We start from the raw sequence: 72,089 nt of genomic DNA, 5'->3' as shown, positions 1-72,089 counted from the left end.
ACACACAACATACGCAGAGGGAAAGTTGATAAATTACAGCATATCTGAATCCAAATATGACAGACAGTGCCTGAAGAAGCTGCGAATGCCCAGAGGATCTTCCCCAGCACGTTACGATGCTGGACATGTTTGAATCAAAAGTTCAGTGCCTTTTCCAGACAAGTGGAAGATAACGGTAACTTCGTTTCTTTACAAAAATTTCTGCAGGAAATAGATGCTGCGGAATCAAGTCGCCCCAGATGCATGACAGCTTAATAGGCAGGAAAATGTAGGAATTTGGAAGCTAACCAAGCTTTTCTCAGGTCCTGTGTTGGAACAAATGCTGGATTCGGCGCTTGCTGCCTTACTCTCAAGACTCAGAGGGCCAGAGCCCAGCCTTGTGTAGCATCATTCGGATCTACCTGTGCTCTGAGAAGGCTTTTGGAAAGAGTCTCCCCTCACTAGTTGCTATCTAGAAATTACGGAAAGTCTTTCAAAATGTGACATTTCTGGTGCAGAAGTTAAAAAAAAATGTGAGAAAAGACCCTGCGTGGTTCACACGCACAATTACTGCCACCTTTCCATGTATGCATCTATGTTCCTGGCAGCAGCCATCGGTCCTACCCATTAAAAAAAACCCATAAAATTTAAATCAATTTGAGCAAATGAGATTCAAGCAATAGGCGTGCCCGCAGGCTCCACCATCACATCTGGAGGAATAGATGCAATTATTAGCTTCCTTTATTCCAACCTTGCACCAGGGGGATGAGAGGCCAGGACAAACGATCAGCAAGTCGTTTACAGGACAGCACTGCTTTCCAAGCTCGAGTGAGCTTGCAGCAGGTCTTTGCAGGGTCACCAAACCTGGCAGACACTCAGCTGTTTATGCTAATATTTGAGGTTGCAGTGGGATTCCCATGGGGAAGCCTCCGCAACTCTGTCCTATGATATTAACAATGAAACAACGCTGCCAAAGTGCATCAGCAAGAGGAGCATCTGCTAGAATCGTTATTTCTATAATCTGACATCAGTTTTAGTAAACTTTGTCTGTCTAATGTGCCCAGTGGGATTTTGCAGAGGTTAAATCCTTCTCACACACAACTGCGGCCTTGGGTTTTGTTTGCAATTTAGAAAAATGGGACTAACATCATAGTTTCTTAATTAACAGCCTCCTAAAAATGGAAACAGGAATTGCACCAGATCCAGATCTATATTAATATGATCATAATTTATATTATGTTACTAAATTATTTTTTATTCTTTTCATCTGATTTGTGTGTTACCACTTCAAAATGTGTGCTGTTATTAGTATGCAACTTAATCTTTAGCACATTATCCGTAAGATTTAAACACAATGCATGCTCTCTTAATTTTGGTTATAGCTTCTGTGACATTTATACTTACTTTCCCTTTTTCCTATGCTGATAAGTTAAAAATGCCCCCGAGCATTTTGCAGTTTATGCCTGTGTGTTTGTTTCCGTGGAATTACACATCTCGTGTTGCAAGGAAATATATTTATCCGGAGACTTAATAGCTGGGGTTTTTTCTTATCTTGCAGATATCAATAAAACCAAATCTCTCTGTTTCCCTTTTACGTTAAAAAAAAAAAAAAAGTAATTCTCTTGCTGTTAATGAACATTATTAGTGGTGTTTTCAGTCCCTCAATCTAATAGTCACCTCCTGTGTTTACAACTCTTTCTTCACAGAATAAGGGCACAAAGCATCTCATACAGGGACAGCCTATGACAGATTGCCCCTTCGCTAATGGGGGCTCCAGATATATGACTGAAACATTTACATCAGAAATGGATTGCCTAGACCTAAATTTTTCCCACTTCAAAGCCTGAGGGTGACCAGATCAATTCACAAATATATCTTCCTTCTTTCATTTCCTTACTGTGTCATCGTCACATGAAACTTTTAAAGGGTTAGATCAGAAATAATTAGGAAATTCTTATTTATAATGAAGTATAGAAGCCAAAAAAAAAAAAAAAAGAAAAAAGAAAAGATGAAAGGGACCAAAAAGAAACTGGAAGAAGTGCCCTCTGCTTAGTAGATAGGAAACAGGTCAAACAAAGAAGGCAATTCATGCGTGTCTGGGAGAGATTTCCTAGGGTTAGCAGAGATGCAGATTTACTAGGCATACTGGGAATAGAGGGATTTACTTTCTCCTACTTGGATGCATGCTCCAAGTCAGGATGGGGAGCAGTCTCTCACATTCTGCTCACAGAAGCATCCTACCCTGAATACCTGCAGAGTTGTTCATATTTATCAGGAGACGAAATAACCTGGGAAAAGTCCTCACCACTTTTAGCTTGTGAAATTTTTAACTGTCAGTGAGGCAGTGTGACAGGAGAAGGGGCTGGAGAGGTGGATGGGAGGCTGGGAATGAGAAAGGAGAGGCTGGAAACAAGAAAAATCACAATAAAGTGAGGCAGCAGGTGGAGGAGAGGAATGGGTAGGTCCTAGCCATCAGTAACATGAAAGACTGAGCTCAGGTCTCACCCCACCACAGAGCACGGCTCTCTGAGACAGAGCCGGAAAGAGACATCTTCCTGTGGCAGGAGCTGCGGAGACCTGGAGTAACGCAAGGGAGAGCTGAATGACCCTGTGAGCCTCCTGGTGAGTCATGGATAGTATTAAAGGTAGAGATCTAAGACTATAATTTTAGGCTCTATTTGACTCTTTCTAACCAAGCAGAGTCATGTGCCTCTCATTTAGCTCATAGCCAGTCTTTAATCAACACTGACTAGTGCCAGAGACATCAAAGTCCCAGATCCTACAGCCTTCCCCTGGGTCATAGGTAATGCTCCATTTCTTTAATACCATCTGGGGGAGGAATTCAACACTTTTAACTTTTTTTTGAGCTCTGAGGTCTATGCATCATGCTGAAGACAATATTTGCAGAGGGGCTGAATTTTTGGCCTGGGTCATCAACGGCTGAGAAATCCACACAAACAATTTTTGGAGGATTTTAGCTAAATGTAGTTTAAGCTTCCTGTGCTAGCTGAGTGTGAAAACTGCAGCACCAGTTACTGCAAGAGACACTGGTCATACACTGTTTCTTTGTCTAGCAAACCCAAAAAGCAAGTTCCTTTTCAAAACTTCAATTTTGCCACGGGCTGTATTCTCTGAGAACAATGATATGTTTGAAGAAATAGCAAAGTTATATATAACATATATATATGCAATGTGCGGCCCTTCAAATGCATACTGTAAAAGAATTTAGGCCCATCATGCAGTTTTGTAGAAATAACTGGAACATTGGTCTATTTACAAACTTAATATTTGATAAGAAAAAATACTTGTTGCATGTTTTCTGCATACTGTTTCCATGTGTAAAAATGAATGTCACTTCTGCACTAATTCTGTTGGCCTAAGCTCCTAATCACAACATTAGCTGGGTCAAAAGTTTTTGCTGGAATAATTGTGTCAAGGAGGAGTCAATAATACACAGCTCTCGGCAACACAGTCGTGCTCGCAAATGCTGCTGGGCTGGCAAAATTGTTCTTGGTACTGCTGCTTCTGTTCAGAAAACTGGAACAAGCTCTAGTGGGAAATCACTTTATTTTGGTGCAAGCAGTGGTTCTTCATGAGGGTTTGCCAGCATTTCTTTACCAAAAAAACCCCCACTTCTAATGTAGACAAAGACTTTGCAGTCATTTTTTTTTTTTTCAGAGATGTCTTACAATTCTGCATTGTACTTGCATGTCTTGATTCTAATGACATTCTAGTTAAAAGTAAAAACATTCCCCACTGCCTGGTTTGATTTAGCACAGACATTAGATACAGTTTGTTTAAAAAAGAACTTTTAATTGTAGCTCAAAATAGAGTGAAATGGCATAAAAACTGATGTCATGGTCCAAAAATATGATTCTATTTTGAACATCTAAATGATATCTTGTCTTATAAATGTTCAGATTATCATAAAAGTAAAAGAGAATCAGAAGAACAGTGAAACTGCTCTTTTATAGATTGCGCAAAGTCTATAATAATTTGCTTAACAAAAAGATGCTCTCTAAAGATATGCTTGCTGTTAAAATTGAGATACCGTTGCATACTTGGCTAAAAAAAAGGTAGCAAACATTTCCCTTTTTATCCAGCTGCAGTCAGTCAAACAGTGCAAGAAGGCTATGAATGAATACGAATTAAAGTAGTCTGCAGAAAACATAACATATAGGTTGAGTCTTCTCGGAAACATCATACCTGAGAAGATACTAGTGTCTACCAACAATCTGTGCACAAATGGTTCATTTCCATGGTCCTTCCACGACAGGTTTACTTCCGATGATGCTATTTAATGTAGTGACATCAGCATAAACAGGTCATACAAGCCAGGGTAACAGCTTTCCAGTAGTACCCCCTGCGAAGGGGATCATGAAGACAAGGCACAAGTAGCACTAAGGCTCCGCTCCCAGCCCGCCAGTGAGCTGATACAGATGTGACAGCTTTGGGCATATGTTGGAGCGCACTCAAGAGCTAGTGCCAGGAGGAAATCCCTTTTCAAAACATGTAATGCTGCCTGTCTGTTGCACAGAGCTTCCTGAGGCCAGGCCTTTGCTGCAGCTGTAGGAAAGGTAATTCCATAGTATTTTGGACTGCTTGGGAAGCCATCTCCACCCTTGCCCCTTCTCCTGCCCCGAAGTGCATCCTGCTTGGGCATGCTCTGCACCAGCCAGCAGTAGAATCAGTGCAGGTGAGTTGAGAAGGGCATTCCCTGTGTCTCCTTCAGTATGTCTGTGAAAAACGAGCTGCAATTTATCTCAAACGTCTTTGGTAGAAGGAAATTAAAAAATCTATGTGGAACCACAGTCTAGCTGAAGGAACTGAAAACTTTATCAGAGGCAGCGGCCAGAAGTTGTCAGCTCTAGGAGACAATGAAGACCTAGAAAACAACTGCATGGGCTGCAGTCCACGATGCACCTCGTTGACAGTGGTGTTAGTTTAAGCAACCTTGTTCTCCACCTCCCTTTTTTCTATGATAGCAATACTTCAGCTAGGCTAGTTCCCTGCCTGGATCCAGGATGTGGCCACGCACACTTTTGTCTAGCACAACGGAGGGGAGAGAGCCCAGCACAAGTCACAGCAGCACAACTAGTTTGATAACATGTGGTGTTGGAGCATCATGGTAATGCAGGCATGCAGAAGGCTCTGGTACCTACTACGGCTGCTGATCCAGCTTACAAACACCCAGCTACACCCTGTCTCACTGGCTTACAAGTACTCCTAGAGGATTAAGCACGGCAGTGTGCACCAGTAGAGGAATTCACCTACAAATACAGTTGCTGGGCTTGCTGACTCCATCAGGAAACACTCTTCGCTCCACATCACCGTTAATGGAAGGATGACCGTTCAGGCAAGGTATTGGTAGGAAACTGAGTGAGAGGGTGTCTGCAACCCACAGCCTTTGTGTTATATTGGTTTTGATGCAAAGAAAGGAGAGGAGCTTCAGGGAGGAATACGTACCAGCCAGCTAATGAGGCCCAGAGGCATACTGGAAATGAATGTTGCACACACTGGAGAGGCTCAGTAACTGCTTTGGCAGGCTAATACCTAGCTCTTACGGTGCCCTCATTAGCCACAGAACACAAAGCATTTTGCAAAGGAGGTCAGTGCACTTTATAGCATGAGACACCGTGGCACAGAGAAACTTCACTGAAGTTCTCCAGTGGGGCAGTGCAAGGGGGTTCCCAAATCCCAGTGCCATATGGCAGCTGCAGGGTCCTTTTTCTCCCACTGAGCAAGGCGACCTCCAGACCTGTTTAAGGCTGTGCCATTCACGGCTGAAAACAGTGAAGTGATATGAAACGTAGCTGGTAGTAACGCAAGATCTAGGCAGATCTCGGCTTGTGACCAAGTCTCCATGTCTAAATATTTTGTTCTGCTTTGCATTTATTTACAGAGGAAACTCATTGTTTGTATTCATCCACCTTATTGTTTTTTAGGCATCTCAAGGAAATGCCTGTTAACTTTTGAGACTAAACAGCATATGCAACTTTCACATAATTTCAGCCACCTAAAAGTGAGATACCTGTCTAAACCGGTTGTCTAGACTCCCACTGAAGAGGAGAAAGACATCTCCAGAGGATGATTCATCCCACCTGCTTCAGGTTGGGTGACTATCATTCCCAGAGGTGCCTGCGTTTCTGTACTGGATACAGACAGCACCTAGTCATCTAGCTTAGACCTAGGTGAATCTTAACCTCAGCTGGCTCATTTCAATAGGGACCCTGTCTTCATTAAAGAACTAAGAGAAGCAAAACTCAATGAGATGTCAATCCAGAACATGTTATCCAGTGTAGCTGACCACATAGCAATATGACATGAATAAAAAATGAATGGACATTTGACGTGCTGATCCAGGACCCTGTTATCACTTTGAAAATAGGCTGCAGTTTTGTATTTTATCGGTGGCTGATAGTATCAGCCAAACACTAACCCAAGGGCTGTGATGTGATGCTAGTTCTGGGTATCTCCAGTGTTTGTTTGCAGAAGGATTTCTGAAGTGTTTGGAAAGGAACTTGAGATGCTAATGTTGTTCCAGGCTTTCAACGGTCAAAATGACTCGTGCTTCATCATATGATCGCGTTAGAGAAACTGAAAAATGATCTGTGAAAGAAGATGAAAAAAGAATTCTAAATACAACATTTTCTGAATATTTCTGCTTATCAGCTATACAGTGGTTGTGCAGTGAGAGTTATTAACATGGCATCGAGGTTCTACAGATAATAATGCCCCAAGATTTAACCCCAGGTTGAGACTCTGACTCAGATTCAGCAAACAGCACCTGTTAAATCTGCTTTTGAAAGGAGCTACCCTACCGTGTTATTTTGACTTCTTGTCACTGTCATAAATCCAGTGCACGTTGTCATAGACTAATGAGTGGCCGTTTGCCACAGCCACATCCTAATTGCCATACTAATTTCATCCCCAAAGCCCCAACCGAATGATCTGCTTCTGACACATGAACTTGAGCAAAAGCTGGGAGAGAGGAGCTCTCTGAGGTGTGGCGAGAGAAGCAAGCTGTTCCTGGGCTGACATCTGTGTTAACAATGGGCCATATGTGGGCTGTACAGAGAGGGCTGGTAACACATCAGAGATCATGCATTTAACAGATTGTACCTATAACTGACATCTTGTATAACATTTAATATAAGGATAAATAAAGGCGGCAGCAGCAGCAGCCCGGACTGGGCACAGAACAATCGGCCAGCTGACGTGAGGCAGGGGAAATAGCGCGGAGATAACCAAGATATCCACTCCTAGGAGGAGCCGGCTGCTGCCTTGCATTGTTTAAACTGCCCTGGCTATTTAGGTGTCCATCTACAATGGGGAAATCACCTGTAAGTACCTTCACACCTGGCTTCAGATAGAGGCATCATGGCAGTTATTTTGGTATTTAAAGGCTGGCTCCTGTAGAATAAAAGGGTTTGCTTTTGCGAGGTGCTGGCTTAGGAAGAAAGCCACCTTAAGTTCCTTCTCACCGCTCGTTCTCATTGCTTTTCCTCCCTCAGTTTGGCAGTAGACCTGTTCGCAAAGCCACACAGTAAACCAGATCATGGACTAGATTAGGGGTGAAAAATAACCTTTTCTGTGGTTCCTCAAAATAGCTGTGGCAGCAAAACAAAGAGCTAGCAAGTTAAAGTGCCACAGCAGGGGACAGAATTAGGGAGAGAAGGTTCATGGCCTTCCTAAGCCTATTTCATGGCCAGTGTCTTGCAAACCGATGTGACAAACGCAGGCCTGAATGACACAGGAGTAGTTTGGGAGGGAGGCAGACGCAGAAACCATGCTATCAGCTGTGAAAGCCGAGTCCCCGTGGATGCACATCCCCTCAGCAAGAAAGGCTGTATGCCTCGAGGGGTAACAGGCTCGTAAGCTGCAAAACTGACATTTACATTTGCATTATTTCCAACAAAGAGCAGATGGCAAAGGGATGCTCCATAATTTCTATGTGAACCCCAAAGAATCCCAAATCCCAGTTTTAGCTGGACACTTTCCTGTCCCAAACCGGTCCCGTGTGCTGCCAGGTGACAACAGCTCCCTCCCCAAAGGCAGCTGCTTATCGCTGGGGGACGGCTCTATAGGCAGTTCATTAAGGAACCTGGGGTAGGGAAGGGAGGCTTTGAGATATAACTGTCTGTAAGATTTAAGACAGGCAGAAGTGAAGGCAGGGCTTTTCCACTGCAGGCACAAAGAGCTGATGAGCTCTGAGAATGTACCTTGGTGCAGCTGCTGGGGGTCACCTCCTAATAGGAGAGTCCTCTGAGCGAGGGAAGCTGTGCACAAGCCAGAGCCTGGCCTTACGCAGGGTCGGCAGCTGGGATTAGGGGTTTGCCACCAGTGCTATTGAATTCAGGAGGAGAAACACACAAGAAGGAATCAGCTGAACATACCAGGACAAAACCAGATACAGTCTTTAGAATATGTTTTTTACACTAATGCAGTTGTTTATGTTGCATATCAGACAGATATGTACAGAAAAATGTGCAGAAACATCTAGATAAACATTGCGCACCTAGGCGATGCATCATTTTAATATCAAATCCCTAAAAGAACTGAGAAAAAATAGGAAAATGGTCCCAGAAAACATATCCTAAAACTCATTTGACTGAATTTGAGCATGCTGAACTGATATGGCCCCACTAAATCTGCTTAAACTCAGAACAGGAAGAGAAAAAAGGAGAAGTAGCCATCTCATTTAATAGAATATTGCCTCTTAAGGTCCAAATTCACAAGCCTTCTAAAGCTAAATGATTTCATTAATATCAGCAGGCTTTACAATACCTGTCTCTCAGGGACAAATACCATTTTCATTTTGAGGCATCTTCATGAACTGATTTTTTCTTTCTGGTGATCCAGCCTGGACAAACTAAGTCATCAAAATGCAGACTCATCAAGGTGCAATTCCAGGCCTTCCCAGGATGCCGGGAGAGCCAGCATCCATTGAGGAGGTGGTTGAAAGTGTCTGCAAAGTGTCACTTACGCTACATAACAGGCTACATATGGAAATTTCCAAAGGTGACTGCACCATCTCAGTTTGAAAACTCTTATCAAAAAGACTGAAAAAAAACTTAAACAGGTGAAAAGAATAAAGGATTGGATGATAAATGTGATGGGCATGACCTTCCTAATGGGGAGGCACCTTTGACTGCCCTTAACTCTCCCAGCGGTGTGCATGTTTTTCCTGCCATCTATCAGCACTGTGGGCTTGGGGATTATAATATACACTGTATTCGCAAATATACATAGCTGAAAAAAAAAAAGCCCCAAAGGCCTCTGGCAGTACAAGATAACTGTAAGAAAATGGAATAAGACTGATAGGAAAATAATCTCTTAGAGACTTTTGGTTACCAAGAACTGTGCAGATAGATTGTAATAAAAACATAAATATATACATACCTGCTGTGCAGTCCCCTAAGACACTGCAACATTGCCTTGGTAAGGGTTACCTACCCCATACAGAAGGGCAACAACGTCTACAGCATTTTAATTTAGCAGGCTTTACTCAAAAAGTTGCAGGGGCAGAAGTGAGAGGCGATGGAGAAGCTGTTAGCTCTGGGGATACTTCATCGATCTGCAGCAAACTGCAAGCCTTGCTTTACCAAAGCTGGGAGTTACCTGCTCAAAGATGGAGATGCTATCTAAAAGTGCCTTGGTCTCTGAGAAGTTCAGTTGCCCGGGGCCATCCTGGGAACTGAACAAAACCGAGCAGAAACTGAGACAAGCTTTGTGGAGAAGCAGATAGGGAGACCGGACTTCTTGGTCATTCTATGAAAAATAGTAAATGGGTCACGTGCAGCCTGTTTACTATTTTAAGAACTGTCTGCTCTGTAATGCTTTGACTCTAATAAATAACAGTTGGTTTTAAGGCCGGACACTGATATCCTTGTTCCAGATGAGGTGGCAGGGTTGTGACAAATCCGCCTTGCTCTGTACAAGGAGACGGGCAGAGCGAGCACTGAGGATGGGACTGGGAGAGAGCGGGAGGCTCATATGATGCTCCCCTGACAAAGGCTGAGTGCTCCAGGCCAGACATGTGAGAGAAGCACTGGCAGGAGGAGTCAAGAGAGGCCGCTCGCCCATAAAGTACAACCCAGGTTAGTAACAAGTTTTAAAGTTGAATAAAGGGGAACTGACACATTCCTGCAAACTACACAAAGATGTAAAACAAAACGGGACCTAAAGAACTTTGGAGATGCCTTGCAAGGCTAAAAAGGATCCAAGCAACTTCTGACACACCTAGATAATGAAAAATTAAAATAGATTAAAGAAAGATACTTCGAGAGGCGATGCAACAAACAAGATGTGATAAAACAAACAAGCTTTTCAGTTTATCTACTCAGGGAACACAGACAAGCGCCCTGTTCTCCACATCACTCTTTTGACATATATCATCTCAGTCAAGGGGGTTCTTTTGCTTTTTAGTTTTCTTCTTATTTGATCCCCAAATTCATACGTAAAATAGTGCAGTTTAACAAAAATGCCAAAGGAGTCAACTGGATCTCATGTGGCTTTAATCGCCTCAGAAGAAAAACGCCTGACAAAACCTCTCTCTAGCCATTTATTTAGATTCAGATATGGCAAACCACTGTGAGAAAACACAGGACTCTTTATGCAAAGCAAAGTTCGTTCTTGTCACGATATGCAGAGCCTGGATATGTTCTCAGCAACCGAGGCATTAATATCCGGTTGGGAGCAGGCAGAGAGGGCAAGGACAAGGCTCTCCAGGTTTGCAGTCCAAAGCTGCCATGTGTGGGAAGGCCAGGGAAGGATGGGAACAGCAGCGAGCTGGGAAAGGAGAACGCTTTTGAGGAAGCCAGATCAGCTGTTTCTCCACAATTATTATGATACGTTAAACTCATTAAAACAAAACAAAACAAAACAGCAACAAAATGAAATAAGACGAAACAACACTTGAAAAGACTTAAGTTGCTACATGGAGTCAGCTCTCCACAGTGGCCTGTGCAAATAAAGCAGCAAGCGATAAAGGCAAGAACCGTACTTGGCAGTTCATAAAGACAAATCTCTTTTCTTAGTAAGATTGCAGGCTATAAACTAACAAAAAATGCTATCAAGAAGATTAGAGCCTTTATTTTCCACTTAAGCTTATACTGATAGGACAGTTTTTACAATAGTGTGCTACGCATGTGATAATACGAAATGTCTTTAAAAACAGCATATATTTCAAGCTTCAATGACGATTATATCTCGGCTCTTGACACTCGATGCTGGAAAACTCTTTAATTAAGTAGGATAGCAATGCTGATTTAAGATCACGGGCACAATGGGATTTAGTGAGTATTTCACAAAATTGCATTAAAAGGGAATAAGAGATACCTCCCACTTTAGTAAGACTGAATGGATTCAATTTGAAGGCTCATATTCCAGGGGGGAATGAGATAAAGGTGTCCACTTGATCTGCATTAATTTTAGTGTCATCCCTGCTAAAAATAGCAGAAGTTTCTTCAGTTAAACTGCATGGAAGACATTAAAATCCTACCATCGACAGATGAAGTCTTAAGACATATGCCTATCAAGTACTACCAGTTTTCTCCACTCACCCACCCACCCTTACATGTCAGTGTGAGGATGTAGAAGACTGGAAATTAATAAAACTAAAGGTAATGGGATGTTCTGAAATCTCAAGGCTTCTAGAAAACAGGTCCAGCTGAATTTTACATTGCCGTAACAACAGTTGAGACCAGCAGATTTCACACTTTTTTTTTTTTTATTAATAAACGAGAGGCTCAGAAAATTCACAGCTATGGTTTTGTCAATTAAAATTAAGGTACAGCAGAGTGCTGAGTATATATTTTTTGCATGGTGGTTATATGACATTCCTGACAGCCACGCTTCTGAAATGCTGTTGTAGATGAACGCACAAGGCAGAAATTTAACCACTTTTCACTTTCAAAAAGCTTAACAAACTTTTATGCCAATGATTAGATAGCTTTTACAACAACATTGGTAAATCGACACATGTTTCAAACTCATAATTTCTCAAAGCCTTCAGGAATCACAGAGGAGTTAATTCTGGAGCTGTCTGGCTTGCTGGGGCTGCCAGTTTATACGCAACAGCGATGCCCCAGACTAACATCTATCAATCTGCAATTTAGAAAAAGGAAACTCTAACCTTATAGAAGAAGCCATTATCACAGAGTTTATCAGGAGGGATTCTAGCTGGCATTGACTGGCTGTATCAGAAGGGTGTTTGCCTCTCTTCTCATTAGATATGTCGTGCCATAAATAAAATAGATCCCATGGATTATTTATGCTATAAAGATTTAGAATAAAAAGATTTTCATAGCCCTAACAAATAAACTGTTTGAAGCCATCAAACTACCTAATTTCCAAATGCATTTTCATTCAGTTACAGAAATAAGGTAAGTCCTTCATTAAGGCACCAGTTGTTCAATGACATTAGCTTAATCTTACCAATATTATCGATCTATTCAATGTTTACTCCAGTAAGCAGTCCCATGGATGTGTAAAAACAATCTTTTGAATTGGCTGTTCAATGGAGCTGGTCCATAAATCTTAAATTGCTTCAAGGATTTCAAACTGAAGTGAGCTTTCCAAATACAGAGTTTTATATATTTCTCCAAGCTTATCATTCTTTTCTCCAAATCTGTATCCATCATCTCCAAAGTCTGTAGAACTCTTTTTGTGTGTCATGTCCCCCCCCCGCCCCTTCCCCCCAAATGTCCATCTACTGCAAGCTGGTTCCAGCAGACGATGAGGAAAGATGGCATTACCCGTCCTAACATACTGCCACAGTACCATAGCGACGACTGAAGAGAGGAACGTGTGAGGCTGGCTGCAAATGCCGAGAAGACCCTTTTTGGCTCAAGCTCACATATTTTGCACAAAGGTCCAAAAACAAGACCTAGGAGAATACTCCACTGCTTAAGGAACTTTCTGTTTCTTCTATAATGCAAACAGAATACGGGTGAGAGAACTTACAGTGTTCAGTGCAATACATTGGACAGAGGTGGAAAGGGCAACTGCGTTTAACATTATGATTATTAAAAATAAATGCAGTGGCAAGGTTAAAACCAATTCACCTTTGTTTCCCACTTACTGTAGCTATTTATAGCCAGGCAAAGTATACGGAGAATATTGTTGCCACTCTGATTTCGAGATGTCTAACATTCAGCTAATGCTCAGGAAAACGAGGCACATGATGCAGGGCCATGCGGAGTTTGGCTTCATGTGATCAGGGATGTGCAGGACATAAAGGCAGGCCGCTAACTGAAAGAGCACTAATCAAGAAGAACAGGGAGAAACCTGTCACAATAACAACATCACATGTTCCTTGATAATGTTTAAGTGGAAACCTCTCGTAGCATATTGTGGGCTGCCTTTGCATCTTTAAGAAATTAAACCGTAAATGCTCCGAGTATTTATATAAAAAAATTTCCAACTCTTCTTTTTTCTCCTACAAAAACAAAACCCAAAGATACCTGGAAAACCTGGAGTACACTAAAAATTTAAGTATTTCAGCTATTTTTTTCCTCTACCTAGAATTAATTTGATGAGGCTAGCACCTAGTGAGAAATATGATGTTAAAACATTGTTTGATTTTGAAATTGTTGGTGTGCTAGCAAAAATGTATTCCGTTTTGCAGCAGAGGAAGGATTCACCCATCAAAAGAGACTGGCTGTCAGAGATGAAAGAGAGCAAAGAAATGGAGAGAGCCATTTTAAACATATAAGACAAGACTTTCATCTCATGCTGGACCGTATGGGACAGTGCTATTAACCTTGCAAAAAATCTGACAGGAGTGAAAAAGAAAAGAAGATGAAGAAAAAAAAAGGAATAATTTACCTTCAATAACTTTTCTGATCTGTACCGACACATTTCAAGAAGTCTACATTTATGCTTTTCCACGGGTGAAGGTTTTGCCATGTGTCCCCTACATCTTTCTGTGCATGCAGAGGTGTTGGTATGGGTTTCCTGACAGTCTGTGTGTCCTTCCCCACCTGCCCACTAGCGTGCTGCCTGTGGGTACCTGGGCAAAACGCAGCTGGTGAAAGCATGGATGACTCCTTTGCCTGGGTCACCCCATACCTTTCCTTCACCCCAGCAGTGTGTGACACTGACTGACAAAGCAGCGTTAAAGACAGACGTTTCTGTAGTTTGTATTATTTCTGCCCAAGGAGCAGCTCCCCGCCAGCGCTGCAGCTACAGAAGCAAGTGCTCCCAGATCCTCCTTCTCAATCGTCTCATTGGTGCTTAAAAAACTCCCTCTGTGGGATTCCACCACCTCTTCTCTGCAATACATTTGTAGACTAAATTCTCCTCTTTGCAAGTGCTTTCCTAACATTTAAGCTATTTCTTTTTTGGCTGAGAACTAAATTGATTACTTTTAACCTTGCCCTGGAGGGACATGAAAAACTATTGCTCGCAATCCTCTTTGTCGGAACGTTTTCCATGTTTAAGCTCCCCGTCAGCTTTCTCTTTTCCATACCAAACCAGCCAGCTCTTTCAATCCTTTCTTTTGTGTCACGGCATATGCTTTTAAGTCTCACTTCTGGTGCTCTGGCTGACTCTTAATAGGTGACAGCCCAGAGCAGCCTCAGGTGGAGACCTCAGCCAGGGCAGAAGCGTTACCTTTGGTGCACAGAGAATCTGCTGTGACACCTCCAGGAGCTATTAGTGAGGATTTTAGAGCTAGGCAGGCTTTGTACCTGCCCTTTGAGCGATGCTCCCTGAGTTTCCAGGCCCGCTGCCCAGCCTGGCCGCCTCCCCGCCCCGGACCCCGCTGCCCCCCGGGCGTACCCAGCCCCACAGCGCCGGCCCCTCCTGGCAGCGCCGGTCGGTGCCCAGCAGGGCAGCAGGAGGGCGATCTCTCCCCCGTGACAGCGCTGTGTGCATATTCGCCCGCTGGGGTTTTTCTTTTTTAAATAAACTCATTTGGGGGGGGTGGGGGCGGGTATTTGGGGTCTTCACGGTAAGCCCCACCGAGCCAAACTAGGACCCTCCCCTTCCTCGGGGGGCGGGGGAGCGCCTCACCTGCGTCCGTCCCCGCGGCGGCGGGGCGGGGGCGCGGAGGGCGCCGCGGGGGGCCGCGCAGCGCGGCGCAGGGCGGGCGGCGGAGGCGGAGCCGGCGGCGGCGCGGCGGGGCCGGCTGTACTCCGCAGCCCTCCCGCGGGGGCTCGGGCATCTCTGCGCGCCGGGCGGTGCGAGCGGCAGCCGCGCCGCGCCGGGCTCGGGGGGTGGCGGCGGCATGGAGGGCGCGTACCTCGCCTGGGAGCTGGCGCACGCCGTGCTGCTGCTGAGCCTCTTCCCCGCAGGTGGGAGCCGCGGGCGCGGGCGGGCGCGGAGCCCCGCGGGGCGGCGGGGCCGGAGCAGGCGCGGGAGGCTGCGGGGAAAACTTCGGCGGCGGGGGCAGCGCCGTGCCGGGGGTCGCGGCGGCGGCAGCCCGCCGTCGGCCCGGGCATCGCCCCGGCGGCGGCCCGCCGTCGGCCCCGGCATCGCCCCGCGCCGCCTTTGCGGGACGCCCCGCCGGGGGAAAGAAAAAAATTTACCCGCCCTTTGTTTGCAGTGCGCGGTTATCCGGGGCTGGGAGAGGGGCCGCGGGGAGCCCCCCCGCCATCTCCCCGGGCCGGGCTGTTTTGGCAATAAACTCTCCGGTAATCGGTACAAAATGTCCCCGCGGTTCAGTGCTCCTTGAACAATAGGCAGGGAACGAGCCGCCGCCGTCAGGTGTCCAGCGCTCCCCGGCAGAGGTGAAGCCTCCCCGGGGCGGGGGGGGCTGCTCGGCTCGGTGCCCCGCTGCGCCCCGCCGGCGGCGGGCCGGTGCCCCGGTGTGGGTGCCCCGCGGTCCGGGGAGGGGCCGGGCAGGGGGCTCACCGCGGGACAAGGCATCGGAGCCGGTCTGCTCCGGCACTGCCGGTCCTCCGCGTTGAAGAGGAGGGCGAGCGGTGCCGCTCAGGCCTTCGGGAGGTCGGTCAGTGCTAAAACTTTGGTGCGTCGGGTATACGTTGCAAGGTTCCCTTCCCCTTCCTTGATAAAAGGGGGTTTCCTTGCCTAACCTCACAGCCCTAGCGCGCAGGGCGGGGGATTTTAAATAGAGCATCTGGCTGCAGGGCTGGGCAACTTTGCACATGGCTTTCGGAGTTGCCGTGCAGCTGGTTGCGCGGTTTGTAGGCTGAAGAGGCGTTTGGAGGTCTGCGGAGGAAGGTGCCGTGAGGAGGTCGCTGCTGGTGTTTGAGGAGTTGCACCCAGGGAGGAATTTGGCCCTAGGCACCGAAGTCTGAAAGCGGATAACGTGGACGGTGATTTTGCTACTTCTCTAAGAGCAAGCTGAGGATCCAGGGAAGCGATGCACAGCGCTGGGTGTTTAACGTCTGCTGCCACCAACAGAGAGATGCCTTGCAGAGCACCCTGCCTGGGAGCAGCCGGGGAGGGCTCCCCAAGGCTCTGCCCGTGCTGCTGGCAGCAAACAGAACTAAAACACCAGGAGCTAACAGTAGTGACGATTCACGCTTCTTCATTGTGAGCACTTTGGGATGTGAGAGGGGGCAGTAGTTGATTTATGAACATTTTTGTTAATAGTTTTGTTTGGGTAACTTTTTGAGTTTTCTCCCTTTTGTTTATTGATAATCTGAACTAGAGTGTGATATCTGACAGTGTGGACTTTCCTAGCTACAAATACCCACATACGTCTGCAAAATGCTAGTGCTGTGGCCACAGGGATGGGAAAGTCTCTAACCAATGTGTTATTCCTTGAAAGAAATAAATAAAAAAGTCGGAATGATTAACACCCACCAACTTCCTTTACTTCATGTATTTCTTGCCTGCGCTTGAAGGTTATCCTTCATCATACGGTTAGGCTGTCCTTAAGGAAAGCTTGAGAAACAGGTCAGAGTGGCAGCATCTCCTGGAAGTCATGAGATGCAGGCTTCAGAGTACCGGAGAGGCAAGGAGGGAACCTTTCTCGTCATCCTTCCTCTGGTTCTGGGTTCAGACACTTACTTGTGGGAGACATTTCACCTCAGGGGCACATCAGACAAACTTGTGTATACAAAAATCCACTCTGTAGTAGGCATAAACGACTTGCTGTTGCAAAAGACAACTGTCTTTGGGTACGTATGCACATCATCTGTGTATCACACGGATGTGGGAATGTTCAGGGCTAGTTTTGTGCTGGAGGAGGTATCAGGGTGATGGCTTGTGTCCTGGCAGGGGCGCAGGGGACATCACAAGTGTCAGATAGGACAGAGCTGATCTGCTGTGCTGGATTGCTCTGGAGCTAGCGTGACCCTGGATTAATTTTGGGTTTGCCTCAGTGCAGACTCTTGGACTGGATGATCTCCCACAGTCCCTGTTGAGACCTATCCTGTTGTTTGTCGGTATACAAATTTATATTAAGTATCTTTCTTTTGCCTTTATTCAAGAGCTTCTTCCTTTGGTTGCAACTAGGGAAGAAGGCCGTAGAAAACAGAGCTTAATGTAGCTTCTTGGAGGGTAAACCATTCATCTCCTCTGTCAACAGCTCCTTCCTACTTTTTGTGTTTCTTGCATCCTAACATAATCTTCCACTTTTCCCTCCATTTGGGGATTGCCTAGTCTTCCTTTTATGCAAAATTCTGGAATGATCTTTTCTCTGTGCCTCTCCTGTCCTCCCCCAAGGCTCGCCCTGTCCCTTACCCCCCGGTGCTCTGCCAGAGTCTCTGTGGCATTTCCATCCTGCGGTCATGGAAGACTGGACATGGTTCCTTTCAGCATCCATCAATAGAGCTTGTTTTTTTCAGTCGGCTGCGGAGTTACGGGAGGCTCTCCCTGTGCCCAGAGGGAAGAATGTCTGTTTTCATAATGCTTCCTGCTACCTGTCAGCCAGGAGGGAGGAGGCTTGGAGGAGGAAGATTGAACCTGAGGAGGATGCTAATTGCTGTCACTCAGTCACTGCCTTGACCCCAGCAAACCCTCCGATTACCTTGCCCTCCCTGCTCCCCGTTTCCATCTCTGTTTCCATCTCTGCTCTCTCCTGCTTTTCCTCCCTCCCCTGTGGCAATGCAAATTCTCCTGGCGCAGAAATGTGGCCCAAGGCCACTGTCAGGAGCAGAATGGAGATGTCAAAGATCACTCAATATTTGACTCTTTCCTTCCGTTACAACTGGGAACCCTCTCCCAGCAAGTGCGTAAGTGATTTTTCTTCAGGCTTTACAATAAAGAATGTGATAAATTTGGCAAGAAGTGAGACTCCCATTTGCATCCCGTTTAAGTACCGTTCATAGAGACTGGAGGCGTTTTCATGTGCTCATTTTGCAGGAGAGATCTTCTCGTCACCAGGTGCAGCTGTAGTACCGTTGGGTTATACTGGCTCTCTGTGGGCTTCCACCTCGCTTCAGCCCTCCCAGAAGCCTATTGTTGATTGTCCAAACAGTAACGCTGCTTTGCAGGTGCCTGGGTTGATCAAAGGATCCTGTGTCACTTCCAGAAGGGACATACTGCACCAGGACACAGGTGGAATTGGAAAGGATATGTCTTTAGCACATGTAAACACGATCTAGGACAGGTCTCAGGAGGAACATCTGAGTCATGTTCAATCGGTAGGAGTTTCTTGTAGTGAAACTTGTCCTTTTTTCTCTCTGATCTGTTGTGAGAGACTCTAATGATACCTCTATATTCTTTGGATTTCTGTCTGAACTATAATTCTTTGTTAGTGCAAGCTATTTGTAGGATTTTTAAGGCATATCTGGAGCTGTCAAACTAAATACCAAATATTACGCGTTTGTAGTTTGAAGGAAAGCTGCTTTCTAGCCTGAACTTTCAGTCAACACTGGTGTAATCTGAAGGTAAGGAATAACAAATTCTGGGTGAAACAAGAACCGCCCAGCATCAAGGAGCTTCAACAACATATATGTTTATCTACAATACATGGCAACTGATCTAATCTCATATCAATCTTGTAGAAGAGAGGCAGTAATTGCTCAAGGTTAAGCCACTTGTCAGCTTTTTCTGTCTGCCCATGAAGATGAATGCCATTGCAGAGATCAAGCGTTGCACATTGTTTTGCAGTGTGTGTGTGACACATGATTTTACAGATGTTGTTTTCTTTTTCATCTGGTATAAACATCTTCCAGGATTTTGACTCATTTCCTTAAGTCTCTTTCAGCTGTTCAGGGGATGGCTAGAGGAAATGAGATCTAATATCCTAATGCATTGCATTTACTGTAAGTACTCTCTCACTTTAAGTATAAAACTTGGCCTTTTTGTAATTTCTGAATGTCTTTCTGAATATTCCCCGACACAAGAAACAACTTGCAGTTGTTTCTGTCCTTCAGAAACTCAGGTCCCCCCGATGAGTCTCTTCAGTCTTAATAGAGCTTAAGGTGTTCATTGTAACCTCAGGTGAAAGGGGAGAGATGGTGCTAGAGGCATCTAATGAAAATGGTGATCCAGATTTCAGCATGTTACATCTTTTGGACATTTATTGAAGAAAATCCGAAGAGAATGCATGTACAAATTACTAGGACTTGACATAAAAGGGATTTTATAATTATTATTACTCTTCTGTATTGTTTTACAGCAGAAGTATTGTGCTTGGCTTTTTTAGTGACTTTTAGGAAACTAAAAGGGCTTTTTCCGAAAGGAGCCTTTTTGACAATGAATCCTGCAAACAGTCATAAATGAACGCAATTTTACGCATGTGAGTAGTCTCCTTGGCCAGTTGCCAAACCTAATGGCAACCGAAGTGTATTGTTTGTCCCCCAGCCAAGATTGCTGCCGTTAGTGATAAAAGCGTAAGGGGGGTGTAAACATCTGTGTTCGAAGGGAGAATGCGACTCCTGTTTTCTAGGGTATACCAATTAGAAAGCACGGTAAATGTTAATCTCTCAGCGGACTTACTCTTGGGAGCTATATTGATTTATTCTGAAAACATAGGTTTTCAGATATACCTTTAAATGGATTTTTAATGGGTTTTTTTTGTGTCACAATGGAATTTTTTTTGTGCACCACGTAAGGCACTTGGTTATATTATCTTTATATTATCTCTTACAGGCATGTAAATAACAGAAAAGTTTCTAATGTTGCTGCCATGCTATGCAACTCCTGGGCTGCTCTGTATGGGTCGTTCCTTGAAATTGTAACTAAAAAGAGGCATCATTTAGGAAAATTATCAGCTACAGAGGGTTTTGCCATTGGAGGGGCTGACAGCATTAAATGTCTATGATTTTAAATGTCATCTGACAGCTGAGTCCATAATCATGTAACATAATCATTAAATATCTGATACGGAGAAGAATTTGCTGGTCAACTAGGCACTGACGGTTGTAAATCTAAGTGATAAAAAGGATGCGTGGGCTGATTTAAGTTAAGAAGAGATGATAACCATGGCAGGGAAATTTCAAAGTCAGAGAGATCCGTCTCTTACAGGTTCTTCGGAAGCCTGGCAAATGCCAGGTTAGTCCTACATCTCCTTTCTTTTCCCATCAGTAATTGTCTTGAGCAGAGGAGCACTCTTAGCTTATGGTGGGTGAACGTGCTCCTCATGACATGGAGTGGACTTCTTTTAAATAAAAGTTTTGTGCAAAAGCCACCCTGGAAAAAGAAATCAAACTTGTTGGTTATAACCTGTTATTCAGAGCCTGCATGTTTCAGAGGAGGTGAAAGGTCCGAATGAGCCGTGTAATAGAAGTGTTTTGGGTATTCACATACCTCGGCCACGCAGAACTAACTAGGTTCCTGCTGAAGGGTATCATGAGATTAAAAACTTGCACTTGGCTCTCATAATCTTCTTTTTGTTCAGTAGTTAATGGCTGCACTGATGTCACATGTGGAGGTTTTTGTCCGCAGCTCTTAGGACTGGAAGCTTCATTCTTTGCTGAATAAATTCTGACTTTCTCACCCATTCGCCTGCCTCCCGCGGCTGGGTTTCTAAGAGATGCAGCAAGTCCTAGGAAGCTCCTACAGAGCTGTACGAGTAAGGCTGGAGGAGTCCTGCAGAGGTCATCCAGTCTGTCCCCTGCTCTCCCCCAGGTCAGATGGAGCAGATCTTCCCAGGTGGACTTTTGTCTAACCTGCTCCAGGGCAGACTTGCGGTGCAGAGTCTACCACCCATTTTTTCTAGTGCATAACTAGTTGTTCAAGTTCAAGAGCTTCTCCTGATACCTAACCGAATCTCCCTTGCTGGCTGCTTAATTCCATCCATTTTTCTCCCTGCGCTGGTGGATATAATGACCTGCTGATCACCATCCTCTTTATAATACCATTTTACACATTGACAATATCACGCCTTTGACTTCTATGATGAACAAATATAACTTCTTCAGCCTTTTCTTTTGGTGCATCTTTTGTACCTCCTCCTCCTCTTTTTCCTCTCAGCCCTCTCCAACTTGTTTGCATTTCCTCAAGATATGGTACGTAAAATTGGCATCTGACTCCAGATAAGAAATGTAGAGCTTTAAGGTTTAACAAAATAGTTACCTCCCCATGTACTGTGTGCTTCAATTTGATTCAAAGCATTGTAAATCTGATTTTAATCATGATTTAAATCAGCCAACAGTAAGCCTCATTTTAACTGTTTTGCATTTGTACTTAATCATTTTGTAAAGAAAGGTTTAACCTCCTTTATTACCATTGAGATAGAGTTTTAATTAAATATAGCCTTTGCACTTAATGTTATACTTACTTTGATTAATCACTGTGCCTGTATTTAAGCAATTATGTAGCTTGTTATATATACACTTATTCTGATTCTTCATGTGTATGTTTTAGTATGAAAATAGAAAGTGTTGACATTTCTTGTATTAGATAATTGATTTTTTACTGATGATTTGCATCGATTACAATGAAGGAAACGAGAATTCTGAAATGTTCTTCCGTTAGATAAATAGCACCACATAGAAACCAGCCAATTCAGAAGAAAAAACTCATTGAGAAATGTTTTGAAATAAAGAATTAATGTCTGAAAGGCCTATCTGTAGTCAAAACTGGGGTTTCTAATCTCTGTGCTGTAAAAATTGTAGAACTAGTCCATCTCATCCTCTTTTTATTCTTAGAATGGCAATGGAAGGAAACATTCATGGTTTTTTTTTTTTTTTCAACTCCTGATCAGTAGCTCCTCTTTGAATGGACTAGTTGCTTAATTGAGTTGTACTGAATGAACTGAAATAAAGAAAATATTTTCTCTGCACCTGCTAGGAAACTCCAGATGCCAAAGGCTGGTTTATTGCTGCGGCACAACCTGCCTAGAGGTGCTCAGCTACTGACTTCCATGAATCCAGTAGTGTGATTATCTTTAATGTGTTGGCAGCAAATGTACAGCTTGCATAATTTTTTTTGCCTTTAACTTTTTTTAATAATTAGAGGAGGTGTAAATTTTAATTTATGTTGTTGTATTTTCAAAATCCATGTTGAATATTTTTACATTTTAAAGGGAAAATAGGCATTATAAAAATGCTGCATTTTAACTTTTAACATAATATTAAATTAAATATGCAGTTTAATATGGTATTTTTACCTGAAGTGGTTCTTTTTGTATGCCTTAGGTGCTCTGCTGCACTAGGACATGGTACTGAGGCATTCAGTTTCTGCTGCTCAGTGACTGCCTGATTCTTTGCTTTGCTTTTGCTGCCTAACTCTTTGTTTGCTATTTTATACGGCATGGAAGTGCTCTCTATGCCTGGATGAGCATAACTTTTTAACTTTGAAAAGAAATTATGTTATCATCTTCAACAAAATAAAAGCTTCCTCCCGGTAGTGTTCATTGTAACACAAACTGTTGAAGTTTCCTATTCCATAGCACGTCTGACTTCCAGGTATTATACATAAAATTGCTGACTTTGCAGTAATGCTAATATCATCATACCTAGGATTTGAGGTATGCAGCATAGTAAAAGAGGTTAAATGGAAGGAGCAGAAGTAAACCCTGTATTTCTGGTCTCCTCCCATGAACTAGATACCATCAGAAGTGATGCTGAAATGGGATTCCCTGCTTAGGCGGGTACTCAGACTGTGCCCACTGCGCGATGCCCTCTTATGTATCTCTCCTGGGGTAGGAAGGAGAACCACTTTTTCAATAAGCAGCTACCTATATATATATATATGCCATGTATATGGAATTTATAATAGGGCATATTAGTAAACTAGGAAATACAGGACAAGTAGCAAGCAAAATACATAAGTGGGACTTCTGCTGACACTGGAGATTAAGTTCAATGGCCGAGTTATTCTCCTTGCCAGAAGAAGACTGGGGAAATGAAACTGGATTGTCAGAAAAATATCTAAGTCTCTGTATTCAAGGTAGTTCCAAGACAACATCAAGACAGATCTTGCTGGGTGTTAGTGAGATTTGTTCACCCTAGGAGGTTATGAAGAACCTGCCGATGAATCCTCCAGAAGTAGTCCTAGTCACAGTTTCAGAAGACATGTGCAAAGATACTTCTCTAATACCAACACATTAAAAATGTGTTTATTGGATTTGGTATTCTCTGTCAGACTGTTCTTTTACAAGAATTTTTTAACAATATCCAAGGAGCGGCAAAGTTTATGCACTAGTTAGACAAGGGAATCTAACTTATTGCAGGCTTATTAAAAATCACTGAATAGGTAAAGTTAATTTATATGGAGAAATAGGGAAATACTCCAAAACCTGCTTCTTAAATGGATCCGTGTGCCATGTGGATGCATGATGTGATGCGATGACTTGTATTTCACTAATAGAGCTATATAAATACTTTAGCTATCTTATTACTAAACCCAGCATTTTTCTCATGAATCTGTCAGTTCTTTCAGTGAAGGAAAAGAGAATACAAAGTAATAGGGAAATAAAAGATAGCTGCGTCTTTTCTGCAAAATTTGGTGAACATGTTTATTAATCTGAAAGTCTTGTTTATTGCTGTAATCTTCTAGGAAAAAGTACTGAACCAAATATCTAGAGAAAGTAAAAAGCAGTGCTCCTCTTTGTGGTATTTAATGTGGTCCATCATAAGAGCAATGATAACATAATTATGCAATTATTGGTATATTTTCCCCTCTGGAGGCCTTATGTAGATGATTACCAGTGCACCTTTTAATGAAATTGCTACTATTTGATAAAATTACTGCCAAGGCTTGAAATAATTAGAATTTGCATTGCCAAAAGTCTTACATCTCCTTCCTCAGTTGAGCCTTTTCCAAATAGGCATTAATTCAGATTGCAAAATGATTCACTGTTCTCCAGTTTTCTCATTTCTCTTCATTAAAACTACCTTTTCACTGCATTTCAGAAAACACGCTTTCAAGCCCATGTTGCTCATCAGAAGGAACATTCGTTCAAAATGGAAGTTGAAAGATACTGCACCTTTTAATGTAAATGTCAGCGAAGAGAAGTGAGAAGAAAAAGCCATTAAAGGAATAGACTGGATGAATGACAGCTGCATTTGAATATGCTATGCATTAGTGCGCTTTTTCATTCCTTCTAATCGTTCTCCATACTTACTTTATAATTTGTTTATTTATCTGTCTAACAGCTGATAAAACTAACTGGGGAACAGCTGGTTAATAAGTAATTTTGGAAATTAGAGGGAAGAAGGCAATAATTCAGTAGGAGTAGGGAGCAGTTTAAATTTATAAATCTCAGCGCTGACAAGTGTTGTGGCAAACAGTTGCTCTTTTTTTGCAAATCCTACTTATGTGTGTGTACATACATACATATTTATCTGTCTGTATTTTTCTTTGAGTAAGAATTACCAGGTAGTTGTTTTAAGCTTAGACCGTTCTAGTTTAAAAAAACCTGATAGGTCGGTCATGCTTTGGGTTTGGTTTTGTTCATTAGCACATTGCCTAAATTCCTTCTGTGGTGGGAGGTTGAGGTATAAGAGACCATAGTGCGTCAACATGCTGTAATAAAATGAATTAATCACCTAGAACAGGTTGTTGCTCATAGTGCTTCAAAATGAGTGACTGGACTGCTGCTATAGTGCATATGGTGCTCCTTCAGAAAACAAACCCCCAAACCCCAAAACAACAGAAAAAGCCCCAAAGCCACGACTTTGCAGAAAAAGAGGATTCAGAAAGGTGTCATACCTAGCTATGGAAAGAAGCGTGGCGTTTGATCCTGTGGTGGCTATTTAGTATATGTGCTAAACTAGAATTATATTCAGCTACATGTCTGCCTTTGACAAATGCCTCTATTAGCTGTATTAGCAGAGTGAGGCATGCCAGTCAGAAAGCGAAAGCTGCTTGGTAGGCAGGAAAAGTGGCCTGTTTGCATGGCTGGAGTTTCCTCACCCCAGCTAGGGAAAACCAAGCGGTTCTCACCAAACCTAGGTGAAGAGGATGGTGCGTTTCTGTCTCTGGAAGGTGCAGTTGCTTCCCCCAGCCCCCTGCCTTGAGGGCATGAGTGTTGCACTTGCAGGTATAGGGCAGCTCTCACATGTTTGTTTTGGAGGTCATGTGCGGAATCTGCTCGGCTAAGCTTGCTTCTGAAATAAGGAAGCAAAGTACGATTAGCTACATTGCTAATTGCTGCGACAAGACCCTCTGCAGGAGGATTTGCTGGCTTCCACCCACAAGCAGGGGATCAGCCCAGGTGCTCATTTTTGTCCTGCCTGAAGATCCTGTGAATGTCTCTCTTGGAGAGTGGGATGTGCGGGGGCTAGAGAGCTGGCTGGATTTGTCTTCTTGCCACCTGGCTCTGATGCTGGCTGTTTCTGATTAACCACATCTCGTTCGGAAGGGTGCATAACCTCTCTTCATGTGTAGCTGGGTGTCTCCTCAGTTGCCTGAGCTGTTTTCTCTGCAAGAGGTAAACACCAAGTGCCTTTTACTTGTCCTGTGGAGTGCCCTCCCAGGGTGTGAGGTGTTTAGTGAGGCAGGTCCATGTAGGAGCAATGCTGAAGCTTCCCATGGGGTGTCACTGCAAAGGGGGGTGTCTCACAGCCATAGTGATGGTCCAGCTGCCCCTGTGGTTCCCCGCGCTCATGCCTCCACAGATGATAAAGACAGCCTTTGTTCCAGCCTCCTTCCACTTCCTCTCTTGGGTTTGCCATGGGTGGGAATCAGCTGGCTGGCTCCACACTTGCTCTTTGTGTCGGGGGATACCCGTTTCTCCTTTATGCTGCCTGCAGATGGAGTTGGTTTGGCTGCGCCTTTGAGTGCTGGGCTGGCGAGCTCCTGCCTTCTGCCCTCCACAGTGCCCTTCTTCTGCCCCCTTCCCGTTCAGGGAGAAGGGTCTACAGGGAGGGAAGGCTGGGTGAGAAGACAGTGGTTGCCCTCATGCAGCTGGGTAAATGTCAAAGCCCTAATCCTCTCCCCTGGTTTTCTGCTTAGTAACTACAGCCTGTGAAGATCCAAAACTTCAGAGCAAGCATAAGCACAGGAGCTCTGCATTTCTGCTTGGGAAACACGCGGTGTTGAAGAGTCTGTTGGTCAGCAGATGGCACTGACTCTGTTAGGTGGGTTAGAAACAAACCACTTAGTTCTGTGGGGAAGCCTAATCAGTCTAGACCCTGTAATACCTGCCGGGTGACAGTTATTTTTCAGTCTCCAAGATGAAGCTGGGGCAGAGGAGCTCATCCGCATTTCTGTCAGCAAGGATTTGTGGCATTCATATATGCTGAGAGTCCGTGACACTTGCAGGGGACAAGGGACAATCACATCTTTGGTCTTTTTTGGTCTATGTCTTTGAGGAAGCCGCTAGCATGGGTTTTGGCGTGGATGGTTTCTTTTGGGAAGTAAGAGGCTATACTGCTAGCCTTATTTTCCCCCGCAGCATAGCTGAAATGGGATCTGATGTAGCTTTCAGATCAAATCTTTCAAAATTGACATTTGCCATTGCTAAACTTTTCATCTAACATAAGGGAGAGTGTCTGTTTAGTGAAGTGGAACAAAACAAGTAAGCATATGATAGCATCTCTTCTTTGAAAAATCTGGGAGATTTTAGACATCAGAGTAAATGAAAGTTGTTTCAGTGTGATTAACGTGCGAGTTTGACACTTTGTTTCCTTGGGCATGAAATGGCAGGACAAAGAAAATATAACTGAAAAGGTCTTAAATTCATCTCCATCATAGCATATGTCAAGTGTCATAGTGGCTTTAACAAATGAGAGACAGAGTTGAAAAGGCGATACTCTTCAATTAGACCAACTAATACTGTAAAGAAGACTGGGCAGGCTTCTGGCTAGGACTTCTGCACTTGTGTAAAAGAGACGTTTATGCTTCTGCTTTTCTTTCAGACCTGCAGGAGACTTGTGTGTCTGAAAACGTTCATTTTTCCAGCAGTGCTGGGTATGCTGAGAGAGGATATTACCTCCCTGCAAGCCATGTTTTGCTGATATCCCCAGGCCATTGCATCTACAACAGTGCCACTACTTAAACTGATAAAGCATATCTCTTGTTTCTGCTCTCTTATGTTGTTGTAGATGAGAAACTGAAAAATGTGGTGAGTAAGGTCTGTGTGATAGCCCTTGAAATGAACCCAGTGCCCAGAATGAACAGGCACTGAAAAGAAAGTAGTCTCTCTAACTGTATCCCATCACCACAATCTTACACGAAAGTTGTGGACATTTTGTCCCTTGAAGTTTAGCTCCTCGGTGCATTTGTCATAGAAAAACGTTAACTGGTTTAGAAATCATGGTCAGGATCAGGTCACGGTCAGGTCATCGTTTTCGTTGTGCAGTGTTTGTGCAGCTTACATGGGGACTGCTGATGACTGTGAAGGTTATGGACAACCACAAGGGGAAGAGGCAGAAGCTCAGAAGAGCCTGCCGTTCCCTTACAGTGTGTCCCAGCCCTGGGAGAGGCAGGGAGAGGGGTCTGCTCTTGCTGGGTAGCAATGGACCCGCTGGCAGGTCGCTGCCAGTCCCTTGGGCTTGACAGAAAGGCTGGTACTGCATGTGAGCAGGTAGTGGCTGTACTGCGAAGCTGAGTTGTGGCCTTGTTTTGGGAGATGTTTGAGAGAAGTTTAATGTGGAAGGGGGTGGGATAAGGCACAGGGTTTCTTTGCTTTGTTTTTTTTTTTTTTTTTTTTTTCTCTGAAAGCAATCTGTTGTGCTATAGAGCTGCCACAAACTTCTTGTTCCTTTTAATGTTTAGATGAGACTTGAAAGAGGAAATGGCCACAGAAGGACTAACCTGTTGGCCTAAGCTTGTGCAGGAAATCTGTGGCAGTGCTGGGAATAAAAACCACACCATTTGACTCTGCATCTTATTCCATGGCAGTCCCACTTCCTTTGTTTGCTTGGCAGCTGGAGATGGTCTCCACTTGTTTGTGAGCGTGATGTGGACTTGGACCTGACGTGCTTTTCTGTGCTACAGCAGTGTTGTGGCTGAGGCTGAAAAGCTCCTGCATAAAACTTTTTTTTTTTTCCAGGATGGTGCACTCCTTAGCCAAAGCTTTCTTTGTTTGCACATCCCTTAATTGTTACAGGAACATTCTGCTGTCCTTAATCATATCCCTACAATTTGACCTGCATTTCCTATCGGTATTATCTAGAGCCATTTCGTTTTCTAATTCCTTCAGCCTGGTTTTCCAGATGTTCCTTCCGCATACAGAAGTCACAACTGCTGTACTCCCCCTCTTTCCTCTCTCTCCTTTCATTTTTAGGGCTTAGGAAGCCGCTTATAATATATTCATATATTCTGCTTCTTTTTTCAGTTACACAGCCTTGTTCACAAGTGATCCCAGCATTGTAGTTTTTAGCTTAGATTTGTTATATTACAAGGAGAAGCCAGGATAGTGGAAGTGACTCTTTTCAGCTGTGGGACACAAATTTAGAACATCCAAAATGGGTCTTGGGCTGTCCAACTCTGAGCTTTGCAATTTATTTTATGTATCTATTTTAGTTCTTTAACATTAATTATTAAATATTTGCCATTATCAACGTATTTTGTTAGGATAAATAATTACCTGCTAGTTGCCCTTGATAACAACTCTAGAGGATAATCCAGAAACCCAGTGTGGTACTCTGGCTACACAGTGTATGGAAGGTGTTGGATGTTTTGCAGTGGGATCCACAGCCCTTGACCAACAGCGCGATCATCTGCCCGCACTAGCCCACAGTAACCATGGGAGCAGAGGACGGGTTTCCTCTCTTCCCCTTGTCCTGTGGGGTCTCTGTGGTCAAGTGGGCTTCACGGAGGTGGTGACGCTCAGCTGAAAAATGAGGTAGTGGTCCACCTCCTTTTCCAAGGTGTAAGGAGGTAGAGAGAAGGTGGAGCCATGCCCAGGTGTGGGTCAGATAAGGATGCACACCTACACCTGGAAATCTTCAGTGGTGATATAGCCACAGGTTCTCCATCCTGTTGCTCAGAGAGTTTACAGTCCCCCTGGTGACTGGTAAAGTCATGGTCCTGCCTGGGGTGGACATGGAGCCCTGGAAAGAGACTCCGTATCCCTTGGGGTTCAGCATTTGGAGATCTCTTACCATCCCTGGCGTATATCCTGCCAACACAACTGATTCCCAAATTATTAATGTTACTGTCACAGTTACGCTCATGGTTTGTGTTACTCAAGTGTAGGGCTGGGAGGAGCCCGGTCCTGCCTCAGGTGTGGTACAAATGGAGCAGTCTCAGATGTGGAGCAGTCTCGGACGTGAGGTGTTAGCAATCTGAGAAAAGATCAAGAGATAGCAGATGGACACATGCTGTGGGGATTAGTACACTGGATTACAAGTTGTTGGTTAAACTCTCAGATTTCTGTTACTTAATTATTCCTCCAAAAAGGAGATACAAAGTCATTCCCATCTTTCTAAGCACCATTTTAATTCTTATCTTTTAAAGACAGGCGATATTTGGGTGCTTAATACTAAGCATATCTGATAGTTCTTGCATTTACAACCTGTTCTTACACTGCCATACTTTTCTTGAAGACGTGTTGTTTTCAGAAGGCAACAGAAAAAAACTTTAGATTGTGGGAATCCTTTGCGCAAGACATTAACCCAATTTGTAAACTGTTTTGCTGATAATTTGTAGGCTGTGTAAAGGAACCATAACAAGATTGTCTTGAAATATGAGTGGTGGTTTCAACTGGAATATCGTGGCTTTTGTTGTGGAGTGCCACAGTGTGCTTGTTCCCTCTACGCCTTTCTTTCCCCAGCTCCGGTACGTAACGTATTTCTTGTGCCTCTGGATGGACTCATGCTCTGCTGTCTTGTTTACCACCTTTAAAAACTTTCCGCCAACTTGCGAGATAGTTCTGATAACAAGTGTTACAAAATTTTGAACTCCTAACCTGAATGGGTATGATGAGTGCTAGGGGAAAGAGTAGGTAAAACTCACAAACTTTGCATAAAAAGAGAAAGTATGTTTTTCTTAATCTTTCTGGCAATTATTATTGCTAGATTGCTTGTTTATGTGTTCAATGACGTGAGTTTGTGTGGAGGATTAGTGGAACTCGTGGAAAATTTCTAGTGGCACTGGAAAAACAGGCACTGGTGGACTGCCTGTTGGGTTTGGCACTGATAAATAAATTTTAATCCGAGGGAGATGGGGAGAGAACGAGGGGTCCCTCCAAAACCCAGGCCACAAACCAAGTAATTAGACTTTGCAGGTGGTCTGACCGTCCTTTGCTTCCTACTCTGATGGATTTGTCAGGAAGAGAAGCAGTTACCTGACCTGGTCTTAACCCAGTATATACCTTAAGAACAACTAAAGCTGTGAGATGAGAGAATTAAGTCTAGAGTATATAACCTCATGCCAACTAATTATCTGATTGTTTCGCTTGAACGTCTGTTGTTATCTGTGTGGGTAGGGAAATTCAGCCTCTGAAAGGAAGCGCAGAGTGTGTTTTTGCATGCAAGTGGTGTTGGTTTTTGAGAAACGTTCCCCCCCCGGCTCAGGAATGGCTATTATACATCCAGTCCAACTGCGTAATACTGTGCTATGCATTAGAGGGCCATTGGGCAATGGTTATTTGTAGGACTAAAGAGCCAGTCGTCAACAGAGGAAGGGTTTGTTGCTGCAGCACCCGTCAGGATTTGCACATACCGCAGCGATGTGTATGGTTTGACAGATCCGCACCCATGTAGTAGGTCAGTTATGACATTAATCTATGCACTGCTACCTCCGATCTGTTCCTTTCCTCTGCAGACCTGTTGATGACGCCCTACCTTTGGCCTTCATGTGCCCTTGTGCCGTAGGGTTGGGTGGTTAAGTGGGTTTAGAAAGGAGGAGAAGCCCAATGCTTGGCTCTGCAGTACATTACAGACTGCTTTTGTCGGGGCAGTTCAGAGCCTACGGTTACCCTGTGTGTCGTTAATCCTCAGTCTAAATACCCAGGAGAGAAGCGGAGGGAGTGGTTCAGCAAGCCAAGCTGGCTCAGTGTTTTCTCATGGGCAAGTAAATGAGTTTATTCTCTGCTCTGGGGCTCTTTGAATGAAGTAACCCCTCGCTGCAGCTGAGAGTGTGTCTCCGCTAAGGCGTGTGTGCAATGCAAAGGCTGCAGCTGCTGTCGGTGCTGCCGAGGCTGCTGCTGGAGGAGGGGGTGCACAGCTCAGGCCAGCGGGCTGGTGTGCTTCCCCGCACTGCCCATTTTGTGCCAGGCGTTAGGAGCTGAGGCCGGGCCTCCACCAGCATCCCCCCTAGTGCTGGTGAAGGAGGGCTGCCCTGCGGTGTGATGAGGGGACACGTTGGTGTTTGCTCCACGGCTGGTGCCGTGTGACCTGCCCCGTGCTGTGTGACCTGCCCCGTGCCGTGCTCCTTGGTGGCGGGGCAGCGGGGGCCGTCCCAGCCCGGCCACATGCGCACCTCTCCTGGCAGGGCCCAGGCTGAGACCTTGTTGGCTGCAGGCCAGGAGCGATGCCTGCGAAGGACGTCCCGATCTCCTTTCCCAGCCTTCCCTGACTCATCTGAGGACCGCGCGCCATAGTGGGGGTAGAGCATTCCACGTTTGCTGTTTTGTGCAGCTCATGTCGTTTGTCGCTTGAAGCACCCCGTGGCCTGTGGGAGGCAGCAGAGAAGTCTTCCAGAGACATCCCAGTGAAGGACCTGCATGGTCTTTCAGGAGACTTTCTCAGAGGTCTTTGCCCTCTGCCTTCTTAGGCGCTGGAAATTGCTTTCTCTGATCCGAGGGGTTTGCAAATCAGAGGTCTCCTTGCCTCTCCTTACCCCGCTGTCAGGCCCCACTCTGTCCCTGGCAAAGGGTTTTTCCAGCTCTCCTGTCTGCAGAGCCACTGCTGGCTGGGACCTGGGCTCCTGAGACCTTGCTCTCCTCGGTCGAGCTGCTGTGTCACGGCTCGGGCTCACACCTGCACTTTGAGGTAGCAGATTGGAAATTAAAAGTGGTTTTTTTCCTGCCTTTTTCTGGCAATTATTATTTCTAGGATGGCTGTTTATGCATTCAGTCACAGAAGCGTGTATGCAGGGTTACTGGACTTCATGTGCAAAATTTCTGGTGGCACTGGAAAAATGACTTCCAGTTGGGTTTAGCACTGATAAATAAATTTTAATCTGAGGGAGATGTGGGGAGAACAAGGGCTCCCTCCAGAACTCAGGCCACAAACCAAGTAATTAGACTCTGCAGGTGTCCTTTGCTTCCTACTCTGTGGTGGATTTGTCAGGAAGAGGAGCAGTTACCTGACCTGGTCTTAATCCAGTATATACCTTAAGAACAACTAAAGCTATGAGATGAGTGAGTTAAGTCTGGAGTATATAATCTCATTCCAACTGATTATCCGATTGTTTTGCTTGAACGTCTGTTGTTATCTGTGTGGGCAGGGAAATTCGGCTCTGAAAGGAGCCACAGAGTGTGTTTTTGAATGCAAGTAGTATTTTCAGTGGCATGACTCTGCTACTACATATGGGTGTTGTACAATCTTGTACAACTGTGCTTCACATGCGAGGGACATTAACTAGCAGCAGTCATTGTAAGCTAAGGATTACTTGTAGGACTAAAGAAAGGGGAAGGGTTTGTTCCTGCAAGGCCACCTCAATATTTGAATATGTTCTTCTGATGTTCAAGTAGGTCCATAGTAGTGAGAACTTATATGCATTTTCATTTATGAACTTCCATTTTGTAGGTTCACTAAGACTTTCACATCAGGGGTGTGCTAACTCAGCAACCCCCTACTTGACTTATGTTAACAGTGGAGCCAGAGAAGCCTCAGTGTGCTTCTTTCTCCAAGTACACAGTTAAAGGTGGAAGGTAATTGGGAATTCTGAACTGAGGCTGCTAATTTTACACAGCTTTATTTTCTGAGAGCTCTTTAAAAGTTGTGTTACGGCATGTTCAGTGAAAGAGAAGCTAAGAGGTCATTTAGAGCAGCTTTGGTGACTAGGAGATTGGTACCTCAGTAAAAATAATCTGGTCGTGTTGGGAAGCTTGAAGAGTATTTTGCATAAAATTTTTGTGGAGGTAAGAGACGATGAATTAGCACTTCAGCTGAAGAAATAAGTATGGAAAACATGTACTGATGTCTTCATTAAACTGGACACTTCTAATCTAAGAGTGTGAGTGGAGCTTCTGAATGCATGAGAGAGCAGTTAAAAAAAGATAACTGTTGAGCAAGGAAACTTCAGCTCTTGGCAACGTACTGAGTAAATGACAAAGAATGATTAAAAGTGCTGCCATGTAGAATCAGGCTCATATGTTCTTGAATTTAATTTTTAAATAGCTTGGGTCTGTTCCCATTCAAAAGCCGAACCATCGCAGAAACTGGTGCATCTGAAACTAGTTTCAAATGTTTTTTTAAAGGCCAGTTTCCATCTGCAGTGGTGATTTGCTCTGTGTGCCAAAGGTCTTATAAGCCAAAAGGTGTCTGTAGAATTCCACAGTGCCATTGCAGCTTAATATTTTTAAGAAATAACTCCCGAAATATTAACTGCACATATGCAACTATAAATAACAATTTTGCTGCAGGAAAAAAAGAGAGCGTTGTATTGACAGGCATTGTATCTTGTGCTTATTTTTTCCAGGTCATTCACTGCCCCATGAAGAATCTTCAGTGGTTGTGAATAGAGGGGAGGAATTAAGGCTGAAGTGCAACAAGGATGGACCCGTGACTTGGAATTTCCAGAATTCGGACCCATCGGCAAAAGCAAGGAGTTCCAATGAGAAAGAGTGGTACACCAAAAATGCAACAGTCAGAGACATAGGCAGATACATATGCAAAAGCAAAGGGAGTATTGTCACCTCTTTTTATGTTTTTGTTAAAGGTAAATATCAATGAAGGCATTATTTTTGCTTTCCTCCCCCACCTTCCCACTCTCAAAATAATAGGACAGTAAATGCTGGAGGAGGGAATGAATTTGAGGTACAGAGGGAGAACACAGTCTGATAGAAGAAATCTTCTTCCCTGCCCAGTAGAAAGAAAACTCACTCTCAGCTTTGCTTGTAATGGCCTTTGTCACCAGAGCAAAGTTCTGGATGAGTTTCTCTTTACATCCCGGTTGTTTTGTGGTGAAATATACCTGAGCTCTCTTTCTAGAAGCTAGTCAAGTGACCTGAATCAGTTGTATGAGTCAGTTGTACTGTGAGGAAGCAAGCAGTATGTAGAAATGTCTTTTTAATTCCATGCCATCCATCAGTATGGAGTCATGTAAGGTTTGGCCCCAAGCTCTTGATTTATTGAGGCAGTTAGCTAAAGGATTTGGCTTTTTGAGGCCGTGCTCTCAGGCTTAAGCCAGCAGGCAGCAATGATTCCTCTGCCTCCAGCTTCTGGTCTATCTTGTGGCTGATCAGAAATGTCTCAGATGGGAAAAAAGTGCCTCTGCTCTGACACATTTCCAAATCCTTTATTACTTTTCTTCTTTGTCCAGTGTTTTCTTCAGATTTCTTCTCTTTTGTTGGCTCCTGATCTGTGGCTTCATCAGCTGCCCTCAAGCTGACAGTTTACCATGCCTGGCGTTCCCTTTTGCTTTCCAAGGAAGACAGTTATTTTGCTTCTCCTTCACATAGTTCTGGTGGTCTTTCTTCCCTGTGATGGAAAAAAGTCCTACAGCATCCACTTTGTTGGAGACAGCATTCCTCGTCCAACAGGGGTTGCCTCAAAGACCCTCCTCTGAACCCTGCTAATCCTTTGAGAATTACTGCAAGGTTGTTCTCCAAGACAAGGAGATAGCAGCACATCATAGCAGAGAGTCTTTTCCCAAGGGAAGATATCTGACATAGTGGCCACACAATTTAAAGAGTGCTCCTTTAACTGCTCCTGAGTTGTCCAAATAGCCATACAGCTACCATGGATGAGTTTTCTTGACCTTCTGTGTTTCTCTGAGAATATGACTAAAGGAAATCTGGCATGTATTTTATCTATATGTGACAAACATTGTTGACTTTATCTACCATGACTGTTTTCCTGGAGGTCGTGGTAATTATCCCAGACAGCTGTGATCATAGAGATGTTTGTGCCTTCCATTATGCGAGTGACTCCTTCACCTCAGGATAGCAGGCAACCTTCCCACTGAGCATGATTATCAAAGTGTCAGAGAAGTTGTGTGGCCCTCATGCAACATGTTGTTAATTTCTTTGTCTTAATTGTGTGAAAAATGTGCAAGCTTCACTTTGACAAGTTCCTGGAAGTAAAACAAGTCTGTTTGTGAGGTTGGCCATCATTTTGCAATAGGCTGTGATTTAATGACATCTTACATCACCTTGAAGATGCTACCATGAGCTCAGCTGCTTGTGGGGTTGCCACAAGCACCCTGTGCACTTACTGCTTGTAAAACTGGGAATGAAGAGAGAACAGGACCAAGAACCTCGATCCTGCCCAGTGGCACATAAAATGGTGGCAGGTGTTTATCTCTTACGTCCATCTGGATCTACTAAAACCAAATTTTCTATGCTTCTGTGACCAAGGATGACATAGCATTGACTGGCTGTAGGCGCTTACCTCTTTCACCTTTCTGCTTTGGCAGAAAGTGCCTGTGTTGGGTCTATAGAAGCAGTTTGTGTCCCTATCCAAGGAAGTTTAGTGAAGATCAAGCTAGTTCAGACACCTATGTAAGAGAAAAATCTCTTGATTTTGATCTCAAGTCTTTTCAGATGCAAGCAATGATAAGCACCACCTCATCTTGTGTTGGAAACCTGAGATATGCCCAGAAAGCAAGTGCTACCCAAGTTGTACCTGGGGTGGAAAGCTGTGAAGGGAAGAACATGACCATAAGCAGCCTTGTTTGTGCCTGGATTCCCTACAGCAAATCCTTTCATATCTTCTCACCATGATGTCTCCCTTCCAGAGGGGGATGGAAGACGGGAGGGGAGCATCTCAGCAATTCTGCTTACCCCAGCCAAGGCCTTCCCTGCAATTTCAGCTGTTAGTGAAACAGGTCTTTGTTCCTCTCTTCTGTTTTCAAAAATGTCTTTTTTTTCCTGAGGAGCCATGCTTTCTGTATAGTGAAGATATCTTGGCTCTGTCCATATTGGAGAAAAACGGGTTGAGAGGAAACCAATTAGTTAAGTCTCTGTCAGCAGACACATCTAGATGAGCTCTTCTAGTCCATGCACTTCCAGCTCATCAGTGACAGTTATAGCATTTCTCTATCTCCATGTGCAAAACATCACACTTTTGCTTCTGTTCAGGCATCCTTTGCTATTTCATTTCTTAGTAGTCTCCATCCTCTAGTTCTAGACTGATGCTTCAAAGCTTTTAGTTTGTGGGGACTTCTTGGGCAGCAGTATCAAATGGGGTTAAAACTACACCCTCACTCTAAGCTAGAAACCAGCCAGTAGCTTCTCTGTTCAGTAATGAGCAACCTTCAACTTAGCATTTCCTAATTGCTTCTGTAAATGTCCCGTGCTTCATTTTAAGCCTGGTACTTCTTCTCTTAAACCAAATTCACATTGTCCATCGTCTTAACCAAATTCTCTGTCTTCCTTGTTAAGTCATGATTTGTTGATCTCTCATCATTCAAGTTGTACGAAGCCAGTTTGCAAAAAAGAAAGAAAACTTTTCCCTCTGTTTCTATATTTCTGATTCATGCTGCTCTGTAGGGAGGGCACATGGGAGCTGAAATAAGCTTTTACAGAGTGTTTGTCACCACACCATCCTTTATTTTTGTGTTCACTATTAATGGTGAAGTTCTTAGTCTTTCAAGGTCATCAGCTATCATGGGCTTCAACTTTGGTTGTAAAAGTGTTTAAAGTACTGTATGTTTGTGTGCTGTGAGATGAAATACTTCAGAAAAGTTACCTATGCCCAGTTTTTTCTAAGGAGGCTAAAAATAACACCTGCTTTCAGGGAGAGGAGAGAGAGAGGGAAGTTGTTTGGTGCTTCCTCTGGTAGCAATGTGTGTTCATCTAGATTATGTATTTTACAGAAGTGAAAACCATAATTTAGGTGCTTTTCAACTTCCATTTGCTCATAAATTTCTTCAGAATCCTCCTGTGGGCATGAAAGCTTACAGCCCTGCCACTAGCTAAAAGCAAATTACTTTTAATGGTCTGTGAAAATCTATTTACTGTTGTTGGGGGTGGAGGGTGGAGGTTTTGGAGCTAAACAAGGCAAAAAAAGATATCCATCTCCAAATAAAAAAGCAGTAAGATTATTTTTAGTGCACATGATTCTTTAGTGTGTCTGGTATTGAATGCTCTGCATATCTCCTATTAAGACAAAATTTAATGTCTCTTGGTAAACATGAGTTGGGTAATACTTGGTTTTACTGGCTGAATGTAAAACTTTCTTTGATGGTAGTGCCCAGTTGCAGAGTTAGGATCATCAGAAGTTCCCTGTGCAATGTCAGCTTCTCTGACAGGTCTTTGCTTTTCTTCACAGATCCAAACGTGCTCTTCCTTGTTGATTCTCTCATCTATGGAAAAGAAGACAGCGACATCCTGCTAGTGTGCCCGCTAACAGATCCAGATGTTTCAAATTTCACACTGAGAAAATGCGATGGCAAACCTCTCCCCAAAAATATGACATTCATTCCCAATCCCCAGAAAGGCATCATTATAAAGAACGTACAGAGGTCGTTTAAGGGCTGCTACCAATGCTTGGCCAAGCACAACGGAGTTGAGAAAATATCGGAGCACATTTTCCTGAATGTGAGGCCAGGTAACACAGGATTTTCACCTTCTTGTAGAGCACCTGATTTTCCCCTTTATCTCCCAGGAGCTGGTGGGAAGTGCTGTGAAGCCTCACCTTGTGTCTTGACCTTGCCATGGGGAGGCTGGAGGTGGCAGTCTCCTCTGGAGGCTTTTGGAGTCTTCTCCTACTCAAAGCCAGATGTGCTTGCGCACCAGGAGATTGCTCTGTTGCGCCTGTGACTGCTGCAGGCAGTCCAGAGGAAGGTGGTGAGCTTAGAAAGCTTGTTCTGGGCAAGTTGTGTGGGGGCACAGGTTGATCTTGTGACATTTGGCTTGTGGCTGTGCTGAGCAGGTTTGGCCATGATTACTTTTCTGTTCCTGGTGATTTCCAGGTGTTTTTTCACCATTCTAAATGTGGCTTGTGCTGTTAAACTTTGAGGACAAACCAGTGCCCTAAGGTTTGGACAGGTTTATGCAGGCAAGGTGGAGATTTGAGCGCCTGACTCAGAAGTCTGAGACCCACAAGTGACAGCAGGAGGAATTGATTGATGGCATTGAAGAAGAGGGATTCAGTGGAGAGCCAGAGCTTGGGGGAGCAGAGGGCCTTTGTTTGTCTCCGTCTTCAAGAGTGAGGATGGTCACAACAGCAAACATATGCCCAGATCATGATGAGTGCGTTGTGGCTGAGCTGCCAGATACACCGCTAAGCTTTGCAAACCTGTTGATGACGCCCTACCTTTGGCCTTCATGTGCCCTTGTGCCGTAGGGTTGGGTGGTTAAGTGGGTTTAGAAAGGAGGAGAAGCCCAATGCTTGGCTCTGCAGTACATTACAGACTGCTTTTGTCAGGGCAGTTCAGAGCCTACGGTTACCCTGTGTGTCGTTAATCCTCAGTCTAAATACCCAGGAGAGAAGCGGAGGGAGTGGTTCAGCAAGCCAAGCTGGCTCAGTGTTTTCTCATGGGCAAGTAAATGAGTTTATTCTCTGCTCTGGGGCTCTTTGAATGAAGTAACCCCTCGCTGCAGCTGAGAGCGTGTCTCCGCTAAGGCGTGTGTGCAATGCAAAGGCTGCAGCCAGGTCTGGGGAGGGAGCATCCCCTGTCCGTGCACGCGCGTAGGCTGTGCACCGGGAGTTTCTGTTGGCTGCAAGTGCGTTTCTGCTGATGCGGCCGAGGTGTCCCGTTGGTTTTTTTTGTTGTTGAAAGGAGAACGGTGGCTGGGGCTGCGTTGGTTGTCTTTGTGCTCTCAGAGGCATCCGTCCGTCAGCGATGCCGTGCTGTCGGTGCTGCCGAGGCTGCTGCCGGAGGAGGGGGTGCACAGCTCAGGCCAGCGGGCTGGTGTGCTTCCCCGCACTGCCCGTTTTGTGCCAGGCGTTAGGAGCTGAGGCCGGGGCTCCACCAGCATCCCCCCTAGTGCTGGTGAAGGAGGGCTGCCCTGCGGTGTGATGAGGGGACACGTTGGTGTTTGCTCCACGGCTGGTGCCGTGTGACCTGCCTGGTGCCATGCTCCTTGGTGGTGGGGCATGGGGTGGGCAGCGGAGGCCATCTCAAGCGTGCAGTTTGCTGTGGCAAAATTTAATGAATACTAAATTTCAATTAATGAGAAGAGAACAAAAGTTTAATCTGTACAGGCATCTCTGGCATTCTCCTTTGACAACAAAAATCAAGTCTGTTCTTTCTGTTTCTGTTGCTTGTTCTGCAACAAGGTTTTTTTTTTTCAACTGTTTTTTCAGTGATGGCCAAAGAAAGCAAGCAGTTGCTTGGCATAGCTAGCATTTCTCTGACAAAAGAGAGTGCAAGTTGTGGTATTGGACTATTTCTTTTTTTTACAGGATAAAAGTTTGTACTTGCTTGATACAGCGGTGACTTCTGATGGGAGGGTGCTGACTTGGCCTCCATCACTGGTGGCCCACTGATGGTGGGCAGCCATAGGTGGCCTGCGGGATTTGGGTGCTCTGCCTGCATTCTCTGTCTGGGGGAAGGCGTGCAGTAAGTGGAAGCATCTGCTGAAGGCCGTCAGCAGTAAAGCAGCATTGTCATCCTCAGTGTTGTAATTACTGTTCTGTAGTGTTCAATCCTTGTGAAGTTCACCAGGTAAAACTCCTACCTTCTCCTTGGCTGAAGACTTAAGTTTGTGTTGGAGACCCTTTGGTGGGCACTGTTGTTGTAATCATAACTGGTGCCCAGACCCCTAGGCTTGAGCAGAAAGACAGAAGAGGCATCCATGAAACAGAGATCTGTGCGGGCATACTCAGACATACACCAGCCCTGCTACGACAGCGGTGTTTATGTTCAGCCCTTCTCCAAACAATGAGGGGCTTTATGGCCTTAAGGATTTTTTTTGGTTGTCCGTAGATGTTGCTGGCGGGTGAGAACACAGCACGCCTTCTGCACCGGCTTCCTCCTCGTCTCTTGGGTTCTGCTGAATGCCGGGGCGGGATTTTTATGTGAGCCTTTATATCTGAAGAGACCAAACGTGTTTCTTTGTTCTCTTCTGTAGAACATGAGGAAAACATTATTGTTAAAGTATGAATGGCTGCAAAGCATGGCATTTTCCTAAGTTTCATATAATTTACCTAAGACAACTACAAAGCCTGTGTCAGAGGCAGGAAGAGAGTCTGGAAGGCCTTATCTGATGCATGTTGCATTCATGGTTTGAAAGTGAGTCTTCCTGCATAAAAACCCTAGTGGGAAATTCATTGGAGTCTCATAAATGAGGAAAATCTGAAGAAAGGATGAAGAAAACAGAAAAACAAACTGTGGAGGGAACAGAGGAAGAGCTGAAGAGCTTTGTGGAGATAAGAGACACATAGTCCTCAAACACACTTGACTGTTGACAAAAGACACCCCGAAGCAGAACAGTGGTACAGCTAGCCCATGGCTGCTTGCAGGCACCTATCTCTTGGGTGGCAAACTTGTCCACAGTCTTGGCTAAAGCCACCTCTGTGAACCCTCACCATGAGCAGAGGTTGTGGTGCTTTCAGAGGCGGGTGTGGTGAAGTCCTTGAGCTGTACGTGTCCTTCCTAGGCTGTCCTTGGGCTTTTCAGGGATCTGTCGGACAGTACTTTGCGTCAGCTGTAGTAATATGTAATTAAAAGTTGCAGTTAATGCTAGGCTGCGGTTCTTCAGTGGCTGATCCTCTCTGTTTTCAGTTATAGAGTGCAACTTTTTAATCGCTGTCATAGAATGTATCATCTCATCGACAGTTCAACATCGTTCAAGTTTCTTCATGCAAGTTGATAAGCTCTAACAAATATTATCTGACTTCCAGTGTCATTTGAAGGGAGACTGAAGCAGAAATGTGCTTGTTGTAAAGGAACGACTGTGTAATACATTGAAGAAATTTGAATACTTCTTGGAGGCCTGACATTTTATTGCAAAGTTAATGACTGTTGATTTTTATCCCCCCTTTGAAGCTCTGAAGCTAATGAAAAGTAATGCACTTCTAAATTGTTTTCCAGTTCACAAAACTCTTCCCGTCATCACCTTATCCAAAAGCTATGAGCTTCTCAAAGAAGGGGAGGAATTTGAAGTTACATGCATAATCACGGATGTGGATAGCAGCGTACAAGCTAGTTGGATTTCTCACAAAAGTGGGGTGAGTTTCTTTAGTTGTATCATGTATGCCTCAGCACAGTACACAAACTCTCTGTAGACTTTCGCTTGCTTGTCTTGGATACCTGTTGCTGTATCGGTTTGGATTTGTTGCATTTCCAAAGGTCCTGCATCCTACAGACTGGTGAGGGGCCAGCAACAACTGTCCCATGCGCATGCAGATGGCTGGGAGGAAAAGCATCCGCACAGGCTTCTCTTCCCAAACAGAAATTAAAGTTAGGCTCTTCAATGTGAAGTTTAGGTGACCTCTGTTGGGCTGCCTAAATACGGAAGCACAGAGTGCCTACACATCACATTGCAATCAATGGGAGCTGCAAATATCAACACATGGACTGCAAATTACATATTCTAGTCGTTATCATTAACAGTAAAATACCTGCTAATTAGCATGGGATTGTACGTGACAGGAATAGTAGTAAGCGTTCACAGGAATGATTAATTCATTTAAATTACATGGTGTGCCTCACTAACTGGGAAACTTCTGAAAAATGAACCCGTGAACTGGCTTCTGTCTATGGTGATAGATGAAGTTACTGCCTGGCATCACCAAATTAAATTATTGGCAGGCTAAGTGCTCCAGGAGAGTTCATTACTGGCAGCGCAGCTATTCTGCAGATGAGGAGCAGAGAGATCCCCTCCCCTGGTCAGCCAGTGTGCGGCCAGCTCTGCCTTTGAAACAAGCAGCAGGCACTGGGTTGTTTTTAAGGACACTTCTTGGTCTTCTGGGTATACCCTGAAATTTAAATGAATTAAAAGCCCTTGTGAAGACCTGTTAGTAACTCCTGCCGTATATGTTCCCATGCTAATTGGCTGGTCTTTTACTGCTAATGGTAGTGACCAGAATACGTAATTCGCAGTCCACGTATGTATGGAAAAAAGGCTTTTGTGATGCTGTGATATTTGGATAAATCACATCTCCTCGGGCAGATAGTGAACAGGAGGCTGGCTATGCCATGCTTAGCTAATATGCCGGCTCTGGCAGAGCTGCTCCCACTAAGTGCTCGCTGCTCAAGAAATCCCACCTCGCAGCTCCGAGGGTTCAGGAGATCTAAATGACATGAAGGAGGCATGGGACTTGCAGATAAGGCTTTTGGTCCTGTGCTGAGGTCAACTACAAGTCCTTCATCTGAGAACTTCATCTCTTCTATCATCCCCCTCCTTTTGTTTGTTACAGTGTGATGAAATCAGGGTCTTCCCTTAAGTCTTTGTGCTTTATCACTTTTCATTTTACGAGTAAAAGCCACGACGAAAATATTTTTGACCAAATAAGTTTGACCTTTCTGTCCTTCCTGGTAAATAGCATGGGATGCTATCTTTTAAATAATGACTATAAAATTAAATTTTGTACTGAGACAGAATACATAAAATTCATGTTTATATAGATGCAGAATTATGTTTTGCCCTGAACAGGTTGAAGGAAAGAAAAACCAAAACCACTTCCCTTGTATGACTGAAGTTATCACCGCTTTTGAAAATTAGGAGACTTGTTATAAGCAATCACATCCATACAAACCAAACTGCTATTTGTGATTGTTATAATTCAGGAGGAGCCAAAAATGCATTGAGAAGATTAAATTTATCTAGAACCTCTTGGCATCTCCAAAAATTGAAATCATTCTACTAGAAAATCACAAGTCCAGGTCTGCATTTGGATTAATCTATGTAAATTTATCAGTCTTTCCAACCACACCGAGCATTCTCACAGAAACTAAAGTCAACACCTCAAAGCATTTATTTTTTCTTTAGTTCCAGCATGCATACATGGGCATAGAGTCATGATACACTCAGTGGTTTGGAAAGAAAATGAAGTTTCCAGTTGCCTGTAAGATTAATAAATCTGGATTGCTATGGACTGAGAAGCAGAGTGGGTTCCAGAGCAAGGATGCCATGCAAAGCGTGCCATGAGCAGGTCTCTGCAGTATGTCTGCAGTGAGGAGATGCCACGGACTCGGGGCATAGAGTGACCCAGTTTAAAATGAAGCTCCAGCACCTTAAATTCTCTCTTGTCATTCACTGGGAAGCATTGCAGCCATTAGAGAGTTCAGTGATTTTTAGGCACCCCTTGAGTGGTGAACCACACTTCAGAGTTGCAATGACTTTTTACAACAGTTGCAGCTTCCGAGCATTAGGAAAGTCAAGACCCAGTGTTCATTTTGCATCAAGCCCTACAGCTAGAAGCATTGTTACTGCAAATAAAACCTTCTGTCGGTTTCTCACCTTCATCAGCATTAGAAATTTAGCCAGAGCGAGCTGGGTCTGACCTTGGGTACAACACCCTTTTCTCCATATGGTTGCAATATTTGAAGAAATTAGAGTTTCAGCTTTGTGGCTAGGGCTGATCTCTCCCACTGGGCTCTCTCAGGGCAGGTGAACAAACACACAGACACAAACACACAGACACACACACACACACAGACAGACAGACACACACACACACACACACACATATGTTCTTGCCTTACAGTGGAGCTTGAGGAGGAAAAAAATAAAGAATAAGGGGAGGGGATAGAGGGGATAGGACTTACAAGAGGACATTATCTCCCAAAGACAGCTGATCACACACTTGTTTTGCATGGAGAGATTCTAGTGACAGGTTTGTCATGCTGGCTTATTATTCTGGTTTAAAGTTATGAATATTAATATAGCAAAGTTATAATTACTTCTATTTTTAATTTATCTAGGAAAGATGCTGCATACACAGTGTTTTAGATGTTAATTGTTTTTTACCGACAGATTGTTACAAGCAAAAGCAGAAATTTGGGTGATTATGGATACGAAAGGAAATTAACATTGAACATCCGTTCAGTGGGAGTTAATGATTCTGGAGAATTCACATGCCAAGCAGAAAACCCTTTTGGAAAAACCAATGCCACAGTAACCTTGAAAGCACTAGGTAAATAGTTCTTTTAGAAATTTTAACATTTCTAAGAGCAGGAGGTGGAAAGTGAGAACACGGGGGAGCCTTGCCTTCCATTTCTCTCCTTTCTCCCAAACTTCAGTGAGTAAAGTTGCTTTATTAAAAGGTTATTGCTGACTGGTACCATATGGAATGGCTGAGGAAGTGTTGTGGTGTGTATGACTACTTTAATTTCTATAACCCTTTGCATGTTATTGGAATGTGGTGTTAGAGCAACCATCCAGCAGTGTTTCCATCTCTGGTTTGTCTCATCCTTCCTGGTTTAATTTTAAATTTAATACAGTCTTAATGAAGCAAGCAATTTACCTTTGCCTGATACTATCCTTACGCTTAAGTAATTTGTCAGCACAAGCACAAAGCGTATCTTTAATACTTGCCTTCCCAGCACAGGAAATTTCGCTGACATCAGCGTGTCAATGTTTTTTACGTAGAAGCTATATGCATACCTCTATTTAAAATAATGCCATGAGGAACGTTGCAGTGTGCATAGACAGCATGAAATCGTTCCAGAGTTCGCCCCCGTGGTAAACCCACTATCCATCACTTCCCCAGGTTTTAGATCGTGTCCCTTAACAGAGGGCGAACTCCCTTCCTCTTCTTGTTTAATAACAGACTCGTTTAGAGTCTGCTGTATATTAACTTGGGTGACACACAGTGCCTTTTGAGTTTTAAAACTGCTGAAACTTGCTAATTTGATAAACCAATTACAGACATGTTCGTATACTTAATAAGATCAGTCTAAAGAAGTCCGTGTAGTTGTCTAAAATCATTTCAGTTCCTCACCATTCAAGGGTGTAGTAACTGAGGGAAGTGTGGCCTTGGATCCTTTTTCCTTTTCAAATCTGTTTTTCTGTTGCACAGATACTGCTGCAACATTTCTTTTTTTGAGGTCCCCGGTAACTTAAAGAAAACAGAAGTATTTGACCTATGTGGGTCAGATCTTCATCAGAGTGGCAGAGGTTTGAGTGCCCTTAACCTTGCTCTGTCATTTGAGGGGGTAGGGCTCGTAACGACGGTGGTATTTGCCTCATTTTTCTACAGGAGAGACTAAATTAATGTGTAAAAGAGTGAAACAGTGTGAAATATGAAAGCAAGTCTTTTACCCAAGGGGAACAATATGAAAGCTTTTATTATAAGAGGAGGGAAGTTCTTAACTACAGAAATTCTTAGGACTACTACGTATGCAAATGTGGCTTTAAAAAGGATTGACTTTGGAAGGTCTGGGGACTAAAATAAAGCACTGCATTATAAAAAGTAGAAAATAAAGTAACAAGTTTGTAGTTAGTAAAATGCAAAGTTTCATTTAATAAAAAATACCAGAGAAAAGTTGGAATCTCTCCTTTTCGAGATACTTTTCTCTCCCCACCCCCTCCCATTTGACTTAAAATAAAATAAACTCTGTATCCTGGATGCCTTTCACCATTCATTGTCAAACTCACTATATTTATCTGAACTGTGCCAGCTCCCAGGGTCCTGGGAAGTGGTGTATGGCATGCACTGGAGAGATTCTGGAATTGTATCAGTTTCTAAATCACTGTGGCTTTAACATTAACTGAAAGGTTTACAAGAAATAATGGGTATTTTTGGTAAATTTCCTAATTACTTTTTTTAACAATTGATTTATCTAATCATAAACAGTTTCTAGAACTGTTTCAGGGACTGATAGCACGATCCCAAAATTTTATTTGCAGGCTCTTGTGTCAGATTTTGAATCTAGGTTGCATAGGGGATCCTGTGTTTATACAGAAAATAGAAAAAAGCTCTGCAAAGGAACTAAAAATCTTCAGCTTCCAGATTTAAAACCTTTTTCTCTTTTCTAATGATGGAGAGCATTTTAAAGCATACCTGCCTGCTGTGAGTTTACTTCATCCTCTCTTCTCTGAAGTGTCTGTCAAGTGCTCTGGCAGCTCCATATGCTTTCACCAAGCCCCGCTGGCTCTGGTTTTCCCGAGCTCAGGTGCCCAGCTGGCCACAGCAGTTTGATTACTAGAAAGTGGGAAGAAGCAGAGATCCGAGATTGACTTTCGGTCTAAATTCAAGCTCTCTCAGTAAATGTCTTTCCTTGTAATTGCAATCTGCCTGTCAAACTGATAATTCCCGTATGAATTTGTGTAATAGGACTGAAAAATATGTCTTTTCAAAGTGAATAGTCCTGAAGCTGATGAGTTTATTAATGAAATTAAAACCACTGCAGTAAGGATGCTGCTCCACATGATATTTTGGAATGGAACTGCACAATAATAAATGATATCTGCCAAATAAAAGATTAAGACCCAGCAGTAGATGGACAGGAATGCCGTAGTTTAAGACAATTGGTATCCAGGCCTGTGGACTTAGCACATTTTTCTCTAATTACAGGTTTTAATAGCTTCATTTGTAATGTCGTTCTTCATTACACTTGACAAAGAAACCTTAAATACTCTAGTATATTGTCATAAATGATCATTTTATCTTGCTTTTTTCTTAGTGTTTCTTCTGTACCATACCTTTAGCAACTGATTTTTGGAAAAATGTAAATACTTGAGTAGAAGTAAGCACATGCTTGCATTTTTCCAAAAGCAAACAGAGGCTATTTATCACCAGAAGATGGAATTATTTCTGTTAGGGCACTCAAGACTGCTTTAAGTCCTGTGCCTCATTGCTATACATAGCTAGTGGCCTTGGTTTTGGCAGGTGAGGGTTCAAGTTCTGCTTTGTAGATAAGGTTTCCTGTTTCACAGCTGGATGTTTGATCACTAGATCTTGAAGTAGTCTAAATGTGGTTAGAGTACTGACAATCTTCTAAATGGCTGTGAAATTGAAATTGTTTTTCTTCTCCTGTTATGGCCATCAGCTAAAGGATTTGTCCGTTTGTTTGCAACAATGAATACCACAATAGATATAAATGCAGGACAAAATGGAAATTTAACAGTTGAATATGAGGCATATCCAAAACCGAAGGAAGAAGTCTGGATGTACATGAACGAAACATTGCAGAATTCATCAGACCATTACGTCAAGTTCAAGACTGTGGGCAATAACAGGTAAGATGAATGATTGTAAGTGCTATTGATTTCACTTTGGAACGGCAAACTAGAGTCTGCTCTGGAAAGACGAAAGTGGAGACGGTGAGAAAATTGTGATTATAAAAGATCTCGTAGTCCATGTGGCTTACCACAGTAACTGGTGCAGTCTACTAACCTAAATTTGGAATAGCATTGAGCTAACCACACCATCTGAGGACCAGTGGGCCACAAACTCACAACTCACCTACAAGATGCCATTCCTGCCCAATAAGCAAAAATAAGAATGTAAAGCTGTTTGTTTGTAGAGACTCCCTCCACCACCACAGCGGAGCCCAGTGCTCTGGAAAAAAGCTTATGCTTTTATTTCTGCTGTGCACTGTTCTCTCCTGAGCCCTGGTCCTCCAAAAATCCAGTGTAGCACCTAGCACACGTGGCCTGGGTTATGTATCTGGGTTCCCTCCTCAGCGAGAAAAGGAGCAGACGGTGGTGCATGCACAGGGTCCAAGCCTGGTGCTGAGCTGTCACCCTGGCACACATCTGGATGTTAGAAGTGGCAAAACTTTTGGATGCTGTAGTGCAAAGGCAGTCGTAATGGAAGATAAGAGTGTCAACGTGGACAGTGTCTGCAGAAGAAGACGGCGCACTAATAATTTACTCCTTAGCTTCTGTGTAGCAATTGCCTGTTCATTGCAAGTTGTAAGCATCAGTAATGATTAGTTTTTTTCTTTACAGTTATACAAGTGAACTTCACCTTACCCGATTAAAAGGAACAGAAGGAGGCATTTACACATTTTTTGTGTCCAATTCTGATGCCAGCTCCTCTGTAACATTTAATGTCTATGTGAAAAGTAAGTAAAGTGAACAGTCTGAAATATTTCATTATCACAGTCATTGTATTTTATACAACATAATGTATGCACAAGATGTCACAGTGTAGTTCAGCATATGAGAGGCTTTCTGAAGTGAAGCACATGCTGGAAAGCTATTTAAATGTCAAGATATAAAAGTGCAGAGTACTTACACAAATCCACCTACTATCCAGCATGACCTTCCATTCTAGTGAATGTATTCCAGAGGTTACTGGAGAGCAGATAGATAGTTTATATACAAAAAAAACTGTAGCACCTGGAAAGATGATCTCAAAAGTAAGTGTGTACCATAAACATTTGATAAGTTAAGATGGAGCAAGATATACAGGGATTATAATTCGCATTTTTGGCAGCCAAGTTAAGCTATTAATTGTCTTTAACTTTTTGAGTTGGATGCAGAGTTTGAAAGCTTGTCAGGAGAATTATTCATTTGTACTTTTTGGCATCTAAATACTTTCGTATAGTAATACAGATCACCATTGTTTTAGAGAGATATATTCGCATAGCTTTACAAATACATGTGCTGTCATCTTTGGGACATGCTTGTAAAAAAAGAGCAGTGCTCTCAGTTCCAAACAGTGTTCTTCAAGAAAAAATAGAAATTTCAAAATTAATTCAATGAAACCTTCAGGAAACCCTTTCCTTCTTAGCAGAGCCATCCTGTTAGAGCATTTCATGCTCTCAGCTAACAAATATTGGCTGATGCTAAAGGCCAGGCTTAAGGAAAATTAAATGAGGAGGGGACTGCAGGCAAACTGGAGAAACTAAGGCAAGGTAGAGAATGATGCCTTCAAGCCCAGCAAGAGGAACTGTATAGAAAGTGAGTGAATGCGCTGCAAATACAGTTCTGTGGTGCTGCTATGCTTCAGCAGCAATGTGTCCTTCTCTGGACATAGGCTTATGCAGAGGACTGTTGAGACTTGCACAAATGCACAAAATCCTAGATATTAATTTCTGAATTCTTCTCATTTATCACTGAAGGTCAACATTTCTAGCATCGCTATTAGCAATGCCATAGTTTGGGTCTAGAAATGTCACTTGGGCTCCTTTCAGAACATGGCATTTCTTCCTTCATCTGTGAATGTTGTAATTTGTGTTCTTGTGCCTTTTCCGTTTCCTAGCTATGATTTCTGAGACAAGAGCACTGTGACCTCTGATGTCCTTTTCCACCATGGATGAGTGTGGGTTACAGTCACGAGGGATAATTCTACTATTTTACAGATTAGCGGAGCAAATTGTTGAGCCAGAATTTTCATTTCTGGGAAGGAATGGGAGAAATTGCAGGTTGCCCGTGGAACTATCAGTTCACACGAGGCTGGATGGTGTTCTCCGACTTGCAGCATCATACATGTGCTTGGAGCAAGGGGCTGTTCATGGGGCCCTGGCTCTCCCAGGCTCTGCAGGCTGCTTGGAAGCAGTCTGGGCACAAGAACTGAAAAAAAACCCAACCCACAGTTTTGTCATCATCAGGTGTCAGTTCTCTGTGCAGAGCTCTGTGGTGCTACTTTTGAGGAATCTGCTACTTGATAAAAGCTGAAAACCCCTGTGGGTCATGGTTAGGAAACCAGACTTAGAACAGCATGGTGAAGCAGTATGGCCAAGGCAGGAGGGAGCGTGGACGGCTTAGTTCTTCTGAATGACTTGTCTGGACAACCAGCAGCATTCAGTCTTCTCCCCTCTTGCTTCAGCTACTGGTCATGTAAGTAGTAAGATCAGCCTTGGGATGCAATGAAGACATTCAAGCTGTCTCAGTAGAGCCGAGGTTACCATGCACAGCAGCTCTGGGTGGACTGCAGACATTGCTGAAGCAGATGGATTTGACACAGTTGACTCAAAAAGAGTTTCTTCTGGCACTTTGACTAAGCTCCTGCAAATATTTTTTTTGTTTTGAAAAGATATGATGAAATAGATTGATCCTTCTAGGCATTTGTTTTTAAGAAAAAGAACCTGTTTTCAGTGGCTAGTAAAATGCTCATCATTTAGGTATGAAACACAAACTGCACGACAACATACCATATTATTTGACATCTCAGAGTAACTGCCACAGGTGAGTCATGTGTGGGTGGGTCAGATCCTGATCGAATGGTGCGTCCTGACCCGGCATTGTTGTCAGTGGGGATTTTACATAAATTGCTGGGATGTAGCTCGTGATGTTTACACGTCTGGCTTGGGCGAGTAATCAGCAGAAAGTAATCAAACAGGTAAAACAGGATTCATAATCAGGAGAATGTCTTCACATACATAAACAAAAATTGATGCTGAAGCACTTGCTGAAAAACATGAAAAACCCTGTGCAGAAATACTTGCCTTGGATTTAAACACATCTAGTAGTTGCATATGTTAATCTGGAACAATACTAAATTGCTTAAAAAAGTAATGTAGTCAGTCATAGTAAATGTGACATAAAGTAGGTAAGGAAGGAGCTCTGAAATTACGAGCCAAAAAGAAAATTACAACTTGACAAGCAGCATACTGAATTGAGTTACAATTAAGAAATTGTAGAAATCACCAGAGTGGCAAGGTAGAGTCCATCTAGCAATTAGTTTAGTGCAAAATAATATCTGGGCTTAATTGTAGTCAAAAAGATACTACCTGTGCAGTCAGGGATCATGCTGCAAAGAGAAAACTGGTCGTGGTATTATAGATAAAGCTCAGCCGTTTTTCTGTCATTGGAATATGCAGTGAACAAATGAGGAGTCACCGTGGTATTATAAAAAGATTCATTCTGATCCAGAAAATGTGGCTCCAGGAGGAAAGCCCTCTCTCTCTGACTGCAATGACAGACAATACCTATTAAGTGTTACTCTTTAGACATTTACTTTGTTAACAATGAAGAAAAGGAAATCAGTAATAGAAAGCAATTAAATGCGCAACATTATTATACAGAGCATTGCGATAAAATAGGAGCGGCCTCCTATTAAGTAGGATAGATCCTCTTCGCTACTCTCAGAATCAACGTTAATAAAAGCTGAAAAGCAGTTAATAAACTTAGTGAAATTAGAAGTTTAAGACATCTAATGACTGGTTATGGAAGGCTATATGCATATATGCCAACCAATGTAATGAAACATTAAATATTTAAAGGGTTAAAGTCAAAACAGTAAGAAAAGTCTAGTCATTAAGAGCCTGTCTGATAGAAGGGGTAATTAGGCAGTGAAAGTCATAAAATCTAGCACAGTAAAATGTCTTTTAAGGAAGATGCTCAGTGGTAGCTTGGCATCTGTTTGCCAAAGCCAGCCCATCTTTGCTCCAGCATCCCCTGGAGCACCCATGCTGGTGGATGAGGAAGAAGCTCTGGCTGCCAGAAAGGGGTGCAGGTGCTGACACACAGCCCGGGGTGACAGTGATAGCAGCTGCCTTGATCCCCTTGGGTACGGAGCTGTGGGGGGCTCTTCGCTGCTGCAAGTGAAACGCATCCCTTAATTCCTCTGAGCCAGGGAGGCTTGGGAGTGGTCTGTGCTAGTGGAGAGAGGCTGATCACGCTAATCGACACATCAAAGTGCTTCACCAGGGACATCATGGGTAGAGCTGCTCTCAGGTCAGCTGTCCTCACAAAGCTGCTGCAGCTTGGCTTCCTGTGGCAGCAGGGCTGGAGCCCTCGCTGCTGGGCTGCAGGCTGAGTCCACATGGACTTACGGCTGTGTAGACAGGCTTTTATTGCACTAGTTTTTTATGGCAGAAAAAGCCTGACTGACATGGCCATTTTCATTTCCCTCACTCAGAGTGTTAGATGTAGCTCAAATCTGACACAATAGTTTTTCATGGGCTTAATGTTCATTTTCCTCTTATACTTGACTTTTCATTTCTCTCATTTCTTGAGTTACATTGTATTGTAACGTTGCCTAAAACATAGCATATACCTAAACATATTGCTTGCACACGGGTAGTAAATGAGCTAATTACAATTTCACAGTCCAACCATTTTGATAGGAGTTTTGGAAACGTGAATTATGTGTATTCCATGAGCATTGAGGCTGGGTGAGATGCTGTGCGCTATCAAAAAGTTCCTCACCAAATGAGTAATGCTGAAAATCCATCTCAACATTTTGCAACAATGTTTGGTTCTTGGTGTTTGCATAAAACACAACATGCGGATTTAGAAATGAAAGAACATTCGGTTCCTGTAACATGAGTCATGAGGAGATGCTATGTGATTGAGAATATACATGTGCTTTATTGCCTCTAATTTAATCAGCAAGTAGAATATTCATTAAAAACTAACACCGTGCAGTCTTTGTACATGGATTTTATCTGAAATAAATCTGTGTTCTCTCACTGTACTCTATACAGCTTCACAACTTCCTAGGATATTAGAAGTTCATCTTACATTTCTGTAAAGTTATATTAACTGATAATGGACTCTTAACTTGTACCTGTCAGGTGAGCAGCATCATTGGAATATAGTCTGTTTTTTTTCCCATTAACTTTTTTTTGGGTGATTTTGCAAGGAAGCTAAGGTAGTTATGGGGAATAAGGCCTCTAATGCAAGTTTCTCCAAGAAAAACATCTTGCTGTGTTGGCGGTGCCCTTGGCTGAAGCCTATGACGTTGAACTAATGACTGTAAAGTCCACCTGATCGCTCTGGTTTCCTGCCGTGCTCAAAACAGCAGCTCCTGAACCGAGTGCAGCACCAGCTCTGGTGCAGGACATGGCAGGAGGCATCGTCTGGCCAGATTGCTTTCTAAACTACCAAAGCAATCATGAATTATCGTTTGGAAAGCTAATGCATTCAGCCAAATATTAGCTTCCTCTGCATGCAGTGTTTCAGAGAGTCAGGCAGTCGGGCATTTTGGTAGTGGTATCTTAGAGGGACGTATGTCCTCTGTGGGAACTCTGTCTGTACTGGTTGCCTTGCACTGTAGTTCCTTTTCTGGCTGTGGTGGTAATATTTAATACAAAGGGCAGATGTAAGAGAGATGTGGTCTGACAGATTTAGTACACTTATAACTGTGAAGAAACTGTCCTTTTTACAGGCAGGTAAAGTCATACTGGTTAGGAACGGGAACTGCACTGTTTTTCCAAGCACATGCTTCTTTGGGTTGTTTAAGCTGTGGGCTTTGCTGGTTTAGGATCTTTCATCAAACCAGATACTCAGTGGAGGTAAGGTGTTCTGAAATCCAGCCCAAGCATTCAGTGTAAGAACTGATATTTTCACAGATGGTCAGTGCTTGCAGGACACCAATTCAGACCCTGACACCCTTGAACATGTGAAGCTCTGTTCACCTGAGTAATTCCACGGATGATGATGCACACAAGTTGCTGGGGTGAAGAGCAAGTGGCAATGAAAAGTCTGTGTTCCCCTAATGTGTGACTCTCGTTTTTGTTTATTGCAGCGAAACCGGAGATTCTCACTCTGGATATGCTTAGCAATGGTATTCTCCAGTGTGTAGCAGCTGGATTCCCAGCCCCTACCATATACTGGTATTTTTGCCCAGGAACGGAGCAGAGGTGAGTTAAGTAAACCAGAGTCTCCAAAGGTTATTCTACATGCAACGCACCCAATTTATAATTAAAAATTAAGAACATAAAATGACTTAGTAACAGTTATGTTCAAATGTTGCATCACTGTTTTCATCATTTTTGGCATTGCATTATTTGCAGTGGTTTGAGGGGAAGGCCGGGGTATGTTTCATTATTCCCCTTTGCATTCTGTCCTTGAAAGGGAAATAACCAACATTTTCTGCTGCAGAAAAGTAAAAGCCAAACTTTCTCTCTGCTGCAAGCTAGCTAAGGTTTTTATCAGTTTGGCCTCAAATGACACACGTTCTGTATGCAGTTTCACAGAATGACAATCACAGAGTCACTTGTGAATATGGCTGTTATCTTTTGGTTTATTGTGTAAGGATATAATTTTCCAAGACATAAAGTAATTAGATTTCTATTCATGTGAAGCATACGACAAGTAAACAAGTCTGGAGTAATTATGAATAAAACCTGATGTCTACTTACCATGTTGCTAAAAAGATTGTAGAGTTTCAATGTGAAGTGAACATTTGTGAAGCACGTTTTAAGGTTTTGATTGACTTCCACTGTGGTTGTAGATCTCGTACTAGCAAGTCATGGGTCTCCCACCTGCGTAATTTGTTTTATGCCTAAATAATTGTTATTTCCCTAATTTTTTTTAAATAGCACTTTTTTTTTATCTTAACTGTGTGTTCATGTAGTAAATATGTGACATATGAAGGAGAGGCAGCATCTTGAGACAACAGAACTGGCTATTTTCTGGCTGCATATAAGCTTGATAGTGTTGTGTGTACATAATGGATTTTTTTTTGTGCCGTAATAAAATGATGCTTGGGGAAAGTTTTCAAGAGTGGGTAATAGACCACAACTGCTTGAAGCTGATGTTGGAGATACAGGTTAAACAGTACAAAACCCGTGGTGGACTTACAGACCTGTAGGTATCTCTAGGCAAAAGCAAACGCAAAGACCTCATGGTGTCCAGTTGGGTCAGGCTTGGTGTATGTATCCATTTCACCCACTACACAGAAGACAATGAGACATTGTTGAGTAGACTAAATTTTGAGGATAAGATCTTCAGCTGAACCCCTTTGTAGAGCAGTGTTGTTTAGTTATCTGATGGTCTGGCAGTGACTATCTGCCTTAACAGCAGGACCTGTCATCCATTCCAGGTAGCAATCCATGGCAGATAACTGTCAGTATTGTTTCTCCCAGGTGTTTTGATTCACCAACGATATCCCCCATGGATGTCAAAATCAGTTACACAAATTCATCAGTGCCGTCATTTGAACGAATCCTGGTTGAAAGCACCATTAATGCGAGCATGTTCAGGAGCACCGGCACCGTGTGCTGCGAGGCCTCCAGCAATGGGGACAGGAGCTCTGCTTTCTTCAACTTTGCTATTAAAGGTAATGGCTGGAGTGAATAAAGACCATAAAATGTGGGTGCCATTCAGCTCTTTCCCTAAGAGGATTTTAAGTGGGTTACCTTTGCCATAATAAAGTTTATGGTACTGTGGCTGAGCTTATGATAACGTATTATGCTACGTGTTCTGCCTGTCAAAGCATTGCTTTAATTTTTTAGTGAATATTGTGGTATCATCTTTTTACAGCTCCAGATCTGCAGCACAGTAGTTAGCTGGTTTTCTTCTGTCTGTGCAGCACAGGAGCAAACCACCTACAGCATTACACTGGCTTTCCTTCTTTCTCTCCCTTTTTCTTTTTCTGTCTTTCTCTGTTTTGGCTATTTAGGCCATCTTTTTTTTTTTTTTTCAAGGAAAAACTGCATTTTTTTAATGTTTTTACAATGTCTCAGGAAAATGCGGTCCTGAACTTGACTGGAGCCTAAGGGCCCTGCTGTTGTAAAAGAAGTAACAACATACTGCAAAAGGACTTATGAGTTTTGTAGCAGTATTTGTGGGTTTGTGGGAGAAGAAAAGCACTAGAACATAGATGACTTGAAATGTGTTCGTAAATCTGTGCTCTTCTTTGCAAAATCAAATGTTCTGCTGCTTCTTTTTTCTCTGTTACACCCAGATATAACATATAAACAAATAAGCCAGATCTGGGGCAGATGGGTTTTACTGGAATGGTATTCCTTCGCTACTTGGCACAACCTCTACTTGTAAAGCCTGTGCTGTAGAGATCATACTTGGGGAGAAGAAAAGAGGAGAAATTAGGACTTCAGAAAAAAGCTTCTTTCTTTAACCTAACTTGACTGAGATCATGCAAACCCCTTGCATTAGTTGATCTTGGTGTCACGTCTCCTGAATGATGAAGCTGAGACTCCCAAGCCAACAAACTGGACAGTGTCTGTGCCAGCTCTGTCCCCAGCAGCTCATTCAGGAAAGCCATCCTGATATACCTGGAGCACATCTGGGAAAGTCAAAACCCCAAACCATGTTTCACAAGGAAGAACCAAGGAAAGGTTTTCACCTGCATCTTTTAATATAGTTTTTCTTGTTCAGTATTTAAGCAGAATTTTCTCTGTTCCTTTCCAGAACAAATCCGTACCCATACCCTTTTCACCCCTTTACTAATCGCATTTGGAGTTGCTGCAGGACTGATGTGCATCATAGTCATGATCCTGGTGTACATATATTTGCAGGTAAAATCAGAAGCCCCTCTGCTTGAGTTAGGAAAGTGCGTGAGCAGCCTGTGGAGGCTTTGGTAGTGACAGCCATTCTCTTTCCTTTCCAGAAACCCAAATACGAAGTTCAGTGGAAAGTTGTTGAAGAAATAAATGGAAACAACTATGTTTACATAGACCCAACGCAACTTCCTTATGATCACAAATGGGAATTTCCTAGAAACCGGTTGAGTTTTGGTTAGTTTAGATTTATTTAACTTCATCTGCAAGGTGAAACCTTCAGGTCTCATATGAGATTTTGGTCAAACACAGCAGGGTTTTGTCAAAAAAACGTTGTGCGATAATGCAAATAGTGGTAATTGCTCATACTTACCTTGGGACAAAAAGCAAGCAAGCGTATCTACAATAGTTTCCTTGATATCTTAAAATAAAATATTGAACCCTTCAGGAAGAAGTGCTCCAAGTCATTACAGTGTATTTTATTTTGCTTTATTAGGTAAAACCCTTGGTGCTGGAGCTTTTGGAAAAGTTGTTGAAGCCACTGCTTATGGTCTATTTAAATCTGATGCTGCTATGACAGTAGCAGTAAAGATGTTGAAACGTAAGTTGCTGTAATACACTGTACAGTTTTTTTTCTCTTCCTTCTGGTCGGCGTGTTGCGTACTGAACATTGTCCTTTGCCTTGCAGCAAGTGCCCATTTAACAGAAAGAGAAGCCTTGATGTCAGAGCTTAAAGTGCTGAGTTACCTTGGAAACCACATTAATATCGTGAATCTGCTTGGAGCTTGCACTATTGGAGGTGGGGTTATCAACAGATTATTGATTATTTCTGTCCCTTTTTTATTGCCAGAAGGAGGAACCTTGTGAAGAAGAATACAGTGCCACTAAGTACAGAAATCTTAAATACATTTCTTGCTTAGGCAGGTTGCAGATCATCATGACTATTGCCTGCGAATTACTGAATTTAGATTTTTAGGCTCATCCTAAAAGCAGTAATGAGATCACTGTAGCTGCAGCTAAAAAGGAAGGTCGCTGTTACTCTCTTTCATGTGAGCCATTGTGCGCTTTCTTCTTGTGAGATGACAGACTGCACAGCATAAGTTTTTTCCTCAACCACAGTGTTTCTCACAAATGAGAAAAGATACGTGAACTGGTTCCTTGTTGGTATCCAAGGTGAAGTCAACAGGCCTGTCTTGTATAGTCTTCCAGCCTTCTGTTTAAACTGTAAATCTATCTGTTAAGGCACCACTGAAGTTACAAATTCTAAGCGCGGAAAGTTGGGAAGAAGAATTTTCCAGATAAACTATTGCACAACCCAAATGTTTCACATTTAATATTAACTTAATAACTTTGTTTTCATACATAGTAAAAGCTACAAAACAGCTGAAGTGTCAATACAGAGTGATACAGGCCTATATTTTTAATGTATATGCATTTTAATATGAATGATGGTGTTGCTTCTTACACAAATATTTGCTCTTTAAGTTTTTGCTTCATTTTTCAAAGAAAAGGAACTTGTAAAAATTCATAATTTTAGACAGAGACAAAACATTTCTCACTTTCACATGTAATGATTTAAAAATATGATGAAACAATTTTGTTTAAGCAGTCGACAAGGTAGACTCACTGGCCTGAGTGCATGTGTGTCTCAGCTGAAAAAATGTGGCGTCTGTAAGAAAATCCCACCACAAACACTGCTTTTGATGTTACGAAAGCTGCAATTTTTAACTGCAGAAAAATGGAAATAAACTAGTGAGGTTAGGAAACGATGGTAGAGAATAACCTTACAGATGAAATAACATGCGGTGCAATTACATATTCAAGGGCCATAGCTGGAGTCATTCACTCAGAAAACATATATTTGATCTATAAACATCCGTGCTGGAGATGACTTGATTCTCCTTTCTGATTTCATTTTAATATTCTAAGACCTTGTGCAATGTAGTTTTCTGTCGCAGTAGGCTGTTCTGTTTGAATGATTTTTCCTATTATACTGCAGAATATAACACTCTACATCATTTCCAAAACATTACTGAAGGAGTGTGAAGCTCTACTGTAAACAGAAGTGAATCAAAAGGATTAATGTTTGAAGCTTGAATTACTCTAACGTTTGGAACAAATAACTTCCTTCAGGAAGTGAGCAAAATCAAACAGATGTGTCTGGCCAGAAACATTATCACATGAAGAAAGAGAAAAAGACTTATTTGTTTAATTTTTGTACAATGCAATGCTGGGGGGGGGGGGGCGGGGAGAATTAATTGGGAGCGGCACAGCTTTAGCTGGACAATAGGTGCTGATCTGTGAAAGGGAGGATGCTGGGTTACTTTTCTATAACTTTTCAAGTCTAGACAGTGCTAGGCAGTGTGATTTTTAATAGCCCAGCCTGTGTGCTTGGCTGAATGCTATCTTTATGTAAGGTTTTCTGCTATGAAAATGATGTTCACCTGCTTTCTAAATCTCATGTGCATCTACAGGGCCCACTCTGGTCATTACAGAATATTGCTGCTATGGTGATCTTTTAAATTTTCTGAGACGGAAACGAGATTCATTTATCTGTCCAAAACATGAAGAACATGCAGAAACAGCAGTTTACGAGAACCTTTTGCATCAGGCAGAGCCTGCGGTGTAAGTATGACTTGCTGAAATGTACTTGTGTTTTTAGAAGATTGGGAAGGAGGAGATATCAAAGTTTATTAGGGATAAGAAATGTGGAGACACCTTTCATGCAGCAGGCTCTGAAGATTCTTTGCTGTGCAAGGAAACAATTTAAGTAAAGAGACGATTTGTACAGTGGGTGGTTTATTCTAACACAGCACAATTGATTGTATACACTCTCTGTTTTACTTCTTTATCAAATTTCCTGTAGTTATTTCATGCAACCCCTTGGCTCCAGTCTTTGTACGTATTTGTGTTTATCGTTCCTGTTAAACATTGGCAGTGCTCATTTAGCAGCTTGAATGACAATTCCCCCAGTGTTGGGGTGTTAATACTCTGAGCTCTCCCAAGTTCCTGCCTTCAGAAATGACTTCTTACAAAATCAAACCAGCACCTTACGGTATCAGAGGCAAGCTGCCAGCAGTAGCTCGCTAGATTTTGTGATGACACGACCCGTGTCACGATTCTGAGATTGCTCTTGTACTTTGGCTTTTTTCAGTTACTTCATCTGTATATTTTTAACCACTCTGTTTTAGATACCAGCCCAGAGCTCTTTCCAAGTACGTTTCCAAGCAGATTTTGTGCTCGCTCCTTCCCTTTGCAAAGCAAGGGAGACATAACTTAGCAGAATGTAGGAATTGTTACAATACCTGTCCATTTTTATTTTTAGTCTGTTTATTGCCCCAGTGGGCCCATTACTTCGTGTTAGCAGACACAAAAGAATCAGGCAGACCCTTAGGAGGTGGTAAAGTCCTTTGTCGCAGCAAGACATAGTACTGGTGAAGCTGTTTGTGCTGTGGCAATATATGGGTGGCTGGTGATGACCCAGAGAGGTTGGGACCACTGAGGTGATGAACACAAATCTGTGATTTGCCATTGGAGGTGTGCCTTTTTTTCAGTGCAGGAATCTCACTGCTTGAGCACATTTTGTAAATTAAGGTATTAACGGTGGAGTATTTACCAAATTCTCATATTAGTATTTGCTGTAAAGTTGCAGCTGCTAAATGCGTCGGATGTGTTTGTGGTGGTGACTAAAACTATTGGTGATCTCATTACTCCTTTCCATGTTAGCTCTGTGGCTGCATTTATTGTTCATAAACTAAACAGATATTTCAGGCTAAGGAAGGGCTATGTATATGAGTTCTAATGGCAATGAAGTGAAAAACTCCGAAGTACATCTATCATTTCTGAAGGTGCCTAACTGTATATTTATAAACCATATAGTATGAAAATCTGTACATTTGAATTATATATAGCAATAAAAAAACTTAAACTTAAAAAAAGTAGCAGATGGCTGTCCCAAGCCTTGGCTGATTCTTCAAAATACATACGAATCCCCTTTGGAACTTGGGAAGCTCTGAATTTAACATTTTTTACCATTTGTCTTCTGCATTTCAATTGCCACTTGAGTTGCGGAAATATTCTGGTAGAAGTTGGCCTAAGCAGAAGGAGGAAACACTGGCAGATGCTGTGAAACATCTGGATGTTAATTTATAGAGTGAAATCTGTATAAACAGTATACGTATGAAAGGTTTTGTTTGCTCACCTGAGCCAAACTCCAAACTTTGGGATATAGCTGTACTGACAAACCTCTCTTTTTGTACAGGCCTTTCCTCATCTTTTTTACACATCCATGAGTTTCTAATCTGCTGTTCATTTTTAAAGCATTATTTGTATTATACCTTTATATTTAGAAGGTTGGCATAACCTTGGCTTTTTGTTTGGATGACTTTTGAGACCTTTTTCACTGAACTATGTTTCATTTCATCTGCTGCCTCAACAGTGATGTTGTCAGTGAGTACATGGACATGAAACCAGGAGTGTCATATGCAGTCCCACCAAAAGCTGATAAAAAACGACCAGTGAAGTCTGGTGAGTACAGTGACACGGAATTCTATTTGCTGGTGGGAGTGCAGAGAGAGGGGCTTCAGGAATTTTTTCAGTTTTATCATACTTTCCTCTCATGGATGGGGACAATTAAAACTCATTAATTGGTATGAGAAGGCTTGAGAAAGAACAGTATGCTAAATTACACTGTCTTTATTTCTCCACACTTCAATGGAGTATCAGGATTACTTTTTCCTTTTTGGCAGTGGGCTATTTATATGACTCTAGTCTGGTACTTATTCAGATCACTGTTTTGTTTAACGTTAAGACAACTCTGTTTCTAAATGATTACATTTGCTCCACTCAAAAGCTGTTGTTGTTTATATTGCATAGGATCCTTCACCGATCAGGATGTTACCCTTTCTATGTTGGAAGATGATGAACTTGCTCTAGATGTTGAAGATCTACTAAGCTTTTCTTACCAGGTGGCAAAGGGCATGAGCTTCCTTGCCTCCAAAAACGTAAGCTAAGAATTTGTCAGAGCTGGACAGAATCAGTAGATTTCTGATTTCCTGTAGCATCATTTTCAGTGCTTTGATGTGATCCACATGTTTAAAAGCTGAATATTTCTGTGTTCTTTTCAACAAGCACTGCAAACTGATATGCTCTTTCTCGTACCTGAAGCTTTGACTAATGTTGGAGTTCCGTACTGTGCTCATTGGCCAAAAGCGGTCCGTTATATCCCATAAAACAGAATACAGGGTGCACAGTAGTCAACAAGAAGCAGTGCTATTGTGTATCCGCAGTTCAGGCTGATAGAATCAGTGGCCTTGCTCACGAACAGAAATGAGTCATAGAAACCTCAAGAGAAGAGACAGAGGAGAGGAATTGCAGCAGAGTAGGTGTGCTGCACCCCGAGGCTCCACAGATTAACAATGTCATGTGCTGGGAGACGGCAGGCACAGCTGAACCCTGCCTGGCTTGGGTGCTGCCTCTTATGGGTTTGGTCTCCAGCCCTTCCTTTGCTTCCTGGAGCACACAGGTAGTTTCATGAGAACTCCTGATGGCTTCGGAGGCAGTGAAACCTACGGGAACCCCGAGGAGTTAGTAATGGGAGTTAAATGTAATTCAGGAAAGAACCAGAAACCCAACATGTGGATGCCTTCAAAAACAATTAAATCTCAAGATTTTAAGATTTATTCTCTGTGGCACTGCTGGAAAGTTTACAAACTAAAGAACAGTATGAAGACAGCTGCAAAGCTATCTGTTTTCATGAGTTTTAAACAACGCTGCACTGGCTACTTCTCTCATGCAGAATACTGCCTTAAACAGGGGAGCTATCACATTGTGTGCTTTTTTTTTCAGCAGTATGGCTTAATGCACAGGATATGTCTTGGTTTTTAATTTTCTGGAAAGATAAAATCAGCCTAGAGACCCACAAAGAATCTTTGCGGGCTACCCTGAGCATAATAGACATTTCTCTAGGTTTCATAGGAGAGATACTGCATAACAGAAAGGGATTTATAAAGAATAGAAGCCTTAAGCACAGCATAATTATGATCTTCCTATGGTTCTTCTTATGTTTTATTGGAATAATGCCATTTAACATGTAAAAATTGTAACTAGTATAGACAGAGGGTAGTACAGGTGCACCTTGGATAAAGTGCAAAACCAAACTTATGCAATTTAGGGAAAATAAGGTAATCCTGGCATCCTGTGTTAGTAGTGGGAAATGTCGCTCTAATTCTGCTCCAAAGGAAATCCAAATTAAAACTTGCTCTTGCGCTTGTTTTTTTCCCCCACTGTTCCTCCTTCCAAACCCTTTAGTTTATTTTTCATCTATCAACAGCTTCAAAACAGGCCTGACAGGCAAACGCATTATATTACAGATTTTAATGGTTTTCACCAGGCTCCTGCATCCTTCACTATTCAGGACATCCAGTGCTTAGGACACGTATTCTTTATTTCTTCTTATTTTCCTGTAGAATAGCCCCAGGATTCACTGTGCATCATTCCCGGTGACTGTTTTCTTTATAGTCTTTCCCTTGATACAAACAGACACTGTGGCATTGAGCAGCAAAGGCAACAATGAATGTAACACCACCTCGCTGTGAGATTGGGAAGCAACGTGCAGTATCGCTTTGGCAGTGCAGAATTAGCGGCTTTATCACAGAATTAAGTTGCACTGCGCTAACACATTACTGTGCTTGGTCCTCTTTGGTCGTTGTGTACACACATGCTCTTAGCTCCAGCTAGTAAATGCAGAGTAGTCTGGACTGATGGATAAGATGCTTTCAGATTGCCTCACGCCCTTGGGGAAGGAGGGTCCATGCAGACCAACAGTGCTGAGTACCCAGCTGCTCTTCTGCAACTTGTTTGTGTATCAAGGCTCAGAGACATAAAAGTGCCTCTGTGCAGGAGTCGGGGTAGGAACCTGTCCTGGGGGGATAATTCCCTTATTAAGCACATGGTGCCTTAATCACAAGACAGGGCTTCCTCCAATGGACAAAGTCTTTATTCAGTGCAAACGACACTGATTCTGGAGGAACAAGGCAGAGACATGCTGGATGCTTGGCCATTCCTTCACTTTACTGCTTCAGTGCAGTATTTTTCATATGCAAAGTGAAGAATATGTTGGATTGGGAGGTGAAGGAGAGTCCCCTGAGACAGTAATTGTCATTAAAAATAGTTCCTCATGTAAGCATGCAAAAGGGACAGAGATTAAGTTGCTTATGCAAGCTGCAGTTACCATTTTCTGAGTTTGATTTGCATAATTCTTGATATTTTAAGTCATTTTTTGCAGGGAACTCGTAAAGTTTTGTATTTCAAGGAAAAAAATGAAGAGAAAAATTGAACCATCTTCAGCTATTTTTTGGAAAGCTGTGGCCTGTGTACTGTATACCATCAGTACAGTGGGAACTTAACGCTCTCCTTTCCAGATGGAAAAATAGATCATTTGGTTAGAGAACTGCCTCCATTCTCTTAACAAATGCACGTGGGCTCCACAGTTGCATACAAAGAAAATGCAACCACTGGGAAACTCAGGAGCTGCAGTTACAAACACATGCTTCTCTTTCACTTCTCAAGTGAAAACTGGAGTATAAGCTAGCTAGGTCACTAAATGCATGACTATTCATTGAAAGATACTGGCATGTGAAAATTTCCAGTATTTTCAAATACTCAGGCCTGCTTATAAAACTCTCCTAGGTACTTAATAATTCAAGTCTTCCAGAGGAGTATTTTTGAAATGGGATTCAGTTTCCTGACTTGTGTGCTTTAAAGTTGTTACCATAATTTTCCCTATTTTCAGCTTTTCAGCACTTTCCCCTCAACCACAATAGCTACTTAATAAAAGGTTGGAATTATTTTAGAAACAAACCACAGTTTCCCCTAATGTGCCCTGTGTTAGGAAACAAGCCAGTGATTTTTTGATAAAAAGTCAGAGAAAAAGTACATTAAACTTGAGCTGCAAATGTGGAAGAAAATTCAAAGTGACTGCAAGTGGTCTTTTCTAAAATAAATGCATAAACAACCTTAACCATGTGGATCAATGTCATGATAGTAAAGATACTACACCAGAATGTTTAATCATCTGAGTAAGCTTATTAATAAATGGCTTCATTATGACTTTCAGCTTGCCATAAAATGCATAATGCATTAAGTTATATAGCTAAGTAAACATGTAACCAAGCAACAGCCTGTTAAGGATATTATAGCTTTGTTTGTTTGTCTGTTTGTTGTTTAGTGCATTCATCGGGATCTGGCTGCAAGAAATATTCTTCTAACTCATGGTCGGATAACAAAAATCTGTGACTTTGGTCTGGCAAGAGACATAAGGAATGACTCAAATTATGTGGTCAAAGGAAACGTAAGTATATATGATACTTTATCCAACTGTTTTAAGTTAGGGGAGTTCCTGTTGTCTTGACTTGCAAAGAAAAGTCTTTCTTAGGCAGAAGTCTAGATTTCCCAATTCTGGTATATATCCGTGCTGGTCGGGAATGTTAGGAGGGGCAATTCTTGACATAGATGTGTTTGCTGACAAAACCCTTGGTATATGCATGTTGTTATACTGGAAAAAACGTGCTGGTATCTGAATGTGTGTTGTAGTGGAGGAGATGTTTTTGCTGCACCAGTATAACGCCTAGTCTTTCTGTTATATCTGAACGTACTAAAAATTACAGTTCTGTGAGTAACTGCACGTTTTGCTATTGGAATATTCTGGTAGCCCAATCTTTAATATTATTGTTTTGAAACTTTTTCTCTGGGCATTGCTACATTTGTCCATTACTGAAATAGTTTATTTTTTAAATATCTGAATAATCAGGGGTTTGCATCCTGTTCTTTGCTATAAAGCATCACTCAGACAACATAAACTGGATTCTGAAGTGTGTATTTGTTAGGGCATAATGGGACGCAAAAAAGACTTGGTTTTATCTGATTCCATATACAGATTTTAACCTCATGTGTGTAACATACAGCTTTAACTTGCAGCTGTAATTCAAACCCTGTAACAAGGTTGGAACAAGACACTATATTTTGATAAGAAAAGTTTAAAACCTCCTATGTAGAAGAGTACCAATTACACTAGTACGTACTAGACCTCTGCAGGCGTACAAAGACACTTTGAAGTGATGCGGATTACCTTGGCAGTACTCGAAGTCCCCTTTAAAGTGCTAGTGCAGTAAAAGGAGCCCTACTACAAAAGAAAATTGAGTCTGTCTGTGGTTAAGCTGGAGAAGTGTGATAGAGAGTATACGTATTTTGCATCTCGAACTGATTTGTGCTGCCTGGATTAATGTTGTAAGCTTGCGTCAGATACATGCAGCCGTCCGCTGCCTTCAGAGCACACATGTTTTCACTTGCACCGTTTTTCAAAGGAGAGAAGATCCATGTTCAACAAGGGAGCCCTCCTCCCCAGCCCTGCTGAGTGCTGCATGGTCAGAGGGTGGTCGTTAGTTAGGGACTTGACAACACACAAACCAAAGGTTGCCTATCCAGGCTTTGGGCAAGCTGACGAAGAGAGAAAATCCCACACGAGGGCCTCTCTCACCAAAGTGTTTTGCTATGCTTGGTTAACCTCAGTCAGTCCATGGCACCTCAGGTATCTGAGAGATCTTTGCTTCTTTGCTGTCACCCAGCAGTCCCTGATGGGGAACTGATGTAGTACAGCACCCCTGTTTTAGGCTGCGGGACAGAAGGGTTTATTGCTTGTCTTCAAAAACCGTGTTGGTACCAGCCATTGAGTGCCTAGAAGTTGAGGTTAGGGAACAACAGGAGCAGAAATGATTCAGGAATGGCTGTCCTGGCAAAATACTAGGTGGCATTAATGTAAGAAAGCTGCGTTCAAGCTCAGGGTCAGGTCAGGAGCTGGCTCCTGGGAGTGGGAAGTGCAGACCAGCAGCTTAGGAGGGAAGTGGACAGTAAGTAATGAAGAAGTTCTACACGTCTAGGCTACCCTTTAAGTTTCCTGAGTTCCCTGACAATAGGATTTTATGTAGCCTGAAAGGGTCAGAGGAGGATAGGCTGCAGCTGCCTAGGGAGAGAGGAAGCAGTGGCTGCGGGAGGTGTCTGGTTGCATCTGGCCTGATCTTAAAGCAGATCAGGAGCGCTGGGGCATCGCTAGCCATGGACACTGCTGGGAGGCAGTGCTGCTGACAGCACCTGGGGGCTTGGCCAGGAAGAGTGTTTGCTATCTGTGTTGTTCAGGAAATAAACAACTCTGGTTGCCTCTCTGGTGAGCCAGCCCATGGCAAATGCTGCCTTTTCTCCACCTCATTTCTTTTCCTTTCCATTTACCTCCTTTTCTGTTGGGTGTCCTTTTCTTACAAGACATCAGGCTCTTCTCTATAGTATGGTTGAAATAGGTCTTTGGACATGTTGTTGCAAGACCACTTAAAAGGAAGAGGTCTGGTTTCTTCCACAGCAGGACAAGTGCTTAGGACAGAAGCCTGACTGGCTCCTACAGTCAGACAAGGAAAGGGCAAAGCAGGGAGAGGAAGGTGGAAGCAAATCCGAAGGCTTTCTGTGCCCTTTCCTCTGTTCCAGTTAGCATTCCTGAGGGATGTCTGTCCCCACACAAACTTATGAAAAGTGTCAGTATATATTTCTTTCATGTGAATTTTCTTTTTTTTTTTTTTCTGATACACTGAGGAGCTAAAGCAGATGTCTTAACTGTTGATTAAAGCCTTGAAGCATCTCAACTATGTGAATCTCATCTGTGTGCCTATGGTAGCCAGTCCATGGAAGTAGACTTGCACGTTTGCATAAGGAACCATGCCATGGTCATATATATTATTTTGCTCTGACTCCCTGCCATCCCTTATAAACAAGACAGAAGGAATCACACAGTATACAGAAAATCAGAGTGCAAGTAACTACATGAGTTTGGTAGACCCACAGAAAGGTGGATCAAAAACCATGCAGCACTTAGAGACTCTAAAATGCTGAGATTTCCATTTTTGGTTGGGTACTTCTATTTCTTGATTTAACGAGTATTTAAAGCACATAAGAAGTAGAAACGGTTAATTTTGTCTTGTAAATTTTGTATGCCTTACGTCCATTGTCTTAATTTATTCCCTTTTCCCTGGAAAGGCTCGTCTTCCTGTAAAGTGGATGGCACCTGAAAGTATTTTCAATTGCGTCTACACCTTTGAGAGTGATGTCTGGTCTTACGGGATATTGCTTTGGGAGCTCTTTTCTTTAGGTAAGCTCCTTCAAGATCTGTACTTCTACAGGGGATTTCTGTTTCATCTTGGGTTTACTGCAGATGCAGAAATCATGTTGCTCACGTGCTCTCTCAACAGGAAGCAGCCCATATCCAGGGATGCCCGTGGACTCCAAGTTCTATAAAATGATCAAGGAGGGATACAGGATGTTCAGCCCTGAGTGTGCACCGCCTGAAATGTAAGTGAGCACCCAGCACCTCTAATCACCAAACGTCAGCAATGATGCAAAGGAAGGGAAGCTTTCATTCTTGCATTAAGGCTCATTGCGCTGACCTGTTGTCTTTTTTGTTAAATTCTTTTCACGTTTTAAATAATTCATGTACTCTTAACTAGTGGAACACATGCCTGTGTTGTTACACGCAATGAAATACACTCATGCCTTGTACCATCTGGTCACTTTGTCATGGCATCTGCTCCGTGTCAATAAATTATTGACAGATCACAGAACATAATTAAACATTTTTAATTCAGATAAAGTAGTCAGTGAGATGTATCACCAGACTGTACAGCATCTGCATTTGTGCTGTACTTCCTGACAGCAAGGGGACTGGCTACTGATCTTCTTTATGAGCCATCCCTAATTCATTGTTTTTTAAATGGATTGGCACTTAGCAAGCTGTCAAAGAAAACTGTGTCCAGAGACTCCCATTAGTATTGAGTCCTTTGTTGTCACCAGCACAGGTGTTAGCAGCACTATTTCTATTCTCAGAAGTCATTTAAAGAAGGCAAACTGTGGGACTGGGTCACACTTTTCTTTCAAATAATAATGGAGGTGAGATAAGAGCTTTAAGGATTTCCTCATGAGCGGTACTTAATTTCAGTATGTTTGCAGGTATGACATAATGAAGAGTTGCTGGGATGCTGATCCTTTACAGAGACCCACATTTAAACAAATCGTACAGCTGATAGAACAGCAGCTTTCAGATAACGCCCCCCGGGTAAGTTACGGATCATCAGTTTTTTGGAGTCAAAGCAGTTTCAAGCAAGACGTTAGATGAGAGCTGTGAAGAGCAAAGAGCCTGGACGCTTCATTAATTTACCAGTATTATTTATGTAGCTTTGCACTGTCAGTTTGGGTGGTAGGAATGCTGTCTGGGCTACTCACTTCTGCTTAGTTGTGCCATTAGACAGTAGCTGTCTAAGCCCATACCCAAAATGTACCAGCTGGAGAAGATTCCTTGCGTGGTTGATGTTTCTCACTCAAAATAGACCTGGCACAACAATTTTGATGTTACAAAATGCAAGGGTACTGCATAAATTCATCTTATCTTAAACTATGAAAAGTTTTATTAATCTGGGAAACATCTCAGAAGTGAAGTATGTTTAGATTTTATTAGAAAAGCTTTCTGGACGAAGGGGTTGAGCTTTTGGTGCTCTTCTGTCTCTTCTCACTTGCTTCCCCTAGCTCTATTTATATAACCTTGGACGTATGTCGTGACAAACTATATTCACTGCTCTTTCGACCATTCCCTAGTAAAAGCTTTTTCTGGGAGTGTAACTGGGCAAAACAGTCCAAAGAAAAATTGGAGGCACATCAGAAAACTTGGATTTTCTCTCGCAATAACATTGTGTGTTACTGGGGTTTAAAAAAGTAAGTTTAAAACCTGGTTTAAAAATAAAGTTTCCTTTTGCCTTCTGGATGCCTTGTTTGGGCACAGAGTACATGGCTTCCTGACAATTTGAGAAAAGAGGAAACTGAAAGCTGCTGGTGTTCGATTGCATCCTGTAGCGTATTTTTGGCAGGTGCAGGCATTACTAAAACAAAAGCAAGAATGCGAAGGAAATATTAGTGAGGTTTCTAGGGGAGTTTAGCAATAACCTGAGCTGCGGTTTTTTCAAGCTCAGTAGAAATTTGGCATGCAGTTGGAACCTGCAGTCGTGTTAATAACTGAGATTGAGGTTCTTGACTCTTTAAAAGAGCAGTTAAGTCCAAGACCTTTTGAAACTCTCTTTAGATTTGCAAAAAAACACCTGAGCTGGAATCCTTCCACAGCAGTGTGTGCTGCACAGTGAGAAAAGGCTAGGAAAGGAGAGCTCTCCAAGTATGCTTGAATGGAGCTGTCTGCAGAGTATTGACACCGGTCTTTGGCTTCTGCAGGTTTATGCGAATTTCTCAACTCCACCTTCCAGTCAAGGAAATGCTCCAGATCACTCGGTGAGGATTAACTCGGTGGGTAGCAGTGCTTCATCTACTCAGCCTCTCCTGGTACGCGAAGATGTTTGAGTGGCGTCTGGAAGAAGAGGAGCCCAGATGTATTAGCTGTTTGTATTGTGCAGGGGGTGAGAGAGGGACGACTTCAATAATTTCTCTTACTTTTGCTCACTACTACCACTGTGTAGCTGAAATGTTGTTGTAATACTGTCCTTTACCACACACTGTTACACATAAACTTAATCTGCTGAGCACGGTTACAGGCATCATTGCAATGTTAACTGAAGCTGTACATATTTTTCTATATTGTGTGTATTTGCAGTAGAGAGCCAGATCTGAAGAAAAAAAACAACCAACAAAAGAAATCCTGAGCCAGGGTGTGGAACGAGATGACTGTAGATCAAACCACATCTGCAGTGATCCTTCTCTGGATCTGTGCCTAGGAGGCATACCGTCATTTTCTAGTTGATCTTGTTTTGCTGAATTTAAGAAATAAACGAATATGAAGCTAATGGCTTTGCAAACCCCTTTTCACATTCAGCCAAGCCTGAGAAGCTTTCCCAGGCAGGTGTCATAGGTTGGAGGCCAGCAAGGGTGCTGTATGTACCAGAGCAAGAGAGGTGACGGGACTGAGCCCCTTCCAAAGTTGGTCTGCGCAGCAGCAAACCCTCCTGGGAGCTCTGGGGCTTGAACCAGAGGAGGGGAGACGAGCGTGGATCTTCATCTTTATTTCCCACCCGCACTGTCAGCCTCGCAGACAGGTTGCGAGGTTTCTCTGGGTATATGCACTACTTCCCGCTGGCCTGTTCCGCGCCAGGGACAGAGCTGCCCATCACTGGGTCTCACCCCACCACAGAGCCTGAACTGCTCCTGCGCCCCTCTGCCTTAGGAGCCCAAGGGCCTTGATGCTTGTTTTGCTAATAGTCATGTCCAAAAGTGTTCACCAAAGATAGGTGGGCCCTGCCAAGTTGGTCAAAATAGAGGAGGAGGACTGCTTCCACTAAACTGTGTGTCTGGAGGAGAGGCCGTTTAACGAGGCATCTTATCTAAGCGAGAGCAGAGCCAAAAAATTCTCTCCTGGGGGCCCTTTCTTTATCTTGTCCTACCCAGGTGAATCTTTCCCACAGGCAGGCTTGGATAGTGCTAACTGGAAAGGGCTATTTCCCCCCACCCCGAGTCATTTCATTTTCTATAGTAGTCCAGAGATCATAATGAAGAAGACCCTAATTGGGAAGCGCTGAATTTATAAACGGGATAAAAGAAAGAATCCCTTCAGTCTTGTTTGGCAGACGTGAGGCTTTGGGTTCAGTATCTGTTGAGCCCAGGGTTATGCTCATGTATCCTCTAACCCCTTTTCTTCCCATGGGAAACACTGCTAGTTCTTTTCTTCCTTTGTTTTTGTTCCCTAGAAATTCGTAAAGGCATTGAGAGAAGCATTTGTCAGAGGCAGAGTACTAGTTAAGTACCTATTTATTTACAATGCACTTAAGCACTCCATAACCTATACTTTATCAGGATTTTGGTTGAGTTTACATGCAATTCAAATGTGTAACTAACTGCCCAAATGCAAGGTAGTTGTAAATACACACACTGGTAGATATTTTGGGTTATGCTGAATACCACGCTCCTTCTGTGACTGTGTATTTGGTTTTTTCTTACAGGAATCTGTCTTTCAGAGTTAAGTCAAAAGTTAGCCATTTGCACTGAACTTACTTAGGCTGTTGCACCTTTCCAAAGCTAGCCAGTTGTTTGGAGGCACTCTTATGCATACTTCTTGTTGAGCATTTTCAGTTTAATGCTATAAAAGCTCTTTTGTAACGTGTTGGCTTTCAGAGCAACTGTAGACAAACTAGTTGTTATAATTATAGATGTCTCGGTACTTTACGGACACTTAGCTGAAAGAGGTTTGGGCTTTTTTGTTCTTGAAATTTATATTTTTATAATTTGGGGATTTTTGAAACTTATTTTGCAATGGCTTGGTGTTTTGAATGGGTTTATGCATTTTTTTTTGTAAATATGGAAATGTAGCAATAATGTCCTTTTGACTCTCCTCAGTCCTTGAGTCTCAAAAATATTTTTTTATATATATATATATATGCAAAAACTATATGTATAAATATGTAAGTGTTTGAAAGTTTATGAAACACTTCTGGATATGTTGCTTGGTTGTAGAATTGCAGTTCAGAAAAGTTCAAATAAATCTGTAAATATGTATTCAAATGCTACTGCTGTGTACTATGTTGAGATGGAATATTTTCATCTAAGTCTTAATAAATTCTTGGGTTGAAGCAAAACCTCAGTGTCTGGCCACACAGAGGTCAAGTTTGGCATTCTGAAACATTTTTGCAGATGTGTGCCAGAAAACCTTAATGTTTATTTGTTATGAAAGTTCTTTACCTGTGAAT

The 72,089-nt window shown here is 42.8% G+C and overlaps 1 protein-coding gene across 1 annotated transcript; it reads left to right on the top strand.

Annotated features, from left to right (window-relative positions):
• Positions 1–15,211: 15,211 nt before the first annotated feature.
• KIT (KIT proto-oncogene, receptor tyrosine kinase) lies at positions 15,212–69,940 on the top strand (the record flags this gene model as incomplete). The annotated part of the gene is made up of 21 exons (XM_082316576.1): positions 15,212–15,278; positions 33,826–34,065; positions 37,620–37,898; positions 41,329–41,465; positions 44,216–44,375; positions 47,233–47,422; positions 48,137–48,252; positions 53,607–53,721; positions 54,949–55,142; positions 56,234–56,340; positions 56,433–56,559; positions 56,819–56,923; positions 57,011–57,121; positions 58,797–58,947; positions 60,761–60,849; positions 61,198–61,325; positions 64,550–64,672; positions 67,399–67,510; positions 67,611–67,710; positions 68,365–68,470; positions 69,631–69,940. The coding sequence occupies 21 exons, from the start codon at positions 15,212–15,214 to the stop codon at positions 69,754–69,756; spliced, it is 2,883 nt and encodes a 960-aa protein (XP_082172702.1). The 3' UTR covers positions 69,757–69,940.
• Positions 69,941–72,089: the final 2,149 nt, after the last annotated feature.

The sequence above is a fragment of the Platalea leucorodia genome (assembly GCF_965183815.1).
Source record: "Platalea leucorodia genome assembly, chromosome: 6".
Taxonomy (NCBI): Eukaryota; Metazoa; Chordata; class Aves; order Pelecaniformes; family Threskiornithidae; genus Platalea; species Platalea leucorodia.
This window is presented reverse-complemented; position numbering and strand designations above follow the sequence as displayed.